This window comes from Schistocerca piceifrons, chromosome 9, assembly GCF_021461385.2.
Source record: "Schistocerca piceifrons isolate TAMUIC-IGC-003096 chromosome 9, iqSchPice1.1, whole genome shotgun sequence".
NCBI classification, from domain to species: domain Eukaryota; kingdom Metazoa; phylum Arthropoda; class Insecta; order Orthoptera; family Acrididae; genus Schistocerca; species Schistocerca piceifrons.
In genome coordinates, this window is record NC_060146.1 from 212,062,461 (window position 1) to 212,134,549 (window position 72,089).

Below are 72,089 nucleotides of genomic sequence, written 5' to 3' on the forward strand. Positions count from 1 at the left end.
TCAATACAACGAAAATCGATTTTTTTAACCCAAAATCCGACTCCGTATCTCCTTAAAGCAAGGAGCCTTAGCAGGAATCTGAAGCTGACTGTGTATCGCACAGTAGTTGGACATGTGGTGATGTGTGGTTCAGAGACCTGGACTCTGACACAAAATGGTGGGGAGTTGTTGCTGACATGGGAGAGGAAGATACTTAGGAAACTCTATGGGCCACTGAATCATAGGGGTTTTTGAAGAATCAGAAATAATAAGGAGATCAGAGAGTTGTACAACAAAGCAGATATCGTGACAGAAATAAAGAGTAATAGACTATGTTGGTTGGGACATGTGGAGAGAGTGTTGGAGAGCAGCACAGTCAAGAAAGTTTTCGAAGGAAAACCTGGAGGACGTCGTATAAGGGCCAGATGAAGGACCAGATGGCTAGACAACGTGGAGGAGAAGGATGGGAGTTAGATGGAGAGCCGAGGCAGCCAGCAGCTCTCCTGCGAAACTTGCAAAACTAGCACTCCTGAAAGAAAGGATATTGCGGAGACATGGCTTAGCAGGAGAGCTTCTGTAAAGTTTGGAAGGTAGGAGACGAGGTACTGGTAGAAGTAAAGCTGTGAGGGCTGGGCGTGAGTCGTGCTTGGGTAGCTTAGTTGGTAGAGCACTTGCCCACGAAAGGCAAAGGTCACGAGTTCGAGTCCCGGTCCGGCACACAGTTTTAATCTGCCAGGAAGTTTTACATTACACTTGTCCGTCCTCTGCTGGAATACTGCTGCGCGGTGTGGTACCCATTTGGGTCAGTATCAGGCACCATCACCACATACACAAATCATTAGCCGGCTATTTACGTAAATTACATGACCTGTGGATAGACATCTAATGCCACACACACCCAAAAAGCTACCAACTGTCGGGTCCCTGATACTCAGAATCAGTAACCCATTTCGTTGCACATACGTACAAACAAGCTGTTTAGCAGGTGGTCAGAATGTTTTCGCTGATCAGTGTATATACATAACTAACCCTCAGTGTGCAAGTCCTGTTCCCAATTGGTCAGTTTTCTTTCTTAATCGTGTGACATTTTTAGTGACATCTACATCTACATGATTACTCTGAAATTCACATTTAAGTGCTTGGCAGAGGGTTCATCGAACCACAATCATACTATCTCTCTACCATTCCACTCCCGAACAGCGCGCGGGAAAAACGAACACCTAAACCTTTCTGTTCGAGCTCTGATTTCTCTTATTTTATTATGATGATCATTCCTACCTATGTAAGTTGGACTCAACAAAATATTTTCGCATTCGGAAGAGAAAGTTGGTGACTGAAATTTCGTAAATAGATCTCGCCGAGACGAAAAAAGGCCTTTGCTTTAATGACTTCCATCCCAACTCGCGTATCATATCTGCCACACTCTCTCCCCTATTACGTGATAATACAAAACAAGCTGCCCTTTTTTGCACCCTTTCGATGTCCTCCGTCAATCCCACCTGGTAAGGATCCCACACCGCGCAGCAATATTCCAACAGAGGACGAACGAGTGTAGTGTAAGCTGTCTCTTTAGTGGACTTGTTGCATCTTCTAAGTGTCCTTTCAATGAAACGCAACCTTTGGCTCGCCATCCCCACAATATTATCTATGTGGTATTTCCAGCTGAAGTTGTTCGTAATTTTAACACCCACGTACTTAGTTGAATTGACACCCTTGAGAATTGTACTATTTATCGAGTAATCGAATTCCAACGGATTTCTTTTGGAACTCGTGTGGATCACCTCACACTTTTCGTTATTTAGCGTCAACTGCCACCTGCCACACCATACAGCAATCTTTTCTAAATCGCTTTGCAACTGATACTGGTCTTCGGATGACCTTACTAGACGGTAAATTACAGCATCATCTGCGAACATCTTAAGAGAACTGCTCAAATTGTCACCCAGGTCATTTATATAGATCAGGAACAGCAGAGGTCCCAGGACGCTTCCCTGGGGAACAGCTGATATCACTTCAGTTTTACTCGATGATTTGCCGTCTATTACTACGAACTGCGACCTTCCTGACAGGAAATCACTAATCCAATCGCACAACTGAGGCGATACCCTATAGGCCCGCAGCTTGATTAGAAGTCGCTTGTGAGGTACGGTGTCAAAAGCTTTCCGGAAATCTAGAAATACGGAATCAACTTGAGATCCCCTGTCGATAACGGCCATTACTTCGTGCGAATAAAGAGCCAGCTGCGTTGCACAAGAACGATGTTTTCTGAAACCATGCTGATTACGAATGAATAGATCGTTCCCTTCCAAGTGATTCATAATGTTTGAATACAGTATACGCTCCAAAACCCTACTGCAAACCGACGTGAATGATATAGGTCTGTAGTTCGATAGATTACTCCTGCTACCCCTCTTAAAGACTGGTGCGACCTGCGCAATTTTCCAATCTGTAGGTACAGATCTATCGGTGAGCGAGCGGTTGTATATGATTGCTAAGTAGGGAGCTATTGTATCAGCGTAATCTGAAAGGAACCTAATCGGTATAGAATCTGGACCTGAAGACTTGCCCGTATCAAGCGATTTGAGTTGCTTCGCAACCGCTAAGGTATCTACTTCTAAGAAACTCATGCTAGCAGCTGTTCGTGTTTCAAATTCTGGAATATTCCACTCGTCTTCCCTGGTGAAGGAATTTCGGAAAACTGCGTCCAATAACTCCGCTTTAACGGCACAGTCGTCGGTAACAATACCATCGGCACTGCGCAGCGGAGGTATTGACTGCGTCTTGCCGCTTGTGTACTTTACAAACGATCAGAATTTCTTCGGATTTTCTACTAAATTTCGAGACAATGCTTCGTTGTGGAACCTATTAAAGGCATCTCGCATTGAAGTCCGTGCCAAATTTCGCGCGTCTGTAAATTTTAGCCAATCTTCGGGATTTCGCGTTCTTCTGAACTTCGCATGGTTTTTCCGTTGCCTCTGCAACAGCGTTCGGACCTGTTTTGTGCACCATGGGGGATCAGTTCCATCTCTTACCAATTTATGAGGTATGAATCTCTCAATTGCTGTTGCTACTATATCTTTGAATTTGAGCGACATCTCGTCTACATTTGCATAGTCAGTTCGGAAGGAATGGAGATTGTCTCTTAGAAAGGCTTCTAGTGACACTTTATCCCTTTTTTAAATAAAATTATTTTGCGTTTGTTTCTGGTGGATTTGGAAGAAACGGTATTGAGCCTAGCTACAACGACCTTGTGATCACTAACCCCTGTATCAGTCATGATGCTCTCTATTAGCTCTGGATTGTTTGTGGCTAAGAGGTCAAGTGTGTTTTCGCAACCATTTACAATTCGCGTGGGTTTGTGGAGTAACTGCTCGAAATAATTTTCGGAGAAAGCATTTAGGACAATCTCGGAAGTTGTCTTCTGCCTACCACCGGTTTGGAACAAGTATTTTTGCCAACATATCGAGGGAAGGTTGAAGTCCCCACCAGCTATAACCGTATGAGTGGGATAATTTATTTGTTACAAGACTCGAATTTTCTCTGAACTGTTCAGCAACTATACCATCGGAGTCTGGGGGTCGGTAGAAGGAGCCAATTATTAACTTAGTTCGGCTGTTAAGTATAACCTCCACCCATACCAATTTGCACGGAGTATCTACTTCGACTTCACTGCAAGATAAACCACTACTGACAGACACAAACACTCCACCACCAATTCTGCCTAATCTATCTTTCCTCAACACCGTCTGAGACTTCAGATTGTTGCGAGGTAACAAGAAAAGCAACGGACCGAGAACAGAACCCTGTGGCACCCCGCATTTCACACGAGCCCACATTTTGGCCCACTGCTACCCGCCAGCTGCCGCAACGTCGCTTGCCAGCGCCAAGAGTGGAGAGATGACGATTCTGAGCGCTGACCGCCCACTTGCTGGGAGCGGCAGGCGGCGGGAGAAAGTAGCCGCCGCTCCTCTGCTCAGCTGCCCGCTTCCTTCCTTCCGTCCCCGGCTCCCGAGCAGGGAGCGGAAACCCGCTCCAAACGAGCAGACGCCAGTGCGGCCGGCCGTGAGGAGTGGAAGCGGATCGCGTGTCGACGGGGGGGGGGGGGGGGGGGGGGCAGGCGAGGCTGCAGCGAGTATAAATCGCTGGCGCCACCCGCGGCCGCCAGCAGTCGCTATCCTCCCGCCTGCAGCGAGCAACTCAGCCCAACTCAGCCGGCCGACATGAGGACTCACGTGAGTACAGGCGCGGCGCCAGCATCCCGCCGCAGAAACCGCCCCACTGAAGACCCCCACACTACAGCTCCGCAGGCTGACGAAGCCCGCTCTCAAAGTCTACCTACCGGATGGTTATAATTAAACTTTCCCTATCTAACACCGTGTGAGTACCAAGCTTGGCAGCATTAATGTCAAGGACATGGGGAAGAGAAATAATGCTGCTACAGTACATCATTCCATTACACACTGGCACCATTACTGCTACAAAAGGGGCTCAACATGGCGCCCATCAGTGTCGCGTAGATTCTGAAAGCGCAACATTCTGCGCAGCAGAACAAAGCGTGTCCATAGGTATGCTTGCTGCCTCTCTTGATATGCTGCGCTTCGGATCGGCACGTGTGTGAATATCCCCCTGCTAAACCCTGTCCTTCCGGTGGCCACACAACCCGAAATCACAGGTAGTGAGATCAGTTGATAGAGCCAGCCAAGCATTTGGAAACGATCGACTGATAATGCGATAGTTCCGAAATGTGTTTCGGTGAAGCAGGTGAACTTCATGAGCGGTGTTCGCTGGGACCCCATCTTGGATGAAAACCGTCCAGTTCGTCTTTTTGCTGTAGGGTGGGTATGAAATGCTGGTGAAGCATATCGCTCTAACGCTGGCCAGTCACACAGTCCTTAAACGCCAACCTGTTCCAAAAAAGAAAGGGCCAATGATGAATGTACCCATGAAGCCACACCGTACGGTGACACATTCACCATACAGAGGCACTTCATGCACAGTGACTGGAGGTGAAGATCCCCGCTCTCTGTATGTCCACCTCACCCATCAGAGAAAAATGAGCTTCTCTGGGCATAGGATGGTCCAGTGGCAGCCCTCATCGACTTCAATGCTTCCGGGAAAGTGGAGAGCGAAGTCAACAGGTCGTTGTGCGTCCTGTGGTGAAAGCTGCTGCACGATATGGATCTGGTACGGATAGCATTTTGGAATGGTTCGAAGCAACTTCTTTGCAGTGGACCACGGGATGTTCAACTGTCGTGACACGGCACGCGCGCTGCCTGACGATCGGGAATTGCGAGCCGTAGCAACAGCGATTTCATCAGCCAGCTGTGGTTTGCACCACAAGTGGTTGATGAAATCGCTGTTGCTATGGCAGAAACCGCTGATGGTCGTCGGACTCTTTCCGAAGCGCCGTCCAGTTCTCCAGTCGAATCGAACTTCTTCGTCACGCTCTACACAGCAGCTGGAGAAAGAGGAGCCTTCTGTAATCCTTTCAGCTGGCGATATTCTCGAAGTGCAGCTGCAGCATTACTGTTGTCTCGATAACAGAGCTTCACCAATAATGCCCTGCTCCTTTTGTCCAGGCTCAGACGGCCGGTGTGGACGTGCGGCTCTAGGCGCTTCAGTCTGAAACCGCGCGACCGCTACGGCCGCAGGTCCGAATCCTGCCTCGGGCATGGATGTGTGTGATGTCCTTAGGTTAGGTTAGGTTTAAGTAATTCTAATTTCTAGGGGACTGATGACCTCCCATGTTAAGTCCCATAGTGCTCGCAGCCATTTTGTCACGGGTCACCTTGACACGTCAACAAGTGCACTGTGACTGGTTAGGCATGTGAGACAGTGAATCACGGTGACTGACCATGGCACATGGTGGCCATAGTTGTAACTGGACGGTAGCGCTGTGACGCATGGAAATCGCGCACCCCATATTCTCGACATTAATACTACCAAGTTTGGTACTCGTACGGTAATTAGTTTCCGTGTTATAACGTGGTAAATCGGGAAAGTTTCATTATAACCACCCTATATATTGTGAGACAAAGATTATGACAACTCGCTTAACAGCGCACGGGTCCGCCTTTGGAATCCAGCACAACTGCGTGCCATGGATTCGACAATCCCTTACTAACAAGGGAACCTCCCCATCGCACCCCCTCTCAGATTTAGTTATAAGTTGGCACAGTGGATAGGCCTTGAAAAACTGAACACAGATCAATCGAGAAAACAGGAAGAAGTTGTGTTGAATTATAAAAAAATAAGCAAAATATACAAACTGAGTAGTCCATGCGCGAGATAGGCAACAACAAGGAGAGAGCAAGTACCGTGGTCCCGTGGTTAACGAGAGCAGCTGCGGGACAAAAGGTCGTTGGTTCAAGCCTTCCCTCGGGTGAAAAGTTTAGCTTCTTATTTTCAGTTTATGTAACAAACGCTTATATTTTCATCAATTTTTTGGGAGTGATTATCACATCCACAAGAAAACCTAAATCGGGCAAGGTAGAAGAATCTTTTTACCCATTCGCCAAGTGTACAAGTTAGGTGGGTAGACAACATATTCCCGTCATGTGACGCACATGCCGTCACCAGTGTCGTATAGAACATATCAGATGTGTTTTCCTTTGAAGGAATCGGTTGACTATGACCTTGCGATCAAGTATTTTCGGTTCCCATTGGAGAGGCACGTCCTTTCGTCTACTAATCGCACGGTTTTGCGGTTCGGTCGCAAAACACAGACACTAAACTTATCACAGTGAACAGAGACGTCAATGAACGAACGGACAGATCATAACTTTGCTAAAATAGAGTAAACTTTTCACCGGAGGGAAGACTTGAACCAAGGACCTCTCACTCCGCAGCCGCTCACGCTAACCACGGGACCGCGGCGCTACTGAGCTCACACTCTCCTTGATGTTGCCTACCTTGCACATGGACTACTCAGTTTGTATATTTTGCTTATTTTTTCATAGTTCCACACAACTTCTTCCTGTTTTCTCGATTGATCTGTGTTCAGTTTTTCAAGGCCTATCCACTGTGCCAACTTATAACTAAATCTGAGGGGGGTGCGACGGGGAGGTTCCCTTGTAAGAGCCTGGAGGTATGTGGCACTAGGTTTTGCAGTTCCTGAGATAAAGTGCTGGTGATATGTGAACGGCGAGCTGGCGCTCGATAGCATCCCAGACGTGATCCGTGTCGTTCGGATCAAATTTGCTGGCCACGATATCAACGTAATCTCTCCTCACATTACTGTAGAACGATTCTGGCCTTATGATATGGACAGTTATCGTGTTGGAAGATGTCGCCGCCGGGGAAGACATCAAGGATGAAGGGATGCAAATGGTGTGCAAGAATGTTCACAAAGTCCACAGCTGTTGTGGTGTCTTTGGTTGCTACCACAGGAGCCACAGAAGGTCAGGCGGATGTCCTCTCTAGAATAGTACTGAACCCACCGGTATTCACCCATGGCGTATTGCAAGTTTGGAGGAGCCATTTGCCTGGATGATGGCGTAACTGAACACGTTCATCGATTTGGTGTGACAAGAAACGCGATTCATCCGAACACGTGACACGTCTCCATTGTTGTATGGTCGAATCTCGATTGTCGCATGGCCCCTGCAATCGTAAATGACATTGTCGATGGCACAGTGGAGATTTCTGGGACACACGTGCTTGCACCGGCACTGTGCACTCTGCCACAGATCGCAGTCTGTCCTATTTTACAGAACGGGCAAGCCTCCGACCTTTAAAGTTCTGTGATGATTTGTGGACGTCAACCACCTGGTAACCTGCTAGTGCTTCCACCGTCCTTCATCCTCTTTGCGGACACCCTCACGACAGTAGCTCGCGAACAGTCGACCGACTTCGCCGTTTCCGCGACGCTCGTTCACAGCCGTCAGACGGTAACTGTCTACTCTTTGTCATATTCGCTTATGTCAGTGGATTCCCGAATTTGCGGTTGGATGGCTGAAGTAAAGAAGACGTAAAATGGCAAGAAAAGCATTTCTGATGAAGAGAAATTTGTTAACATCGAATTTTGATTGAAGTGTTAGGAAGTCTTTTCAAGTGGTCACAAGTTTAGTACTGGAGGGAAATGTGTGTAGGTGGAGGTGGGGGAGGGTAAATATCGTACAAGGAGACCAAGACATGAATACAGCAAGCAGATTCAGAAGTATGTAGACTGCAGTAGCTATTCGGAAATGAAGAGATTTGTGCAGGATAGAGTAGCATGGATAGCTGCATCAAAACAGTCTTCGGACCGAAGACCATACCAACATCAACAACAAAGTCGCTCGAATGATCCCCCTTCGTCTCTGCTCGGCTTTTAGAGTTTCATTACCGCGCAATGTGCCCACAACGCGATCAGATAGCAATCAATGTCGCGATGGGCAGCGGTCACAATGTTTTCCATCCCTACTATCAGCTGCTTCGCAGGGACTTCAGTCTTGTTTGAGAGCTCGGTGGCTAAGCGGTTCAGTATCAATACTAGGTCTCAGGTTCGACCCCTGGGCAGTCCAAGGACTCCTAGCTGTTAGTTATCACATTTGGGAATGTTTGTGAAATATGCCGACTTTCTCTATGGTCCAGAGAGTAAATCAGCCCAAAAGGTGGAGGAAGGCAACGCCAGACCATTTTCCAATAGGACCATGCTCACTAAAGCACCCGCCCCCCTCTCTCCTCTCGCCACATCCCACATGTCTGTTGCCATCGCTTTCTAGTCTTTCCACTCTTCCTAGTCCTCTTCTATTTCTCTCATGTCCTCCTGTAACCCCTCTCATCAGGTAACTTTCGGTATTACTCCTCCTTCTTCCTTCAGGATCCCCATCAAGACCTTCTTTGGCAATCTGTCATTTGTAATGTCCATACCAACCGAGCTTCCGTTCTCTTAATCTATCTGTGACGCTTTCTTGAGTCTGGGTCATTTCCCTAACTTTTTTTCTCCTTACGTGATCTCGCCGAGATACTCTACACGATCTTCTTAAATGATCCATTTCTACAACTCTCAGTTTGTTTTTATTTTTTATACCAAGCTCCCAGCGCTAGAGCCATAGGTCGTTATGGGTACTAAAATGTTTCTATACAGCATCTTCGGTGTATTGATGACAGCTTCACCTGTTTTTGTCCAACTAAGTAGAGGAAACAACTGCCCACCACTGATCAACGTTCTGGACTCTTCATTTGAAGAACAACTTTATTTGCACTCACAGCAGCAGCCTAAAGGCTGTTAGTGGGTTCAATGGTTATGCTGCCTCCTGTCACTGAGTTCTGTTAAGCTTTTTGTTCCATCCGGCGACGGAAAGCAACTTCACCAGATAAACCATCAGCTCCAACAGATGAGTATGGGGCCAGGCCGACTGCAAAAAACATAGCCAACTGCAAATACAAGTGTTTTATAATAATTAACAGTAGCAGAAACACCGCCATCATACGCCAAATTTGAACAAATTGAGGCTAGAGGTCACCATATATATGATGTTCAATGGTCACTGGACCCTGGATCAAATCAGCTGAGCGATCGCGTAATTTTTTGACGAATTCATAGCCGTTCCCTAACCAAACAGATTAAAGTGGACAAATTCTAGTTTGTAGTGAGATTTCTGTCCTCCTAATGGCATTTGTAAGGCCCTGCCCTCAATTTTCGTGATATATCACCGTTCCAGAACTTTAAACACAATGACGCCTCTGTTAATACCCTCTCCATTCGAAAAAAATAAGTCAGTCTTTGTGCTACCACGACCCAAGACTCACGACCGCTTGAAAATGGCCTTGGTGGCCTAATCCGCTAGTGGTGAAAGAAAATAGAAGAGCAACTGGTGATGGTATTTGATTCCACGTAATTACCACTACTGCGGACCCTGCGCCACCATGTTTCACAGATGGGTCAGAATGTATTTCGAAACAAAACAAAATGTGAAAAATGCAACTGGCCAGGGTGCACCGATTTATGGGCTCATACAATGAGTAGTGATGCAGAATTCATGATTGTAAACAAACATCAGTTTCAACACAAAGTTACGTTTATATATATGCATGTATGTTTTTCCTACGGAAATGAAAACTAGAGGCACAGTCAATGAAGGCAGACTTGTTCTCACTGTTCCAGACCTCATACCGTCTTAAATACGTAAACTTTAAAAGATTGGCCACCGCACCAGAGTTTCTCCAGTTTTGCGCAGAGCAACAAGGAAGCCTACAGTGGGCTTCAGAACAGTGTAGGCAACCCGCAATACGGCATTGCAGCAATATGGCAGAAAGTGTGGCACAGTTTCCATTATTTAAAGTCTAAGTATTCCAAAAGGTGTAAAGTTTAGAGCAGTGAAACCAAGTCTGCCATCACTAATTCTACGTCCCTTTTTATTTCGGTAGAAAAAAAAATATATGTCCCATTAAAATTGACGTAACCTTTTGTTGAACGTGGATGTTCGTTTACTTGTGGGGATTGTGCATTCCTACCCATTGTGTGAGCCCCTGACATAGGTGCATCCCTGCGTAATTGTATTTTTCACATTTCGTTTCATTTCGGAAATACACTATGTGATCAAATGTATCCGGCCACCCGGCGGAAAATGAATTAGAAGTTCGTGGAGCCCTCCAACGGTAATGCTGGAATTCGATATGGTGTTGGCCCACCCTTAGCCTTGATGTGAGCTTCCACTCTCGCAGCCATACGTTGATTCAGATGCTGGAAGGTTTCTTGGGTAATGGCAGCTCATTCTTCACGGAGAGCTGCACTGAGGAGAGGTATCCATGTAGGTCGGTGAGGCCTGGCACGAAGTCGCCGTTCCAAAACATCCCAAAACTGTTCTGTAGGATTCAGGACAGGACTCTGTGCAGGCCAGTCCATGTTATTGTCGTGTAACCACTCCGCCACAGGCCGTGAATTATGAACAGGTGCTCGATCGTGCTCAAAGATGCAGTCGCCATCCTCGAATTGCTCTTCAACAGTGGGAAGCAAGAAGGTGCTTAAAATGTAAATGTACGCCTGTGCTGTGATAGTGCCACGCAAAACAACAAGGGGTACAAGCCCCCTCCATGAAAAACACCACCATACCGCAACACCACCGCCTCCGAATTTTACTGTTGGCACTACACACGCTGGCAGATGACGTTCAGCGGGCATTCGCCACACCCACACCCTGCCATCGGATCGCCACATTGTGTACCGTGATTCGTCACCCTACACAACGTTTTTACACCGTCCAATGGTCCAATGTTTACGATCCTTACACCAAGCGAGGCGTCGTTTGGCATTTACCAGAGCGATGTGTAGCTTGTGAGCAGCCGCTCAACTATGAAATCCAAGTTTTCTCACCTCCCGCCTAACAGTCAGAGTACTTGCAGTGGATCATGATGCAGTTTGGAATTACTGTGTGATGGTCTGGATAGATGTCTGCCCATTAGACATTACGACCCTCTTCAATTCTCGGCGGTCTCTGTCAGTCAACAGACGAGGTCGGCCTGTATGCTTCTGTACTGTACGTGTCCCTTCACGTTTCCACTTCACTATCAGATCGGAAACAGTGGACCTAGGGATGTTTAGGAGTGAAAATCTCGCGTGCAGATGTATGACACAAGTGGCACCGAATCACCTGACCACGTTCGAATTCTGTGAGTTCTCTCGCGATGTCTACTGTGGTCGCTGATATGGAGTGCCTGGCAGTAGATGGCAGCACAATGCACTTAATATGAAAAACGTATGTTTTTGGGGGTATGTGAATTCGCCGACCATGTCCCGTTACGCGTCAGAAAATTCCCATGGGTACTTTGAAGAGCAGATGCCTAATCTCAGGACTGATGTTGGACGCGCAATGTATAGAACGCTAAGAAGCTTATGTCCACGAATCAGCACGGTTTTAGGTAGCATCGGTAGTGAGAAATTCATTTCACCCTTTTCTCACATGATATACTGAGAACTATGGGTGAAGGGCAAGAGGTTGTTGTTGTTGTTGTTGCGGTCTTCAGTCCTGAGACTTGTTTGATGCAGCTCTCCGTGCTACTCTATCCTGCGCAAGCTTCTTCATCTCCCAGTACCTACTGCAACCTACATCTTTCTGACTCTGCTTGGTGTACTCATCTCTTGGTCTCCCTCTACGATTTTTACCCTCCACGCTGCCCTCCAATTCTAAATTGGTGATCCCTTGATGCCTCAGAACATGTCCTACCAACCGATCCCTTCTTCTAGTCAAGTTGTGCCACAAACTCCTCTTCTCCCCAATTCTGTTCAATACCTCCTCATTAGTTATGTGATCTACCCACCTAATCTTCAGCATTCTTCTGTAGCACCACATTTCGAAAGCTTCTATTCCCTTCTTGTTCAAACTAGTTATCGTCCATGTTTCACTTCCATACATGGCTACACTCCATACAAATACTTTCAGAAACGTCTTCCTGACACTTAAATCTATACTCGATGTTAACAAATTTCTCTTCCTCAGAAACGCTTTCCTTGCCATTGTCAGTCTACATTTTATATCCTCTCTACTTCGACCATCATCAGTTAGTTTGCTCCCCAAATAGCAAAACTCCTCCACTACTTTAAGTGTCTCATTCCCTCTCAACAGCACCCGAGGGCAAGAGGCAGGTTCCATATTTCTAGAGTTCCGGTAAGCATTTGACACGGTGCCCCATTTGCAGGCTGTTAACGAAGGTAAGAGCATGTGGAACAAGTTCACAGACTTGTGATTGACTCGAAGATATCTTAAATGAGAGAAGCCAGTTTGATGTCCTCGACGGCGAGTATTCATCAGAGACAAGGGCATAGTCAGGAGTGCTCCAGAGTAGTGTTATAGGATCGCTGTTGTCCCCTGTATACGTAAATGATTTTGCGGATATGGTGGGCAGCTGTCTGTGATTGTTTGCGGATGACGCCGCGCTCTGCAGTAAGGTGTCGATGGTTCAAATGGCTCTGAGCACTATGGGACTCAACTGCTGAGGTCATTAGTCCCCTAGAACTTAGAACTAGTTAAACCTAACTAACCTAAGGACATCACTAACATCCATGCCCGAGGCAGGATTCGAACCTGCGACCGTAGCGGTCTTACGGTTCCAGACTGCAGCGCCTTTAACCGCACGGCCACTTCGGCCGGCAGTAAGGTGTCGAAGTTGAGTGACTGCAGGAAGGCGAAGAGCAGATCTAGATTTGTAGGAAGGGTTCTGGGAATGTGGAGTAGATCTGTGACTGATAGTACATACCAGAGACTAGTGCAATCAATTCTGGTGTATAGTTCTAGTGTTTGGAGTCGTTATCAAGCGGGCATGACAACAGAATTCAAGGACGTGTAACTACACTCATGCTCATAAATTAAGGATAATGCTGATACATGGTGAAACAAAGCTCTGATGGGCGGTTTGCGGTATGACCATGAGGTGCATTTAACCTGCGGTCTTCGCACGGTGGCGCTGGCAGCAGTCCACATACGTAGAGGTGTGTTGGTGCATGTCAGAGTACGGTGCAGCGAGTAAGTGTGCAGACCTTTTCAGACGTGCTAATGGTGACTGTTTGTTGAAAATGGCTCAAAGAACACATATTGATGACGTTATGAGGAGTCTGGAGGCTGGAGGCGACTGGAGGCTGGTCAAACAGCAGGTCGCAGCACGGGCCCTCCGTGTGCCACAAAGTGTGATCTCAAGATTATGGCAACTTTCAGCAGACAGGAAACGTGTCCAGGCCTTACAGTACGGGACGTCCACAGTGTACAACACCACAAGAAGACCGATATCTCACTATCAGTACCCGCAGACGGAGTACTGCAGGTAGCCTTGCTCAGAACCTTACCGAAGCCACTGGAACAGTTGTCTCCAGACACACAGTCTACAGACGACTGAACAGACTTGGTTTATTCACCCAGGGACCTGCAAGGTGCATTCCACTTATCCCTGGTTACAGCCTGGTGTCCAGAACACAGTACTTGGTCATTGGAACAGTGGTCCCAGGTTATGTTCACGGACGGGTCCACGTATAGTCTGAACAGTTATTCTCGCCGGGGTTTCATCTGTCGTAAACCAGGAACCAGATACCAACCCCTTAATGTCCTCAGGGACCTGTATGGAGGCTGTGGTTTGATGGTGTGGAGTGGGATTATGATTGGTGCATGTACACCCCTGCATGTCTTTGACAGAGGAACTGTAACAGGTCAGGTGTATCGGGTCGTCATTTTGCAACAGTATGTCCCCCTTTTCAGGAGTGCAGTGGGTCCCACCTTCCTCCTGATGGACGATAACGCACAGCCCCACCGAGATGCCATCGTGGAGGAGTACCTTGAAACAGAAGATATCAGGCTAATGGAGTGGCCTGCCTGTTCTCCAGACCTAAACCCCATCGAGCAAGTCTGGAATGCTCTCGGTCGACGTATCACTGCACGTCTTCAAACCTCTACGACACTTCCGAAGCTCCGACAGGCACTGGTGCAAGAATGGGAGACTATACCCCATCAGCTGCTCGACCACCTGATCCAGAGTATGCCAACCCGTTGTGCGGCCTGTGTACGTGTGCATGGTGATGATATCCCATATTGATGTCTGGATACATGCGCAGGAAACAGTGGCGTTTTGTAGCACATGTGTTTGGGGACGGTTTTCTCAACTTATCACCAATAGCGTGGACTTACAGATCTGTGTCGTGTGTGTTCGAATGGCTCTGAGCACTATGCGACTTAACTTCTGAGGTCATCAGTCGCCTAGAACTTAGAACTATGTAAACCTAACTAACCTAAGGACATCACACACATCCATGCCCGAGGCAGGATTCGAACCTGCGACCGTAGCGGTCGCTCGGTTCCAGACTGTAGCGCCTAGAACGGCACGGATACACCGACCGGCCGTGTGTGTTCCCTACGTGCCTATGCTATTAGCGCCAATTTTGTGTGGTGCCCCTTTGTGTAGTACCACATTCTGCAATTATCCTTAATTTACGAGCATGAGTGTAGGATCGTAACAGCTCTGTGTAGCCGATACGGAAGTGTAACAAAAGTACTTCGGAAATTTAATAGGGGAGAGACGGCGTATTTCTCGCGAAACCCTCTTGAAGAACTGACTGGGCGGCCAATTCGCTGCCACCAGCGTATGTTTGCGTAGGGATTATCAGAATAAGACAGGAGAAATTAGGTTGCGAACAGAGACAAGGTCACTGTCATTTTCCTGTCGATCAATACGCAAATGTAATTGGAAATCGGTAAGAAGCACTCTCTGCCACTTACTGGCTCTACCTAACGACTGTCAATATTAATTAGTACAGCTTCTCATCTCCGCTTCAACCCGCCGAGTCACGCAGGCTAATGGCTTGCTAACCCAACTTACTGCTTATTGCCACTCGCGCCTACTTCAGCAGTACCATAACCTCTCCATTGCAGAGACATACGCCTCGCAGGTAACTAAGTGTAAGAGCTTCCACGATATTCACTTGCCCCTCGTCCGTGACCAGCGCACACCACGCGCAGTTCCCTATCCAGAATGTGGGTCACCGCGTACGCTGTTATTTCACGCTCGGTTTCGGTTACGGCAGCGCAAAACTGCGTTTCCATTGCGCCGTCGTCTATGCACACACGTTTCTTTCAGCTTTCTCGAACACGGAAAGATTTTACATTCACATCGCAGTCTGACACACACTACAATACTTCCCCTCATCTTTCTCGTTCACCAGACGCACGATTGTTTTGTAACGCTAAGTTCCATTCGAAAGAAACACATCTGTCTGGCAATATGACTAACCACTTTCGATTATTAGAGACGTCGCACAAATGGCTCTGAGCACTATGGGACTTAACTTCTGAGGTCATCTGTCCCCTAGAACTTAGAACTACTTAAACCTAACTAACCTAAGGACATCACACACATCCATGCCCGAGGCAGGATTCGAACCTGCGACCGTAGCGGTCACGCGGTTCCGGACAGAAGCGCCTAGAACCGCTCGGCCACTCCGGCCGGCGACGTCGCACATGTAGCGAATTAGGACAACAATGCCGATATAACAGATGTCACTTTTTTAAAAAAAAAAAATCGACAGTCACTAAATATTATTGCTAAAGTTTGCAAGGATTGTAAAGAAGAAAAAATAGGAAGAAGAAAGTAACCCTCGAGTCTTTTAAAGATCGAAGTCACTTCTACAAAACAGCTTCAAACTTCTCTTTACCTTACAAACGAGTTAACGTGTTAAACATTTTACGTTAGACATGTAAGCGAGAAAAACTTTTAAATGATTTGAAAATAAAGTTTTTTTGCAAGTCGATAAGTGCTCTCATTATCGAACAGTAAATGAGTGCAGTCTGGGTAGTTTCCACCCCGTTCGAGCACCTTTTCACGCATCTCATTGTTAAGAAGTCATACCTCGTGAAGCATGTATCGCACAGAGATATAATTTTGTACGTACAGGGTGACAATTATTGAACTATGCGAAGTAAAATCGTCATAACTTGTGAACGATTTGAGTTAGGACATTCAAACTGCACGGCTGGCCGTGGGGCACGATGGGACTTACACTGCGTATGTATAGTTGGGTTTAGCCCACTTTCTTTTGGGTGGGTTTGTCAATAAGCAAAATTGGAGCATGTTGGGGACTCATAAACCGCATTTCGCGATCGAGAAGTCTCTTCACCCTCAACGGAAGACTGCGTGGTGTGCAATGTTCACTCACGGAATAATCGGTGCGATTTTCTTTGATGGCACGGTGACTACCGAACGGTGCGTGAAGGTTTGGAAGATGATTTCATCCCCATTATCCTCAATGACGCTGATTTCGAAAAGATGTGGTTCATTTAAGACGGAGCTCGACCCCATCGAAGCAGGAAAGTGTTTGATGTCCTGGAGGAGCACTTTGGGGACTGCATTCCACTGTCAAAGTCATTATCATCTCACGTTACCTCGCGACGTATTGTCTCTTTCATAGAACACTTGTCTGTAACAGGATGCGTACGTGTGGCGCCTAGACTTGCGTCACACTTCGCGTCTAGCAGTACAGACAGGACAGCTTGAAAAAGTCCAACCCTTCCCGTCGATTCCCTCTCCCCCCCCACCCCCCCCCACCCCCCTCCCGCTTACTTAGAACTTTAGAACGTACTTTGTGCTTTCATTTCTTGGAGAAAGATGTTGGAAGTCTTTTTACCAGAACGTAATTTCCGTCTCTCAGATTAGTTTTTACTACTTCGGTATAGAAATTTGTATTTTCTCCATGTATAATGACCATGCAAATTCTCATTCCTTGGGTGCTCGGCTATATATTTCTTAATGGACACAACAGTGTCAGAAATATATTTATTTACTGATTTTCTGATTAACCGTCAACAAGGTTCAAACTGGTTCAAATGGCTCTGAGCACAATGGGACTTAACACCTGCGGTCATCAGTCCCCTAGACTTACAACTACTTGAACCTAACTAACCTAAGGACATCACACACATCCATGTGCGAAGCAGGATTCGAACCTGCGACCGTAGCAGCAGCGCGGTTCCGGACAGAAGCGCCTAGAACCATTCGGTCACAACGGCCGGCGTCAACAAGATTCCTCAAATTCTATTTTGTTAAAATCATTTTATCCGTCCCAAAATGCTTCATACGGCATGCTGTATTGTCCCTAAATGTAGCAGCTTCTTGCGACACAGAGTGAAAAAAAAGCGAAAAAATACCTTTCCAATAGCGTTTTCGACAATTATCGATGCATCAAATTAGGAACCGTAAAGAAGTGATAGGGACTTTTATTCTGAATCCAAACGCCCGTGATGGCATTCGTCCTTGCACTACGAAAAATTTTAATTAAACCAACTATCAATATATTGTAAAAATTAATGTAGGTTGTCAGTAACATAATACGACTGCAGATTGCTCGCTTTCTCTGAATCGACAGGCCTTGAATTAAAGACACGAAAAAAGAGGATGTGAGAGGAAACACACTTGAAGAAAAAGAAGAACCCAATAGTTATGTGAGCAAAGTGATTATTTAGGGCGTACACGTAAGGTATCACCCAGAGATTATAGTGAGGAATTTGAAAGTGAGTGGGAGGAAAAAGTGAGGTTGTACTGATGAAAGAGCAAGCGCAGTTGAAGATCAGCTCGCAAAAAAAGGTTACTGCCTCCACGTAGTGACATGAAACCAGGTTCCGTGTACACGACTACAGACCCACAAATCGCTTTATTCCTAGCAGCCTCAGTGTTTGGCGACAAGCACAACAGAAAACAAAATGGTCACCTCAGGAGACGTCACGCTAATACCGTGTAACGCCGCCGGTAGCCTTCATAAATGGCGTCAGTTCTTCTGGAATGCCATATCCAGCTACAGACACTCCATGATGATTACATCCGATAGAGCTACAAAAGTATGGAAATCTCGATTGCTATGTTTCACTTGTTGTTCCAAACAGACCCCATATTATTTATTGGATTAAGAGCGGGTAATTTAGGCACCCATTTCTACATCTACATCTACATCTACGTGATTAATATGCTGTGCACAATAAAGCGCCTGGCAAAGGGTTCAATGAACCACCTTCATGCTGTCTCTCTACCGTTCCGCTCTCGGACGGCACGCGGGAAAAACGAGCAGTTAAAATTTTTCCGTGCGAGCCCTGATTTGTCCTATTTCATCGTGATGATCATTTCTCCGTATGTAGGTGGGTCCCAACAGAATGTTTTCGCAATCGGAGGAGAAAACTGGTGATTGAAACTTCATGTGAAGCTCTCGTCGCAACGAAAAACGCCTTTGTTTCAATGATTTCCACTCCAATTCACGTATCATGTCTGTGACACTATCTCCCCTATTTCGCAATAATACAAAACGAGCTGCCCTTCTTTGTTCTGTTTCGATGTAATCCGTCAGTCCCACCTGCTGCGGATCCCACACCGCACAGCAATACTCCAGAATAGGGCGGGCAAGCGTGGTGTAAGCAGTCTGGTACACCTGTTGCACCACGTAAGTGTTCTGCCAATGAATCGCAGTCTTTGGTTTGCTCTACCCACAATATTATCTATGTGATCGTTCCAATTTAGGTTATTTGTAATTGTAATCCCTAAGTATTTCAGTTGAGACAGGCTGTTCGAGTTCATGGAACCAGGTTCCAGACCTGTGAATACGGCTGTTAACCTGCTTGGAACACAGGCGTGTCCACAGCAGACTCATCATGACGCTGTAGAACTAAGAGCAACACTTGGCAAGGGGACAACTGTTGTGACTTGGCAAGACAGCCAGGCCACTATGATTGGTAGCTGAAAGGCAGGCGTTAAGCTCACGCAGGCTGGCGTGAGGTCTGGAACAGTTAAAGGATTTGAGTCTAGCAAATAAAGTACGTAGCTGTTGGAATACTTAACTTTAATCCATAATTGGTGAACATCGGTCTGACGGTACAGGCATCACAAGATAAATAGCAAATGATAATGGCGCCTTGCTAGGTCGTAGCAAATGACGTAGCTGAAGGCTATGAGAGCAAATGAGAGCGTAATTTGTCAGTGAACCATCGCTAGCAAAGTCGGCTGTACAACTGGGGCGAGTGCTAGGACGTCTCTCTAGACCTGCCGTGTGGCGGCGCTCGGTCTGCAATCACTGACAGTGGCGACACGCGGGTCCGACGTATACTAGCGGACCGCGGCCGATTTAAAGGCTACCACCTAGCAAGTGTGCTGCCTGGCGGTGACACCACAACAACCTACGAGGCCCGTCCACAATGAGTGCAAGGCCCACATCACTCGCCCACCTTACATTTTTAATACACAATTACGCAATTCGCATACAGTACGCGGAATCGTTCTATTTCTAGTCATGATCTCCCGGGACTAGCCAAGTGGAGCATGGGATGATTAAATGTCTCGTTTCGCGCAAATAGCAAATTTTGTAGCAGATCGAAATAATTGAGTTAGTTGCGGTTTGTGTGACCGTGACACAGCGCGTCCTTGGCAATGTGGCGAGCGAACGTCAGAGTCCAGGGCGGTTTCCAGCGGCCTCCAAGGAGAGCCCGAGAGAATGCCAGCCGACACGCTCCCTGCGGGCGGTAGGCTTTGTTTAGGACGGGGATGCGGTGGCGCCCTCATCCCGCACCGTAAAACCTCAAAAGCTGCGATTCCACCACTGGGTGGAAATCTGGCCCAGGCTCAGGTTTTTTTTGCGGCCCAGGCGCCGTATTAACACAAAAGCCGAGTCTGGGGTTGCTACGAGCGAGGTGTGCTCCTTAAAAGCCCCGCCCTTGGCGTAGGTTCTGCAGGAAAACTCCGATGGTTGCGTTGGCGACGGAGAAGCCTCGAGAACGTTTCAACTTAAAACGCCTTTCAGAAGCCACCCATTTGCTGCAGTTGTGCGACGTGGATCGATCATTCCCTTGCAGTCGATGTTTGGAGGAAAGTCAAGAGATTGGCGAAAATTTTGTTGCAAGAGGGTGATTGGCCAGCCGCTGGTGCAGAGTAGCAGAAACTCACGCTACACTCCAGCTGGAAAGAAACACTCGTGTTCTGACTGCCTTAGCCAGCAGTCCTATCTCCCTGTATCGTCTGCTACAGGCCAGGGTGATAGCAGCTTTACTTGTCCGGTAAACGGACAGGAACACGTTCTTCATAAGCATCGCAACTGCAGCTCCTTGGGCCATGACGTTCTTAGATAATACAAATCTCCTTCATCATAACCAACATGGATTCCGCAAACAGAGATCATGTGAAACTCAGCTCGCCCTATTTGCCCAAGAAATTCACAGTGCCGTAGACACTGGCGAGCAGATTGATGCCGTATTCCTGGACTTCAGGAAGGCATTTGATACGGTTCCGCACTTACGTTTAGTGAAAAAAATACGAGCTTACGGAATATCGGACCAGGTTTGTGATTGGATTCAGGATTTCCTAGAAGAAAGAACACAACATGTCATTCTTAACGGTTCAAAATCTGCAGATGTAGAGGTAATTTCGGGAGTACCGCAGGGAAGCGTGATACGACCTTTATTGTTTACAATATACATAAATGACTTAGTTGACAACATCGGTAGCTCCGTGAGGCTATTTGCAGATGACACGGTTGTCTACAAGAAAGTAGCAACATCAGAAGACTCGTACGTACTCCAGGAGGACCTGCAGAGGATTAATGCATGGTGCGACAGCTGGCAGCTTTCCCTAAACGTAGATAAATGTAATATAATGCGCATACATAGGGGCAGAAATCCATTCCAGTACGATTATGCCATAGGTGGTAAATCATTGGAAGCGGTAACGACCGTAAAATACTTAGGAGTTACTATCCGGAGCGATCTGAAGTGGAATGATCACATAAAACAAATAGTGGGAAAAGCAGGCGCCAGGTTGAGATTCATAGGAAGAATTCTAAGAAAATGTGACTCATCGACGAAAGAAGTAGCTTACAAAACGCTTGTTCGTCCGATTCTTGAGTATTGCTCATCAGTATGGGACCCTTACCAGGTTGGATTAATAGAAGAGATAGACATGATCCAGCGAAAAGCAGCGCGATTCGTCATGGGGACATTTAGTCAGCGCGAGAGCGTTACGGAGATGCTGAACAAGCTCCAGTGGCGGACACTTCAAGAAAGGCGTTACGCAATACGGAGAGGTTTATTATCGAAATTACGAGAGAGCACATTCCGGGAAGAGATGGGCAACATATTACTACCGCCCACATATATCTCGCGTAATGATCACAACGAGAAGATCCGAGAAATTAGAGCAAATACGGAGACTTACAAGCAGTCGTTCTTCCCACGCACAATTCGTGAATGGAACAGGGAAGGGGGGATCAGATAGTGGTACAATAAGTACCCTCCGCCACACACCGTAAGGTGGCTCGCGGAATATAGATGTAGATGTAGATGTGCATAACAACCCATCGAGCACTGCAGGCAGTCGACAACACCGGCTACAACTGTAATTACTTACGCAGTACCGGTGCACTTCTATCGGCCTTGTGATTCCCGGTTAGCGCATTGCTCCATCTTGCTAGAGCCATAGAGATCGCGACATTTAATTACTAGTTCGCGCCTTTCGTGGTCAATACTGATGGATGTTAACGCACGGCCCCACCGAGCTGCCATGGTGGAGAAGTACCTCGAAACAGAGGATATCAGGCTAATGGAGTGGCCTGCCTGTTCTCCAGACCTAAACCCCATCGAGCACATCTCAGATGCTCTCGGTCGACGTACCGCTGCACGTCTTCAAACCCCTGCGACACTTCCGGAGCTCCGACAGACTTTGTTGCAAGAATGGGAGGCTATGCCGCAGCATCTGCTCGACCACCTGATCCAGAGTATGCCAATCCGTTGTGCGGCCTGTGTACGTGTGTGTGGTGATCATATCCCATATTGATGTCGAGGTACACGCGCAACAAACAGTGGCGTTTTGTAGCACATGTGTTTCGGGACGGTTTTCTCAACTTATCACCAATACCGTGGACTTACAGATCTGTGTCGTGTGTGTTCCCTATGTGCCTATGCTATTAGCGCCAGTTTTGTGTAGTGCCACCTTGTTTGGCACCACATTCTGCAATTATCCTTAATTTATGAGCATGAGTGTGGGATCGTAACAGCTATGTGTAGCCGATACGGAAGTGTAACAAAAGTACTTCTGAAATTTAATAGGAGAGTGACGGCGTATTTCTCGCGAAACCCTCTTGAGGAAGTGACTGGGCGTTCAATTCGCAGCCGCCAGCGTATGTTTGCGTAGGTATTATCAGAATAAGACAGGAGAAATTAGGTTGCGAACAGAGACAAGGACACTGTCATTTTCCTGTCGATCAATACGCAAATGGAATTGGAATTCGGTAAGAAGCACTCTCCGCAATTTACTGGCTCTACCTAACGACTATCAATATTAATTAGTACAGCTTCTCATTTCCGCTTCAACTCGCCGGGTCACGCAGGCTAATGGCTTGCTAACCCAACTTACTGCTTATTGCCACTCGCGCCTACTTCAGCAGTACCATAACCTCTCCATTGCAGAGACATACGCCTCGCAGGTAACTAAGTGTAACAGCTTCCAAGATATTCACTTGTCCCTCGTCCGTGACCAGCGCACACTTTGCATGATTTATACCGATAAAGTTGTGATAGGATACACGTCATAAGAATTCTGTGCAGTCCGTCTTGATAAGGAAAGTGCCAGCCGTCACGTACGCTGTTTTGAAGTTTACTGTGTAGCAGTGTCTGTCTGTAGTGGCAGACGCTGGACATTGCGAAGAAGTTTACTACTGAAGTTCCGGAAGACTAAGTCGGGCAACGTATTACTCCCTTACACATAAGTTTCAAGATTTTCTTTTTTTTTTTTTTTTTTTTTTTGTGTGTGTGTCATCATTCTTCTGCCACGAATTCCTTACCTGTGCCAACCTCTTCATCTCACAGTAGCATTTGCAACTTCCGTCCTCAATTATTTGCTGGATGTATTCCCACCTCTGTCTTCCTCAATACTTTTTGCCCTCTACAGTTCGCTCTAGTACCACAAAAGCTATTCCCTAATATCTTAACAGATGTACTACCATCCTGTCCCATCATCTTGTCAGTGTTTCCCAAATATTCCTTTCCTCTCCGACTCTGTGAGAACTTCCTCATTCCTTACTTTATCACTCCACCTGATTCTCAACATCTGTCTGTAGCACCGCATCTCGTATGTTTCGATTCACGTCTGTTCCGGTTTTCCCGCAGTTCATGCATCACTGCCATATTACACTGTTCGCCAAACGTGCATTCTCAAAAATTTCTTCCTCAAATTAAGACCTTTGTTTGATCCTAGCAGCGTTCCCTTGGCCAGGATATCCCCTTTTGCCAGTGCTAGTCTGCTTTTGATGTCCTCCTTGCTCTGTCCCTCATGTGTTATTTCGCTGCCTAGGCATCAGAATCCCCGATCCATTGTTCAGTAATATTTTGAATTAAAAATTCCCGCACTTCCAGATGCCTGTGTGGCTGTGCTCCATCCTGTTGGTGAATGAAGTCGTTCGAAAAAGTCTCCAACTGCGGGAAAAGAAAGTTCTCAAGCAGAACGGGATATGTGCTTCCTGTAACAGAGTTCTCGGCAAAGAGAAATGGACCACATACCCATTCCGTGAAACTGCACAAAACACATTAAATTTTGGAGAATCCCTCTCACGTTGTACAACTTCATATTCTGACATTATGACGGTCCACTTTTCCATTTAAATGGAATGTTGACTCGTCACTAAACACTAAACGTGGAAGAAAACTGTCATCCTTATAACGACTCCATTTCTTACTAGGCTAATTACTGTTTAGCTCTACAGGGCCATTATACTGAAATGTTTCCCCACACCACCTAGTATTGTCTTTCTATGTGTGTGTGAGTAACTGTATGTTCACTGTTGTGGGTAAGTACATACAGCGTACACAGGGCGGTGTGTGAAACTGATGGCGATTACACGCTTCCGCTGTTGTAGAAATCTGCTCCAGATGCTGCAGATACCGTGTTGAGCTGAAAGTGGTAACCAAAATACGGAGAAATATTCTTCGGGGGGTCTGTTGCATAGCAATCAGATTGCTTTCAGTTCTGAGAAATGTCCAGTTACTATTGTGGATTTGAATGATCCATGAAGTGACTTCTTTTCCGAAGAAAACATCGAACTATTTCACTAGAACTGAACGCTCCCGTCGGAACTGTTCTCAACTGGTGTTTATTAGTAGATCACAATAGCAGTACATCGCTGGGTGTATAATAAGACGTACCTTCTTGAAATGAACAATATTTTTATTGTTCTATTAACTGATTTCCTTCCATATGCACTTATATTTTACAATGTGAATCAAAAACTCGCAATGGCGTCGATTTTTACATCACAAGAATCGCTCTCCTCTACTACAATTACTCTTAACCAGAACAAACAAAAACTATATCCTAAGAATAATTATGTGAGCGCTGTCCGCCACAGAGTAATAAACAATATCTTTGTCTCTCTCTCGCACTGTCACAGCAAGTTACGCTGCATGATACGTCATATCCTCCATCTTGCCAAGGACGAAATTACAGAACTGCACGCGTTGTGAATGGTGGGCTCCATGTGGTTCCCAAGCCATACAGCGACCGTAAACCATAAAATTACCAAATATGCAGCAACCAGTCGCAAAATGATGGTTTATTTATTCACTTTTGTAAATCGATTTCGAGTGATTAACAGCCGTCATCGGTGCTTTCAACCAATATGTGCCCTGACTAGTAGTACTGTCTTATGCTCGGTTTACACTAGCAAGTTATTGCAGCAATTTACTTGCGGGGAGGAACTTGCCGCGCGATTTGCGAGTGTAAACATATCGCCAAGTCGACTTGCGACTGTAGCAATTTATTGCGGAAGTGACTTGTTGCACGTTTTCCGCTTCCAGTGTGAACACCACGCAAGAAGTATCTGCAAGTAACTTGCAGCTTTTAGGATTTATTTCTATTTCCTGCAAGTAGGAAGCGCAAGTTATAGTATGTTGTCTGCATAACATCCATATTGAACATTTTACTTAATGTGGTGACTTAATTTTTTGCAACCATTTTACGCATTATATGCAAACAAATTTCAGAAATGGAGGAGAAACGGGAATGGATGAAGCAGGGTACAGAACATTTTATTGAAGCCCTGGAGAACTACCCCGAAATACGGGACGTGCATAACCGAGACTTTCAGGATAGAGTGAAGAAGATACGCGCTTTAAATGAAATCTCGTCGATATTCGACACATCTATAAAAGAAGTACATAGGAAGTAGCATAACTTGAAGACGCAACCCCTTTGCCACCTGCATCCACTCGCTTGTTGTTTCAGGACTTGCGGTAATTTTCACATCTGTCAACACCTGTTTTCTTTGGGAATGGAATTATTATATTCTTCTTGAAGTCTGAGGGTATTACGCCTGTCTCATACATCTTGCTCGCCAGATGGTAGAGTTTTGTCATGATGGCTCTCCCAAGGCTGTACTAATGGAATGTTGTCTACTCCGGCGGCCTTCTTTTGACTCACGTATTTCAGTGCTCTGTCAAACTCTTGACGCAGTATCATATCTCCCATTTCATCTTCATCTACATTCTCTTCCTTTTCTATAATATTGTCCTGAAGTGCAGTGCGCTTGTATAGACACTCTATATACTCCTTCCACCTTTCTGCTTTCCCTTCTTTGGTTAGAACAGGGTTTCCATCTGAGCTCTTGATATTCATGCAATTGATTCTCCTTTCTCCAAAGGTCTCTTTAATTTTCCTGTTGGCGGTATCTATCTTACCCTAGTGAGATAAGCCTCTACATCCTGACATTTGTTCTCTAGCCATTTTGCACTCTCCTGTCGATATCCACACCATATCTAGTACGAAAGTCAAGAACCCCTTCTGTTGTCCCGACGCCATTTTCACTAGAACTGCGGTGGGCGCACACTGCTGCTACATAGCGGGAACTATGGAAAAGTCGAGAGTTTGCTCTTTCCAGCAGTACGTTGTTAACGTACATATCTCAAATACGATAGTAGTTATGTATCCAAGGTTCTCGGGCGTCCAGCCGGACCCGATCGTCGAATTTCCACGATATTTCGGCGAATATGGAATGCACCACCTGATGATGGCGGAACGGTTATTCGCCGAAATATCGTGGGACTTCGACGATCGTATCCGGCTGAACGCCCGAGAACCTTGTATGCAGCACATTTGCCGGGAAAGCCACAGATCACAATTATAGTAGTTATGATTCTTTTTTTTTTAATAATTGGATTTGTGGTGATCGGAAATGGTGCTGGAGAGGAGAAAGTGCGCACTCTCTTCACGGAGCAACTGGAAAGGTGCGTTAAATCAGTCGGTCGGCCGCTCGGGGGACCGCGCCGGTGAATTTCTCACGCCCCGCCGGAGAAAGTGTCCGGAGATCGAGAGGTCTGGTTGGCGGCAGGTCCGCCTTTCACGGGAAGCAAGAGCGGCCGTTTATCCGGGCACGGCCGCCGCCGCCGCCTCGGACACGGGCCGGTTCTTCTCTGTGTTTTTGCTTTTCTTCCCGGCCGAGCAGCGAAAGTGGTCGCGGCGGCGGTCAAGGTGAGCCCTGGTCTGGGCTGGGTCGGACCGCCCGCTCGCCTTTCACCGTCAATCGGCTGACCGAACACCTCGGCGGGCCTCGCTCTCTCACACGCGGCGTCTGACGCCTCCTCCGCCGTGTGGGCAAAAGCCTTGCGTCATACCTTCAACAGGGCGCCGACCTCGGCGATGAAATTTCGGGAATGCGGCCGCCACCTGCTGCTCTGCTCCACCGCAAACCACAGGTCAACACTTGATCCGTTGCCTGACGGGTCGAGTTGGCTAACGTCGACATTGCGCGCGGTGACTTTTCCAGCGTCAAAAAAAATTGTTCAAATGGCTCTGAGCACTATGGGACTTAACATCTATGGTCATCAGTCCCCTAGAACTTAGAACTACTTAAACCTAACTAACCTAAGGACATCACACACATCCATGCCCGAGGCAGGATTCGAACCTGCGACCGTAGCAGCCGCGCGGCTCCGGACTGAGCGCCTTGAACCGTTAGACCACCGCGGCCGGCTTTCCAGCGTCACTTCCTGCTGTTTCACGATGAGGATGCACCTTGTCGTGTGAAATACAAAATAATTTCCACGTGAATTAAGACAAACGAGAAGCAACTTGAGGGTGGGACCGGGACTAAAGCAGGAACTACACTACTGGCCATTAAAATTGCTACACCAAGAAGAAATCCAGATGATAAACGGGTATTCATTGCACAAATATATTATACTAGAACTGACATGTGATTACATTCTCACGCAATTTGGGTGCATACATCCTGAGAAATCAGTACCGAGAACAACCATCTCTGGCTGCAATAACGGCCTTGATACGCCTGGGCATTGAGTCAAACAGAGCTTGGATGGCGTGTACAGGTACAGCTGCCCATGCAGCTTCAACATGATAACACAGTTCATCAATAATAGTGACTGGCATATTGTGACGAGCCAGTTCCTCGGCCACCATTGACCAGACGTTTTCAATTGGTGAGAGATCCGGAGAATGTGCTCGCCAGGGCAGTAGTCGAATATTTTCTGTATCCAGAAAGGTCCGTACAGGACCTGCAACATGCGGTCGTGCATTATCCTGCTGAAATGTAGGGTTTCCCAGGGGTCGAATGAAGGCTAGAGCCACGGGTCGTAACACATCTGAAATGTAACGTCCACTGTTCAAAGTGCCGTCAATGCGAACAAGAGGTGACCGAGACGTGTAACCAATGGCACCCCATAACATCACGGCGGGTGATACGCCAGTATGGAGATGACGAATACACGCTTTCAACGTGCGTTCACCGCGATGTCCCCAAACACGGATGCGACCATCGTGATGATGTAAACAGAACCTGGATTCGAAACTTCCTGGCAGATTAAAACTGTGTGCCCGACCGAGACTCGAACTCGAACTGTAAAGTTTGGAAGGTAGGAGACGAGATACTGGCAGAAGTAAAGCTGTGAGGACCGGGCGTGAGCCGCGCTTCGGTAGCTCAGATGTTAGAGCACTTGCCAGCGAAAGGCAAAGGTCCCGAGTTCGAGTCTCGGTCGGGCACACAGTTTTAATCTGCCAGGAAGTTTCATATCAGCGCACACTCCGCTGCAGAGTGAAAATCTCATTCTGGAGAACCTGGATTCATCCGAAACAAGACGTTTTGCCATTCGTGCACTCAGCTTCGTCGTTGAGTACACCATCGTAGGCGCTCCTGTCTGTCATGCAGCGTCAAGGGTAACAGCAGCCATGGTCTCCGAGCTGATAGTCCATGCTGCTGCAAACGTCGTCGAACTGTTCGTGCAGATGGTTGTTGCCTTGCAAACGTCCCCATCTGTTGACTCAGGGGTCGAGACCAGGCTGCACGATCTGGTACAGCCATGTGAATAAGATGCTTGTCATCTCGACTACTAGTGATACGAGGCCGTTACAATCCAGCACGGCGTTAACGGCAGAACTTGCGAGACGCCATATTGTACGAGGGGTGATCAATGAATAACGCAACACACTTTTTTTTCTGAAAGCAGGTTGGTTCCATTCGGGGTTCCAATGCATCAAATTATCCCCAACTCTTCTGGTTACAAAACGTTGTTCAATGCGACAGCCTTATGCCAGCTTACTAGGGGGGGGGGGGGGGGGGGTCAACGTCAGAGGTAACGTCTTGCTGCATCAGTAACCTTCCCATTATCTATGTAATGCCTGCTACAGAGGGCACCTTTCATTAAACCACACACATGGAAGTCGGAAGGTTCGAGGTCCAGGCTGCAGTGTGGATGAGGAAGAACAGTTTTGTGAGCTCCCCTCTGCCCTTCAGACCTGTGTGAGGCATTTCCTCGAACCAGAGTGTCCGCACGTTCCAGCAATGCAGGAGTGACAGCTGTGTGCGGCCGGCTGGTAAGCGAGAGATGGAACAGGTTTGCGTGGGATGGTGACAGACGCATCGCACAACGACTCACTGTGCTTTTGTTCACTGCCAAGTCTCTGTAGACATTACGCAAGCGCCTATTAGTGTCTCGCTGTCATGGAAGAGGTGAAGTTCATTCGCATTTTTGAGGCGAGCAGCTGGAATGAGAGTGTCCAGACGTTCCAGCACTCCAGGGGGCACAGCTGTGTGCAACCAGCCAGTACTTGGAAGACTGGACAGGGTTGTGTGGCCTTGTTGCCATGGTGACATCTGCCTCGCCCAACGACTCACCGCGCTTTTGTTCACTGCCATCTGCGCTGCCCTGTTTTTCCGCCAAAAGAAACTCAATGACAGCTCTCTGGTTGGAATACACTTCTGTTGTAGACGCCATGTTGACGGATGCGTGCAGTGCTGCCACCTATTAGAACTTCATTAAACCATAGGGAGTTAATCAGTAATATTCCACGATGTCTCACAATAAATTCTGCATTTTTTCAACAAACCTTGGCCGAGAAAAGAAAGTGTTGCATTGTTTGCTGATCGCTCTTCGTATTTGTTGTGTTCACTTCAAGCACCTACAAGATTGTGTAAATGAATGAAGCTATGTCATAAATTCACTCTAGTTACATTAGTTGATATATTGTCACAAAACGGAACACCTGCAGAGAAAACCTCGAAAATTTTGTATTGTTGCAGCCTCACTTCAGATTCCTGCCACGACAACGTAACTGTGGGCAGTTAGGCAATATGGCGGCCGTGGTGGGGTTGAATATAAGCAATTGATGTCACGGCCTCCACCCTCTTCTGACCTAACCACACGAGATTTTTTTGTGTGGGCTCATGTGGCAGAATGAGTATTTACACCTTCCCTACCAACAAACCTACCAAAACTGCGAGCGCTCATCAACAGTCCTTTTGAAGACACTGGTACGGATATGCTTCGCTGAACTAGGGAATAACTTTATTATCGACTTGATGTCTGCAGAATCAATGTGGGGGCACAAATGGAACACTTGGAATATTTCAAGTGCAAAAGTACTAGTTTCACTACGAGAGACATTCACATCTGCTCAGGATCTCAGAGAGGAACTGTAGTAACGATAAAAACAATATACCGATTTAATAGGACCAGAAACACACGTATTGCACTCTTGTGTCTTATTGATATATTTCCCTCTGCTTAAAATAAATGTGGGATTTGAACAATTAATTTTTTCTACATAATACTGTCGCACATCTGTTCAGTCTTCAGATTCAGTGTCGGATTGAAATCGAGAACCGGGTTGGGGCGGAGATCCCGGACATATACACATATACTCTCATATATACACACTGAAGAGCCAAAGAAACTGGTACTCCTGTCTAATATGATGAAGGGCCCCCGCGAGCACGCAAAAGTGCGGAAACACACCGTGGCATGGACTCGGCTAATGTCTGGAGTAGTGCTGCAGGGAACTGACACCGTGAATCCTGCAGGGCTGTCCATAAATCCGTAAGAGTACGATGGAGTGGAGACTTCTGAACAGCACGTTGCAAGGCATCCCAGATACGCTCAATAAACTTCATGTCTCGGGAGTATTGTGGCCAGCGGAAGTGTTTAAACTCAGAAGAGTGTTCCTTGAGTCACTCTGTAGCAATTCTGGGCGTGTGGGTTGGTGCATTTCCTTCCTGGAATTGCCCAAACACGTCGGAATTCACAATGGACATCAATGGATGCAGGTCATCAGACGTACGTGTCACCTGTCAGAGTCGTATCTAGACGTATCAGGGGTCCCATATCACGTTAGTTGCATGCGCACAAGCTTGAACAGTCCCCTGCTGACATGCAGGGTCCACGCATTCATGAGGTTATCTCCATACCTGTACACGTCCATCCGCTCGATACAATCTGATACTAGACTCGTCAGAGCAGGCAACTTGTTTCCAGTCATCAAATGTACAGTTCGGCTTTAGAAGTCGTTTGACAACTGAAAATGCTATATTCTCTTTTCTCTGTGAGGTACTGGATGGGCTAAACAAAAAGTTTTGAATGCTTGGCGTATTTTTTGATTTAACAAAGGCATTTGACTGTATGATCTCACAATATTGCTCCAGAAGTTGGACCATTACGGAATAAATGGGGTAGCTCACAATTGGTTCACCTATTACTTTAGCAACAGGAAGCAAAAGGTCATTATTCACAATGTTGATAACGGCTGTGATGTGGGGTCTGAGTGGGGTACTGTCAAGTGGGGGGTGCCCCAGGGATCAGTGTTGGGGCCGCTCCTGATCCTTATTTATAGAAATGATATGCCCTCTAGTATTACAGGTAACTCAAAAATATTTCTGTTTGCTGATGACACTAGCTTGGTAGTAAAGGATGTTGTGTGTAACATTGACTCGGTTTCACGTAGTGCAGTACATGACCTCAGTTCATGGCTTGTAGAAAATAAAATAACGTTAAATCACAGTAAGACTCAGTTTTTACAGTTTCTAACACACAATTCAACAAAACCTGGCGTTTTAATCTCACAGAACGGGCATATGATTAGTGAAACTGAAGAGTTCAAATTTCTTGGTGTTCAGATATATAGTAAGCTGTCGTGGAAAGCCCACGTTCAGGATCTTGTCAAAGACTTAATACTGCCATTTTCACTATTCGAACGGTATCAAAAGTGAGTTATACTTCGACGCGTAAATTAGTCTATTTTCATTATTTTAATTCACTTATGTCGTATGGTATTATGTTTTGGGGTAACTCTTCCCCGTTCTAGAAGGATATTTTTGGCTCAGAAACGGGCGGTTCGGGCAATAAGTGGTGTGAGTTCACGAACCTCTTGTCGACCTCTGTTCACGAGTCTGGGTATTTTGACATTGGCCTCTCAATATGTATACTCCTCATTGTCGTTTCTTGTTACCATTATTAGTTTATTTCCAAAGCAGCTTTCACTCGGTTAATACTCGGCAGAAATCAAATCTCCATTTGGATCGGAGTTCCTTAACTCTTGTGCAAAAAGGTGTGCAGTATACTGCTGCATACATTTTCAATAAGCTGTCACTAGAATTCAAAAAACTTAGCAGTAATCCACGCGCTTTCAAATCGAAACTGAAGAGTTTCCTCATGGGTCACTCCTTCTATTCTGTCTAGGAGTTCCTTGAAAAATTAAGCCGATTCTTATTGTATTGCTGATAGCGTTTACTTACTCTTATGGACTGACTTTTTCTCAGGTTCATGAACATTTATTTTTATCTGTTATTACTTTTATGTTGTAAGTTCGTGTACTGACACGTTCCATGACCTTGGAGATTCGCTCCTCAATTTGATCCTACGGAACTTGACGTGTAAATAAAATAAAATAAAGAGTCCAATGTCGGTGTTGAAGGACCCAGGCGAGGGGTAAAGCTTTGTGTCGTGCAGTCATCAAGGGTACATGAGTGGGCTTCGGCTCCGAAAGCCCATATCGATGATGTTTCGTTGAATGGTTTGCACCCTGACACTTGTTGATAGCCCAGCACTGGGATCTGCCGCAGTTTGCGGAAGGGGTGAGCTTATGTCACATTGCATGATACTATTCAGTTGTCGTTGGTCCTTTCTTGCACGAGGTTTTTTCCGGCCGCAGCGATGTCGGAGATTTGATGTTTTGCCGGATTCCTGATATTCACGGCACACTCGTGAAATGGTCGTACGGGAAAATCTCCACTTCATCGCTACCTTGGAGATGTTGTGTCCCATCGCTCGTGCGCCGACTATAAGGCGGCTTTGAAACTCATTTAAATCTTGATAACACGCCATTGTAGCGCAGTAACCGATCTAACAGCGGCGCCAGAGACTTGTTGTTTATATAGGTGTTGCCGACCGCAGCGCCGTATTCTGCCCGTTTACATATCTCTGTATTTGAATACGCATTATGAAAGGTCTCTGTTGGATTCCTTTCATGTTAATTTTTTGAAACTGATGTCATTTACGGTATACATTCCACTTCTAAATTTACTGTAGTGTTTCTGACTCTATCTGGGAGGAGACTGAGCAGTGGAACGTGTTACTTTTACACATAAACAAGAACGATCTATCACACTACTACACTTTAAAACATAGTTTATATGTAATTCATGTCACACAGTCTCATACGGAACCTACATCCGCTTTCTTTTATATACTGTATATGATAAGATACTGTCATCCCGCTTCCCTTCTGTGTGAAAGGATGAATGAGCAAATGCATTTCTAGTTGCATGCTCGATGGTAGCAGACAAGCCGGACTGCTAGAGAACAGTAGGACCAACGTCGGAACAGGTAGCTACGCTTTCTAAAAGCAGAGAGGTTTCTATTCTTGATATGGTCCTCTCTGTCCCTTGTCATGTTGGTATAGGAAGTTGCCTCTCTGGTCACTTCCGTTTTGTATCTGTGAAGCACCCTCGGCAGGGGCCCACGGCAGTCAGTCTGCAGCGAGCGTCTGAAGTGGTAAGATCTCCGGCTAAGCGCGTCTCTGCTAAGTCAGTAGGACAATGGATTTCTTAAGTTCAGCCTAACTGAAAATTTAATCACCTTTATTTCAGGTTTAGATCTAAAATATCTAATGTTGTCTTAAATTGCAACGCAGTGTAATTCGAGTGTGAAGTTCAGAATATCTTCCAGTAGTTGCTTTGTCACTACTTTGTGAGTAAAGTGGAACCACGTGTTGAGAATCCGTAACTCTAACTAAGATCATCAATCTTAAATGCGAATGTGTGTGAGATTATAATGTCTCGTCTTCACAATATTTTCCAATGTAGCAACTTTTCTTTATGTTCAACCCACGTGGGGTGTACTTTGTGAGACCAGTACCACGTGCTTATACAATTGTTTGACCCATCGGGTTAATAGTAAGTCGATAGTAACCAGTTCGAGGTTTTTCTTTTGTAAATTGCGTTTCGATGTAATTTATTTTAATTATCAAAATTATTGTGGAGTTACACTCTTTGTGTAAAGCAACTTGATCCCGTGAAGCATGTGGTGTAATCATCAAAGTAGCCCTAAGCTATTCTTTTTGGGAAGATTTCACAGAGAGTTAGTATGAATTTAGTATACCGGTGTGTGGTAGTTTCACGACGGACAGGATGCGCTACGAACGTAACTCCTTTGGGTGAAAATTGAATCGGATGGTTGTGGTTAATTTCCTCTTGGATATGTTTCAACATTCTTCGTGCGTTATTATATGAATGCAGTGTTGTATGCAGTGTCCCAATCTTGGCTCCATATTTGATGTGTTCCGTAAGATTACAAACTCACATTTTCACAACCCTAAATAAGGCACCAGTTTAGTTATGAATCAAGTTTAATATGCTGAAATTTTAACGGAACAATGATCACTGTTAAAATAAATGTCTAAATATAAACTGACTTATTTCTTTTTATTTAAATTATATATATATATATATATATATATATATATATATATATATATATATGTATATATATATATATCATCGGTTGTCGTAAGATAACTATTAAAAGATTATAATTGATGTTAGTCTGGTTGGGAATTTGGTAAGCTAGACTGGATACCTGGTGAAAGAGTTGCTCAGTAATGCAAGGTTAACTTCCCCAGATAGCTCACAGCTCGTAACCCGCTTTTATTGTCTTGAATATCAGCACCGCTTTCAGAACAAATAAATGCATCAACATTACAATGCCTATAGCAGTTTCTTTGGCGCTCCAGTGTATTTGCGTTGTGTTGACGCAGGTGGACGCAGCCCTTGCTGCGTGTTGTGCACCTCGGCATGACACGCGTCTCCTCTTTTGTCCACGACAGGTGCTGTACAACTCCGTGCTGATGACGGCGTTGGTCCTGTCGCTGGTGCCGGCCAGCTGCCTGTCTCAGGAGTCCGGTCCGGTTCCAGAGTACGACCTGCACGTGGAGTTCGAGCCGGTGGAGATCCACCACGTGGTCAAGAAGCGAGGCGTCATTCACGACGGCGGCCAGGGCGTTGGGCTGGACGGCGCTGCGTACGGCGGTGGATATGGCGGCGGATACGGCGGCGGATACGGTGGTGGATATGGTACGTCACCCTTCGACACGTCTACGTGATTTTTTTCTTATGTATTTTTTTTTAATCCGTATTCTGACTGACAGATACGTTGGCAGTACGACCCATAGCGATTTCTACGGTTGTTTCGTGCAGTGTTGCTTGTCTGTTAGCACTGACAACGCTACGAAAACGCCGCGACTCTGGGCCGTGAAGTGAAGCCTGGCGGCCTCTGCGAGAGGTAATGTCTGGAATTTTGCCTTCCCGGCACAGTCTTGGCGCTGTAAATCTCGGAATATTTACTTGCCTGACGATAGTCGGACTGGAATGTCCCATCCGTGTGACTCCAACTACCGTTCCGCGGTCGAAGTTTGTTAAATGCCCTCGTGGGGCCACAATCACGTCGGAAACCTTTTCACTATGTGCGTAAAGTGTTGGATTCAGATCAGTGGTTAAGTTCAAATGGTTCAAATGGCTCTGAGCACTAGGGGGCTTAACTTCTGAGGTCATCAGTCCCCTAGAACTTAGAACTATTTAAACCTAACTAACCTAAGGACATCACACACATCCATGCCCGAGGCAGGATTCGAACCAGCGACCGTAACGGTCGTGCGGTTCGTGGCTGTAGCGCCTAGAACCGCTCGGCCACCCCGGCCGGCAGTGGTTAAGTGTTCGAATAGAATTTACCTCGAAATGGATGAAGTGACAGAAGACTTGAAGGGAAAGCGAACGAAGGGGGCAGGGGGAGGGGAAGGGGGGGGAGGGGGGGCGGGAAGGGTACTAGACACTAGCGCCAATTAGAATCTTCATCCAGACAATGCACCGAGACACACCCGCTTCTTGGTCAATGACGATCTGTCATCGCAGCAAAGGTTTCCCAGACACACCTCCCGATGTGTGTGGTGCAGGGGTTAGCGTTGCTGTCTCTGGATCACGGGGTCCCGGGTTCGATTCCCGGCCGGGTTGGTCATTTTTCTCTGCCTGGGGACTGGGTGTATGTGTTGTCCTCATCATTTCATCGTCATCACCATCATTATTCGTGACTGTGGCTAGATTGGACTGTGTGTAAAAAATTGGACTATGTAAAAATTGGGACTTTGTATAGGCGCTGACGACTGTGTAGTTGAGGGCCCCACAAAGCAATCATCATCACCTCCAGATGTGGCTCCAGTGGACTTCCCCGTGTTCGCCCGAGACCTACCTAAAAGGACAATGCCATGAGACCATAACAGAGGTCAAAGAGACGCGCTGCTGGAAGGAGGGACTGGAAAGGTACTTCCAGGACTCCCTCCAAACGAGGAAAACTCGTTGGCAGAAGTTCGTCTACACCTAGGTTTCCTATTTTGTAGAATAGCCTGTTTCAGTGCTGCCCCATGGGGCACTGGTGCTGATAAACGTTGGTTATTCTGTTCGCAGACTGGCACAGCTGGTGTAGGTTACCTGGCACGTTCCCTATTACACTTGTTCCGTGCACGCGAGAACTACTTGGTCACCCCTGCCTAACACCCCCACATCAGCTGTTTGCCCACCCCTGCCGACCTCTGTCCCCCCCCCCTCTCCCCCCCCCCTCCCACGCAGCTTGCAAGTGGACACTCGAGCTGGAAGATCCTATGTAGAATGCAACTGCTCGTACCGATGTCTTCATTTTTGTTACCGAGTTTGAATCAATTCCTTTTATACAAAAGCTGTATGCTGAGGTGACAAAATACACATGGGATAGCGATATGTACATATACAGATGGCGATAGCATCGCGTACTCAGGGTATAAAACGGCAGTGCGTTCGCGGGGATGTCTTCTGTACTCAGGTGGTTCATGTAAGAAGGTTTCTGACGTGGCTATGGCCGCATGACGGGAATTAACACACTTTAAATGCGGAATGGTAGTTGGAGCTAGACCGTTGATACATTCCATTTTGGAAATCGTTCGGAAATCCGGTATTCCGAGATCCGCACTGTCGAGAGTGGGACGGCAATCCAAACTTTAGGCACTACCTCTGACAACGGACAACGCAATGGCCGTCGGCCTCCACTTGACGACCGAGAACAGCAGCGTTTGTGTAGAGTTGTCAGTGCTAACAGACAAGCAACACTGCGTAAAATAACCGCAGAAATGAATGAGGAACGCACTGCGAACGTATCGGTCAGGACAGTCCGGCGAAATTGGCGTTAATGGGCTGTGGAAACAGCCGACAGACGAGAGTGCCTTTACTAACAGCACGACATCCAGTGATCTATCCTGGGATCGTGACTTTATCAGCTGAGCCCCAGACGACTAGAAAACCGTAGCCTAGTGAGATAAGTCCCGTTTTCAGTTGGTAAGAGCCGATGGTAGCGTTCGAGCTTGACGCAGATCCCACGAAGCTATCGACCTAAGTTGTGAACAAAATGGCTCTAAGCATTATGGGACTTAACATATGAGGTCATCAGTCCCCTAGAACTTAGAACTACTTGAACCTAACGACATCACACACATCCATGCCCGAGGCAGGATTCGAACCTGCGACCACAGCAGCAGCGTGGTTCCGGGCTGAAGCGCCTAGAACCGCTCGCCCACAGCGGCCGGTGGTTGTGAACAAGGCACTGTGCAAGCCGGCGGTGGTTCCATAATGGTGTGGTATGTGTTTACACGAAATGGACCGGGGCCTCTGGTGCGACTGAACGATAACTGACTGTAAATGGTCACGTGCAGCTATTCGCAGATCCTTTGCAGCCGTTCACGGACTTTATGTTGTCAAGCACGATCGAAATTTTATACATGACGATGCACCCATCTACCAGGCCACAATCGTTCGCAGTTGGTTTGAAGAACATTCTGAACAATTCGAGCGAATGATTTGGCCATCGAGATCGCCCAGCACGAATCCCGTCGAACATTAACAGGACGTAATCTAGAGGTCAGTTCACGCACAAAGTCCTGCACCTTGTAATGGTACTTGAATTACGTAACCATTACGGAACCTCACCTCAACCTGTCGATACCAGGAATATTCTACTGTGTTTCTGTAAAATAGTTGACATATTTCTGTGACAACATTCAGATTTGATTTCATTAATGTAGACGTACTTTGATACATCGATATGTTTATATTGCAATGATATTATTCTTATGTGTATTCTTTCTTTTGTCACTATGATCTTTGGTGTACTTGTAACTCTGATTTTTGGGCGCGTAAGCGTTATTAGAGAGTCAAGCTTTGGCCGTCATGTTAAAAAGAGGCAAATTGTAGTCATTTTATGAAATGTGAACTTTAGCAGTGAGGAAGATATTTTCGAGTATGTTTTAGATTGTGAAGTGATGTTTTCGAACGATTTACGTGATATTTCAAAAAAAGTAATAAAAAAGAAGTGTAACTTAAATTCGGAGTGCTGATTAATCTTTTTTACATCACCAATGTGCTAACTTGCAAAGTTCAAGAATGGTTTACGAAACACATCTATAAAACTTTTGAATATGGCAGAATAACACCTAGGCCTCTTTGCATCCGAGCTTGGAATCATCACTACCTAGATTTTCGACCACTGAGCCATGAGTTCACAACGAGACCAGGGTGGGAAACACGAAAAGATAAAGTGCCTAGTTTATGCACTATTTCAAGAAATGACTTTATTAACTGTGTGCTCTAATGACACCTGCCACATAATATAACTTTGTTGTTGCCCGAAAATGCAATATTTAGCAGCGTGAGCAACACTACAATCACAATTAATTTTTGACCTTTCTTGTGGTAGGGTTGTGAGAACCTGCCACACTTTCGCAGTTATGGACGGTCCAGTATATGTGCAGGGCACTCCCAACAACTTGTTGAGTCCATGCTGAATCAAGTTGCGGCTCTACACTGGACAAAAATAGGCCCAATACGATTTTAGGATCGCTCTCGGTACCTCAATGTATACTGACCATGCGAGAGGATTGCAGGAGCTTGCAGAAGGTGCGCAGGGCACAGAGGTTTAACCAGAAGTCTGATATTTTCTTCTCGGTATGGCTTTCCTGCTGTGCCCCATTCCTTCGGAATGGAAACCTCTTCTCTTCTCTTTGTGCCATCAGCCAGAATGATACAGATTCTTGGAGTGTGTTGAGTTGTGTAATGAGCTCTGACGTTTAGTTCTAGTGGCAGGTGCAGCGCAGCTCTCGAAGAACACTGTAACGGAACATATTAAAGGCTTTACTGTACCGAAGTATGCGATACCCTCCAAATTCAACCAGTTTAACGAGTATTTATGATTATAGCAAAGGTATTGTGTATGTTAACAATGATTGAATAACATGTCTCCATAAACAGTCAACCCATTAAAGTATACTGAATAACTGACCCACACAAAAGTTTATATCACTTGATCACTGATACAGCAAATGTCATAATGTAAAAACACTAAGTTCATCTTAAATAATTAATATTAAGTACGAAAAATAGTGGCCAACTTAGGTATTTTGGATCTCCTTAAATAAAAATCACCCAGTGAAACATATTTGTTCACTAGGAGCGTTTTCACTCAGTATTCACGAAATCAATCCTATTTTAGACGAAAACCAATGTAATTCTTAATAATTCATGTTATTTACTTATTTATGCAAATTAGAGAAGTCAATTGACAAACTTCTAAAAAACGGCCTTCTTGTAACAAAGAATTATTCTGTCAAGTCAACAAATCTGTCTGTCATTTTAATAACATGTTATGTCACTCGATGCAAATTAATAACCTTTCTGCACAAATTATGATAACAGATGTACATGTGACTTGTAAACTATATCTCTTTTTAGTAGTTCTTCGACAATGTTATAAATACAAGCAGCAAGGACGGTCGGGAGGCAGTCGGAATGTCACTTTGGTAGAGTGTGTTTGTGTGTTATTGTTTGAGGTGGATAAACACTGCAAAGAACATGTAACGGAAGTACTACTTTGTGTTGTGTCATGGTCTTTGGTGGACAGTGGAATTAAGATGGCCACCAGAGTAATAAATATTTGAAGTTTACATATTTGTTGGTTTCGCTCGTTCTTTATCATCAAAAGCACATAAAAAAACACGGGACCTCATGTTTTTAACCCTAGACAACCAGATTTAGAGCCAGCATCAGCATCGAGACACAGCAGCGATCCAGCAAGCAGCAGCGATTACCACAACACAATGCATTTTAATGGCGCCAACCTAACATCAAGTGCTAACAAGATCCGTAAATGGGAGTGAAATAGTGCGATTATAGCAATTAGCTATATCTACGACCAGGCGACCATTACAACACGGTGGGGTACCAAAGCGTGTCGAGTGGCGTAATGGGGTTAGGTGGTGGTGGTGACGTTTCAGCAGCAGGTACATATACCAGCCCAGAGCGTCTGGGGTTGTGACCCGCTGACGGTCCCGAAGCGAGTGTGCGCTGAGCCCCGGTGCCGTGTGTGTTCCAGCGGCCGGTGCAGTCCCCATCTCGGAGCACGTGGAGGTGGAGCGGCCGGTGGCGGTGCCGGTGGTGAAGCAGGTGGAGGTGAGGGTCCCCCAGCCGGTGCCCGTGGCCGTCCCCCACCCAGTGGCGGTGGCCGTGCCCCAGCCGTACCCCGTGCCCGTGGAGGTGCCGCAGCCCATCGCGGTGCCCGTCGTGCGCACCGTGGCGATCCCCGTGGAGAGGCCGGTGGCGGTCCCCGTGGAGCGCCCCGTGCCGGTCCCCGTGGAGCGGCCCTACCCCGTCCACATCGAGAAGCACGTGCCGGTGCCCGTGCCCCGGCCGTACGCCGTCACCATCCCCGTCGTCAAGCACATCCACCACTACGTCAAGCACGGCGGCTGGCACTGAGCACACCAGGTACGTCCGCCACTTCCCCGGCTGAGTGTAGAGCCCGACTGTGGGCGGGACCGCCACTGAAGCAGCTATTATTCTGATCACACGCTTTGTATTCCTCAGTCATGAATTACCCCAAAATATGATACCATATGCAAGCAATGAGTGAAAATAGGCGTAGTAGGCTAATTTACTAACAAGGGAACCTCCCCATCGCACCCCCCTCAGATTTAGTTATAAGCTTGCACAGTGCATAGGTCTTGAAAAACTGAACACAGATCAGTCGAGAAAACAGTAAGAAGTTGTGTGGAACTATGAAAAAATAAGCAAAATATACAGACTGAGTAGTCCATGCAGAGAAAGTCAACATCAAGGAGTACGGAAGGTTAGGAGCGCCGTGGTCCCGTGGTTAGCGTGAGCGGCTGCGGAGCGAGAGGTCCTTGGTTCAAGTCTTCCCTCGAGCGAAAAGTTTTATTTTTTATTTTCAGACAGTTATCAAAGTTCACGCACTCACACATAATCAACTTCGCTCTCCAAAATTCCAGGACATGTTCAGATTTGCTTGGACATATGCAGGATTTGACGGTCTACACACGGAAAAATTTGAAAGCGTTAAAAGTATATGTTTTGACAGAGCACAGGGAAAACTGTGCGACTGTGGAACTGTTGCATTCATTTGTTGCAGTTTATGTGACAAACTCTTATGTTTTCATCACTTTTTTGGGAGTGATTATCACATCCACATGAAAACTTAACTCGGGCAAGGTAGACGAATCTTTTTACCCATTCGCCAAGTGTACAAGTTAGGTGGGTTGACAACATATTCCTGTCATGTGACGCACATGCCGTCACCAGTGTCGTATAGCATCTATCATACGTCTTTTCCTGTGGAGGAATCGGTTGACCTATGACCTTGCGATCAAGTATTTTCGGTTCCCATTGGAGAGGCACGTCCTTTCGTCTACTAATCGCACGGCTCTGCGGTGCGGTCGCAAAACACAGACACTAAACTTATTACAGTGAACAGAGACGTCAATGAACGAACGGACAGATCATAACTTTGCGAAAATAAAGAAAGAAAACTTTTCACTCAAGGGAAGGACCTCTCGTTCCGCAGTTGCTCACGCTAACCACGGGACCACGGCGCTCCTGAGCTCACGCTATCCTTGATGTTGCTTATCTTCGCATGGACTACTCACTTTGTATATTTTTCTTATTTTTTCATATCTCCACACAATTTCTTCCTTTTTTCTCGATTGATCTCTGTTCAGTTTTTCAAGGCCTATCCATTGTGCCAACGTATAACTAAATCTGAGGGGCGTGCGATCGGGAGGTTCCCTTGTAAGGTGCTTATCACCAAAATTTGCAATGACCCTTATTGCATAAGTAGCTGAACTCAAACGTTTCAGCAGATCATCAATGTGTTTCTTCCAATTTAATCTCTCATCAATGCACACACCTAAAAATTTGAATATTCTACCTTAGCTATATGCTTCTGATTAAGGTCTATATTTATTAATGCCGTCATACCATTTACTGTACGGAACTGTATGTACTGTGTCTTATCAAAATTCAGTGAGAGTCCGTTTACAAGGAACCACTTAGTAATTTTCTGAAAGACATTATTGACAATTTCATCAGTTAATTCTTGTTTGCCAGGTCTGATTACTATACTTGTATCATCAGCGAAGAGAACTAACTTTGCCTCTTCATTAATATATAATAAGAACAACAAAGGACCCAAGACCGACCCTCGTGGAACCCCATTCTTGATAGTTCCCCAGTTTGAGGAATGTGCTGATCTTTGCATATTATGAGAACTGCTTATTTCAACTTTCTGCATTCTTCCAGTTAGGTACGAATTAAACCATTTGTGCACTGTCCCACTCATGCCACAATATTTGAGCTTGTCTAGCAGAATTTCATGATTTACACAATCAAAAGCCTTTGAGAGATCACAAAATATCCCAATGGGTGGTGTTCGGTTATTCAGATCATTCAAAATTTGATTGTTGAAAGCATATACGGCATTTTCCGTTGAAAAACCTTTCTGGAAACCAAACTGACATATTTTTAATACTTCATTTTTACAGATATGTGAAGCTACTGTTGAATACATTACTTTCTCAAAAATTTTGGATAAATCTGTTAGAAGGGAGATTGGACGGTAATTGTTGACATCAGATCTATCCCCTTTTTTATGCAAAGGTATTTTTCCCTCCTTCTGCTTGGCCATTGAAATTGCTACACCAAGAAGAAATGCAGACGACAGACAGGTATTCGTTGGACAAATATATTATACTAGAACTGACATGTGATTACATTTTCACTCAATTTGGGTGCATAGGTCCTGAGAAATCAGTATCCAGAACAACCACCTCTGGCCGACCGGGGTAGCCGAGCGGTTCTAGGAGCTACAGTCTGCAACAGCGCTTCCGCTACGGTCGCAGGTTCGAATCCTTTCTCGGGCATGGATGTGTGTGATGTCCTTAGGTTACTTAGGTTTAAGTAGTTTTAACTTCTAGGGCACTGATGACCTCAGAAGTTAAGTCCCATAGTGCTCAGAGCCATTATCAACCACCTATGGCCGTAATGGCATAAATGGCTCTCAGCACTATGGGACTTAAGTTCTGATGTCATCAGTCCCCTAGAACATAGAACTACTTAAACCTAACCACATCACAAACATCCATGCCCGAGGCAGGATTCGAACCTGCCACCATAGCAGTCGCGCTGTTGCAGACTGGGCGCCTAGGACCTCTGCCCGTAATAACGGCCTTGATACACAGGGGCATTGAGTCAAACAGAGCTTGGATGGGGAGTGAAGGTACAGCCGCCCATGCAGCTTCAACACGATACCACAGTTCAGAGTGAGTAGTGAATGGCGCATTGTGACGAGCCAGTTGCTCGGCCACCATTGACCTGCCGTTTTCAGTTGGTGAGAGATCCGGAGAATGTGCTCGCCAGAGTAGCAGTCGAATATTTTCTGTATCCAGAAAGGCCCGTACAGGACCTGTAACATGCGGCCGTGCATTATCCTGCTGAAATGTAGGCTTTCGCAGAGATCGAATGAAGGGTAGAGCCACGGGTCGTAACACATCTGAAATGTAACGTCCACTGTTCAAAGTGCCGTCAACGGGAACGAGAGGTGACCGAGACGTGATCCCATACCATTACGCCGGGTGATACGCCAGTATGGCGATGACGAATACACGCTTCCAATGTGCCTTCACCGCGATGTCGCCAAACACGGAGGGGACCATCATGATGCTGTAAACAGAACCTGGAGAGAAACTTCCTGGCAGATTAAAACTGTGTGCCGGACCGAGACTCGAACTCGGGACCTTTGCCTTTCGCGGGCAAGTGCTCTACCAACTGAGCTACCCAAGCACGACTCACGCCCCGTCCAGGTTCGCAGGAGAGCTTCTGTTAAGTTTGGAAGGTAGGACACGAGGTACTGCCGAAAGTAAAGCTATGAGGACACGGCGTGAGTCGTACTTGGGTAGCTCAGTTGGTAGAGCACTTGCCCGCCAAAGGCAAGAGTCCCGAGTTCGAGTCTCGGTCCGGCACACAGTTTTAATCTGCTAGGAAGTTTCATATCAGCGCACACTCCGCTGCAGGGTAAAAATCTCATTCTAGAACCTGGATTCATCCGAAAAATGACGTTTTGCCATTCATGCACCCAGGTTCGTCGTCCAGTACACAATCGTAGGCGCTCCTGTCTGTGATGCAGCGTCAAGGGTAACCGCAGCCACGGTCTCCGAGTTGATAGTCCATGCTGCTGCAAACGTCGTCGAACTGTTCGTGTAGATGGTTGTTGTCTTGCAAACGTCCCCATACATTGACTCAGGGATCGAGACGTGGCTGCACGATACGTTACAGCCATGCGGATAAGATGCCTGTCATCTCGACTGCTAGTGATACGAGGCCGTTGGGATCCAGCACCGCGTTCCGTATTACCCTCCTGAACCCACCGATTCCATATTCTGCTAACAGTCATTGGATCTCGACCAACGCGAGCAGCAATGTCGCGACACGGTGAACCGCAATCGCGATAGGCTACAATCCGACCTTTATCAAAGTCGGAAACGTGATGGTACGCATTTCTCCTCCTTACACGAGGCATCACAACAACGTTTCACCAGGCAACGCCGGTCAACTACTGTTTGTGTATGAGAAATCGGTTGGAAACTTTCCTCATGTCAGCACGTTGTGGGTGTCGCCACCGGCGCCAACCTTGTGTGAATGCTCTGAAAAGCTAATCACTGGCATATCGCCGCATCTTCTTCCTGTCGGTTAAATTTCGCGTCTGTAGCACGTCATCTTCGTGGTGTAGCAATTTTAATAGCCAGTAGTGTATTATATGGATGCACAGCTTGAAGGAACGGAGACATCACATTCATGCAATTGTTTCGCCTCGATGGCCAATGGAACCACCTTCTCCAGTGCAGATGTCCATGAAAGGTTCCAGGTTCGAGTCCCAGTCTGCCACACAGTTTTCATCTGGCAAGGAATTTCAAGGCAGTGCACACTGGGCTGAACGTGGTAGACCCTTTCTCTGCTCAGTTTATCTGGCCAGGGAGTTGAACCTAATTGTAAATTTGAAATGATGTATAAACTATAGTTAAAAACAAGGCACTAAAAGTACTTAAAAAATTCATTGTATCTACGTGGGCCACAGATTTATCTCCTGAGTTTGTTCTTGACTTTGATTACCATGTAGAATATTCTCATGTGAACATTGTGTTTGCTCTATGGCCCAATGGCCCTCAGAATGTTCAACAGGTGATAAATACTTCGTTCTTGATTTTCGGATTATGTCTATGTGCAACTGAACAAATGCAGTTTCGTTGTAAGAAATAACACATGTTCAGTACGGTTACATACAAAGTCAAATGTAGCGTTTAAACTTACAAGTTCTGCTGTTATACTTCCTGTTCTTGTTAAGTGGTAGAAGCTTAAAATGTTTTCGATGGTGCTGAACGACATTCGTACACTATTTTCTGAAAGAATACACACCGCCATTTGACTGTGTGTTACTGTATTTTTTCTTGTGTACAATCTAGATTTCAGCTTTCACGCCATTATCCAGCACAATGTTCTCTTGCTGTGTACTGTCCCAGGATCACAAACACACAGTTCAACACATTTGCTCAACATAGATACGAGTATAAATGTCACTAAATTAACGGCTTTTGTAGGAACGCAGCGAGCGCACTGTTGTACACTATCTGTTTACCGGCTTTGGGCTGCTTTTACCAGCTACTGCCTGTCTTCTGTTCGCAGGTCACTTCAAAGAGGTCCGACTGACTGACATTCGCCACATCTGCGCCTCTGCACCCCATCCGTCGCACAGCCATCTCTCAGGGAATACTCCTCCCATCATCTTGTTATCAATCGTTATGTTTGTGTACAGTATTGTTGCTCGTTGATGACATTTTTTTATAATAATAATTAATTCCAAAACATTTTCCCACTGTTTTTATTTCACTTCTTTGTACTTTGGTACCCTTTAAAGCAATGTTCTTTGGAGTTAGTTAGATCAATTTGAAGAACGTTACGTACCATCAGTTTCTCACTTTACGATACAACTGGTATTTTTGTTTCGGCACTTGTCGTGCTGCTATCGATCCGATGTGCATCGTGAGAAATGTCGGTATCAGCGTATGGAATGGTGCGGAGAGAAAATAATACTTCACTACCGACCCGATGTGCATCGTGAGAAATGTCGGTATCAGCGTATGGAATGGTGTGGAGAGAAAATAATACTTCACTACCACTTTAATGAGAATTATAATTTGTGTGCCTTATACGAGGAACACACGTACAGAAGTAACAATTGAAAACCTTCCGCAGTCTATTATGAACGTATCAGGTAATCTGCAACCTATGCGAGTAATATGGACTACGTGCCCACTATCTTGGATATTCAAAAAAATGTGAACTAAAGGTTGCGTCAGTGTGTGTGTGTGTGTGTGTCTGTGTGTGTGTGTGTGTGTGTGTGTGTGTGAGAGAGAGAGAGAGAGAGAGAGAGAGAGAGAGAGAGAGAGAGAGGGAGGGAGGGAGAGAGAGAGAGCTCTATTGTTTACTCGCTGGCAGAGGCGTATTTAGGTCACTGCAGTCTAGGGAGCTGCCTAGAACAGAGGAATTTAAGGGGCGGCTTATTTTAAGGGATGATTTATAAGCTGTTACTATTATTTCAAAACATTTTATTCATAGCTCTGGACAAGACTTTACTTGCAACGAAATGAACACGAATAACACTGGCAACAATCAGCTCAAATTTCATGAACGATCTGGTCAAGCAACGGAAAAAGGACAGCGTCTGTCTTTGACATGACGTTCGGTCGTGAAAGTGTGACCGTTATTCAGTATCGTGCGTACTCATGTGGCATACGATGGAATCTCAAAAAAATGGCTCTGAGCTCTATGGGACTCAACTGCTGAGGTCATTAGTTCCCTAGAACTTAGAACTAGTTAAACCTAACTAACCTAAGGACATCACAAACATCCATGCCCGAGGCAGGATTCGAACCTGCTACCGGAGCGGTCTTGCGGTTCCAGACTGCAGCGGATGGAATCTCGTTCCTTCGTGATAGGAGAGGCCACCAATACTGTCATACGAGTAGCCAGTTCAGACACTCAACAATTCCCTTCCAAACTTGAAATCCAGAGAAAATACCGCCACTCATTCAAATAGCCAGCCATTCGCTGGCAGTTCAGTTTGAACTGTAAATTGTGCAGTTGTCTGGTGTTAGTACTAATCATATCTACATCTACGTGATTACTCTGCTATTCACAATAAAGTGCCTGGCAGAGGGTTCAATGAACCACGTTCCAGCTGTCTCTCTACCGTTCCACTATCGAACGGCGCGCGGGAAAAACGAGCGCTTAGATTTTTCTGTGCAAGCCCTGATTTCTCTTATTTTATCGTGATGGACATTTCTCCCTATGTAGGTGGGTGCTAACAGAATCTTTTCGCAGTCGGAGGGGAAAACTGGTGATTGAAATTTCATGAGAAGACACCGTCGCAACGAACAACGCCTTTGTTTTAATGACTGCTACTCCCATGGATAATGGAATGTAGTCGAATTAATTCGGGTGACGCTGAGGGAATTAGATTATGAAATGGGACACTTAAAGTAGTGAAGGAGTTTTGCTATTTGGGGAGGAAAATAACTGATGATGGTCGAAGTAGAGAGGATATAAAATGTAGACTGGCAATGGCAAGGAAAGCGTTTCTGAAGAAGAGAAATTTGTCGACATCGAGTATAGATTTAAGTGTCGGGAAGTCGTTTCTGAAAGTATTTGTATGGAGTGTAGCCATGTATGGAAGTGAAACATGAACGATAAATAGTTTGGACAAGAAGAGAATAGCAGCTTTCGAAATGTGGTGCTACAGAATAATGCTGAAGATTAGATGCATAGATGACATAATTAATGAGGAGGTATTGAATAGAATTGGGGAGAAGAGGAGTTTGTGCCACAACTTGACAAGAAGAAGAGACCGGTTGGTAGGACATGTTCTGAGGCATCAAGGGATCACCAATTTAGCATTGGAGGGCAGCGTGGAGGGTAAAAATCGTAGAGGGAGACCAAGAGATGCATACACTAAGCAGATTCAGAAGGATGTAGGTTGCAGTAAGTACTGGGAGATGAAGAAGCTTGCACAGGAAAGAGCTGCATCAAACCAGTCTCAGGACTGAAGACAAACAACAACAACTCCCATTCACGTATCATGTGTGTGGCACTATCTCATCTATTTCGCGATAAAACTAAAAGAGCTGCCATTCTTTGAAATTTTTTCATCTTTCAGTTCCATCTGATGCGGATCCCACACCGCACAGCAATACTCCAGAATAGGGCGGACAAGCGTGATATAAGCAGTCTCTTTAACAAACCTGTTGCACCTTCTAAATGTTCTGCCAATGAATCGCAGTCTTTGGTTTGCTCTACCCACAACATTATCGATGCGATCGTTACAATTTAGGTTATTTGGTATTGTAATCTCTGTTTAGTTGAATTTGCAGCCTTCAGATTTGTGTGATTTATCGCGTAATCGAAAGTTAGCGGATTTCTTCTAGTACTCATGTGAATAACTTCACACTTTTCTTTATTCAGGGTCAATTGCCACTTTTCGCACCATACAGATATATTATGTAAATAATTTTGCAATTCGTTTTGGTCATCTGATGACATTACAAGACGGTAAATGACAGCATCGTCTGCAAACAATCTAAGACGGCTACTCAGATTGTCTCCTGTGTCGTTAATATAGATCAGGAAAAATAGATAGCCTAGGACACTTCCTTTGGGGAAAGCCGGATATTACTTTTGTTTCAGTCGATGACTTTCCGTCTATTACTACGAACTGTGACCTTTCTGACAGGAAATCACGAATCCAGTCGTACAACTGAGGCGGTATTCCATAGGCACGCTTGTGAGGAACTGTGTCGAAAGCCTTCTACAAATCTAAAAATAAGTATCGAAAATAGTGCAGCGAGTGATTTATCTTAGTCAAGCGTTTACGCTATAGGAAACAATAGTAACGGCGCGGAAGAAATCATTTCAGTTGACCCAAATGGCGTATATAATGTGAACGATGATAGTGATATAGTTTCTGACGATCGTGCGATATGGATAATAAATTCATTCTTTCTCGATCATATCGCTAAACAATGTCTACGGCACAGAATTCGGCCTTCTGCAGTTCATAAAGTTAGTATACTGACTTTCGGTGGTATGTAAATAAAGGTTTGATTTTCAGAACCATGAGGCGTGGCTATAAACAACAAATGCTACATTTAATATAGTCTCAAAGTAAGGGAAGTATCTTTTGTGTCCCGTGATTACTGTTTAGAGGAACATCTTCTGTCCGAAGACAGGTTTGATGCAGCTCTCCATGCTACTATATCCTGTGCAAGCTTCTTCATCTCCCAGTACTTACTGCAACTTACATCCTTCTGAATCTGCTTAGTGTATTCATCTCTTGGTCTCCCTCTACGATTTTTACCCTCCACACTTCCCTCCAGAACTAAATTTGTGATCCCTTGATGCCTCAGAATGTGTCCCACCAACCGATCCCTTCTTCTAGTCAGGTTGTGCCACAAAGTCCTCTTCTCCCCAATTCTATCCAGTACCCCCACATTAGTTACATGATCTACCTATCTAATCTTCAGCATTCTTCTGTAGCACCACATTTCAAAAGCTTCTGTTCTGTTCTTGTCTAAGCTGTTTATCGTCTACGTTACACTACAGATGAACACCTTAAGAAAAAGACTTCTTCGCAAGACTGAAATCTACATTCGATGTTAACAAATTTCATTTCTTCAGAAATGCTATTCTTGCCATTGGCATCGCGTGGGGTAGCCGTGAGGTCTCGTTCGCCTTGTCACGGTTCGCGCGGCGCTCCCCGTCGGAGGTTTGAGTCCTCCCTCGGGCATGGCTGTGTGTGTTCTCCTTAGTGTAAGTTAGATTAAGTAGTGTGTCAGCTTAGGGACCGATGACCTAAGGAGTTTGGTCTCATAAGAATTTACCACAAATTTACAATTTCCTTTGCCATTGCCAGTCTACATTTCGTATCTTCTCTACTTCGACCATCATCACTTAATTTGCTGTCCAAATAGCAAAACATCTACCACTTTAAGTGTTTCACTACCTAATCTAATTCCCTCAGCATCGACTTCATTCCATTATCCTCATTTTGCTTCTGTTGATGTTCATCTTATATCCTCCTTTCAAGACACTGAGCATTGCGTTCAACTGCTCCTCCAAGTTATTTGCTGTCTGGCAGATATATAGTGTCAAGGGCAAAACTCAAAGTTTTTATCTCTTCTCGCGGCACTTTAATTCCCACTCCAAATTTTTCTTTTGTTTGCTCAATGTAAAGATTGGATAACATCGGGGATAGGCTACAACCTTGTCTCACTCGCTTATCAAACACTGCTTCCCTTTCATGCCCCTCAACTCTTAATAACTGCCATCTGGTTTTCGTATAAGCTGTGAACAGCCTTTCGCTCCCTGCATTTTACCCCTGCTACCCTCAGAATTTCAAAGAGAATATTCCATTCAACATTGTCAGGAGCTTATTCTAAGTCTACAAATGCTATAAATGGAGATTTGCCTCTCTTAACCTATCATCTATGAGAAGTCGTAGAGCCAGTATTGCCTCGCGTGTTCCTACATTGCTCCGGAATCCAAACTGATTTAATGACTGAAAAAACGATCAGTCCCGAAATACTTACCACGAAATTTCAGTTGAAAATAGGAAATGTGTGCTAATCACGGGGAGGATAGATAAGAAACTAACATCACAACTTGAGAATGAAGTAAAATCTTGGAAGCAGTTTTTTAAATGAGTTGTTGCCGTGTTCAGAAACTTGTTCATAGGTAACCTGTCTTGCAGAGGTCACAATTATGGGTTTAGGTCAACACATTGCGGAAATTTCGAGGTGGCACTGCAGCTAATAGCAGAATTAGATCGTTTCGTAACTAAACATACGGAACTTTATGGAGACAGAGGAAAAGGGAGCACATCGTATTTTTCTGTTCAAACGTGTGAAGAGTTTATATCAATTCTGGCAGAAAGCGTGGTGAGGTAGATGGAAGGAAATTAAATATTTTTCCATTATATTGGCATTCACCCCCGATATTACACATGTATATCGGCTATCTGTTGTATAAGCTGTTTATCGAAAGATGGATTTCCTTTTTGTCTGTTTTGTGCCAAATTAAGTGCCTCACAATCAATATATGTCACACGTTTTGATACCCACAAATTCACCCATCAAAACTTACAGATGAACTGCCTCGCACTTGTCCAGTGTCTTTACAGTAAAAATTGTGTCTCCATTACCGTTATAAAAAAAATGGCTCTGAGCACTATGGGACTTAACACCTATGGTCATCAGTCCCCTAGAACTTAGAACTACTTAAACCTAACTAACCTAAGGACAGCACACAACACAACACCCAGTCATCACGAAGCAGAGAAAATCCCTGACCCCGCCGGGAATCGAACCCGGGAACCATTACCGTTATACAGATGCCTTTTGCCTTCCTAGATGAAATCATTGCCTCAGTTCGCAAACATTTCCATTGTCTTGGCAACGATGGTGTCATTACCAGTATAATACAAAGAGACAAAATGTACAAAGGCACTATAAAAAAGGGAAAAAGCAGATAGGAAACAGCATCGGCCATTCGAAGCGGACCGTGGGTCGATTCCATTAGAGTAAAGGTTGAAATCCGAAATAATTTCTATTTCTTAGTTGCAGCTGATCATTAAGTAAATTTTCTCTATCAGTAATGAGATGTTTAAAAATTTTCAATTCTTCAGGAGTGTCTATCTTACATCCTTTGACTTCATTAAACAAAAGTTCCGTATCTGTCAGAGGCTTGGGAGAATGGGCCATTTGGACAAGATGTTCAGCAAATGTAGATCCACGTGTTCCATAACCGTTTTTAGTCGGCAGATGCTCTTTAAACCTAACAGACAGGGCCCTTCCTGTCTGGCCAATGTAAGAACAGGAACATTCAGCACAAGTGATCTTATATACACCAAGCCTCTAAAAGTTGCAGAACTTTTGCATAATGAAGTCAAAGGATGTAAGTTAGACACCCTTGAAGAACTGAAAATTTTTAAACATCTTATTACTGATTGAGAAAATTTACTTAATGATCACCTGCAACAAAGAAATAGAAATTATGTCGGATTTCAACCTTTACTCCACTGAAGTTGACCCACGGTCCGCTTCGAATGGCCGATGCTGTTTCCTATCTGCTTTGTCTCTTTTTATAGTGCCTTTGTACATTTTGTCTTTATATACATTATACTGGTAATGACACCAGTTGCAGAGGTGGTTCTTAATTTGCCTTTTATGCTTCGCACGCCTGTGTCTCCCATACTAATTTATTAGTTACTGTAGTGGAGTTTCGCCCTCTGATTGTAATATATGAATGTAAATTTTCTTGCCTTGACTTAGTAGCCAGTTCTTAGGAATATTCGTTAACGTACTGTACCACTAGGTAGGCAGCTGTCCCTTTGCAGGACTGTTCCTGTCACGTTTTGTTTATTATTTACGTTTGCTCTAAGTAATTTTGAGACAGCTTGTCGCTTGCGCTTGAGCTCGCGCATACGCTTGGCCGGTAGCCGAGCCTCGCCGCGGAACTATCTGCTCGCGACACCTAGTTTCCCTGTTGCTTACGTGTGACCCTTATTCCTGGCCCGGCGTGCCTCCGTCTACGTTTTTCTTATAGTTTTTAGTATCGACAGACATAATATTATGGTTATGCGTCTTTATTCTGTAACATTGTAAGTAGACTGTATAGGTTTTATGTTGGTAACGCCACGTAGCGCTCTGTATGAAAATCACTGACTGTGCTGTGTGCAGTCTGTGGCTGGTTTGCTTTGTTGTAATATTCGATGTTGTAGTGTTTGGCAGCTGGATGAGAACAGCGCGTAGCGTTGCGCAGTAGAGTTGGCTAACACGATTCTTTTTCCCGATTCGATTCCTACGATTCAATCTCACATTGGGAATCGATTCCTACGATTCGTTCACGATTCTTTCACGATTCATTCTAGTCTGCGATGGCACGATTCTTACGGAGTGCAAAAAGTCCTCACAGATGGCAGGACATGTCTGAAATTTTCAATGGGGTTAGAATCGATCTGTGTCATGATAAGATATGCCAGAAATAGTTTATGAGTAAACATGCATACAACAGTGTGGAAGTGTGATTACGCATGTCAATCACATCGCGATTACGGGCCTCAGGACGTGCGCTAGCAGCGCATGTCGGGTGTTTCAAGCGTCAACTTCGCGTCTCAATATCTCTGGATGTAATGGGAATATTGCGATGCAATCAACGCCATTGTGTATGTGCTTTGTCATGCTATGGATTGCTGAAGAAAAAATATAGGAGGTCCATTTAAAAAAACATAAGTTTGTGTTAAAAAACACACATGCTTTCGTTTTAGAATGTTTCCAAATATGTACATTCATGGGCCCCAGCCCTATATTGATACCGGTGAAAGTCGTTTGCCAATAGCTGTTATTGTTCCAGAGATATATTGGGTGGACAAGATAGCTGGGACACCCTGTATATATGATGACTTTTGAACATTATTAAGGTAAATACATTGTTTGTTCTCTATCAAAATCTTTCATTTGCCGACTACACCGATCAGTAGTTAGTGCCTTCAGTAGTTAGAATCTTTTATTCAGCTGGCAGTATTGGCGCTCGCTGTATTGCAGTAGTTCGAGTAACGAAGATTTTTTTTTTTGGTAAGTGGTTCATGAAAGGGCCATTCTTTTGTAGGGGTTATTAAAAGTCAGATTGCTTTGCGCTAAAAATATTGTGTGTCACATTAGTGTTGATCGGAATAAGTAAAGAGAGAAATGTCTGAGTAGGTTCAGTTCTGCTCAGCTGTTTGAAAATCAAATAATCACCACAGTAATTCATTAATTTTTATAAGGGGATGTTTCAACATGGCCAACGTTCGGCCCTAAAAATAATTTAATTTTTGTATCACGATTTTCCTTATTATGAAATCTTTAGATTGATGATGTATTTCAATGTTTAATATATGTGCGTTGGGTTAATTTATAGATTCTGAAGAAGATGCCATTATTGGCATAGAAACCTAGGTAAACTAAAAAATTTTACCTTGCAACTGAAGGCTGAATTTCTTATTGTCTGAATTCCGAATTGTCTTGACGACACCACGCGCAGCTTCTGCGTTCCTCTTGGCGTTCTCTTACGACGGCGGCACTATCCACGACCGATCAGTTACTCTCGTCTGTTTGGTTCTTCTTGTAGACTTCGCCTTTCAACCATTTCCACATGTTCGAATCTAAAGGAGCAGCCCAGGAACATCCATTTGCCAGGGAACGTCCCGTTTAGACGATCTGCGACATGATGACTCGAATGTGCAGGGGCTCCGCCATACTGGAGGGAAGTACTCAACATTCGTAGCTAAAGGAACCTCTTACAAAAATGCGGCAAGCTGGTTTTCAACTCAGTCTGCACAATTAGGCTCTACAAGTCGATACCTTAACAAAACAAGCGAAACAACTATCACAGCACACCAGTCATTCACAGAGAAGTGAAATGTTCTTGAGAATGTGCCTCCACAAAGCCACGGGTGCCAGCTGCGACTGAAAGTGTCCGCATCAGTAAAAAGTATCAGCAGGATTACTTGGTATCTTGCTGTTAATCCACTGCCTTCATCTGCTTCTCTACGTTCAATCCATTCTAAATCATAAGAACAGAAGCTGTGCGTTCGTAACACAGTTTTAATGTATGTGTTAGACCGATTAGTATACATACACTACTGGCCATTAAAATTGCTACACCACGAAGATGACGTGCTACAGACGCGAAATTTAGCCGACAGGAAGAACATGCTGTGATATGCAAATGATTAGCTTTTCAGAGCATTCACACAAGGTTGGCGCCGGTGGCGACACCTACAACGTGCTGACACGAGGAAAGTTTCCAACCGATTTCTCATACACAAACAGCAGTTGACCGACCTTGCCTGGTGAAACGTTGTTGTGATGCCTCGTGTAAGGAGGGGAAATGCGTACCATCACGTTTCCGACTTTGATAAAGGTCGGATTGTAGCCTATCGAGATTGCAGTTTATCGTATCGCGAAATTGCTGCTCGCGTTGGTCGAGATCCAATGACTGTTAGCAGACTATGGAATCGGTGGGTTCAGGAGGGTAATACTGAACGCCGTGCTGGATCCCAACGGCCTCGTATCACTAGCAGTCGAGATGACAGGCATCTTATCCGCATGGCTGTAACGGATCGTGAAGCCACGTCTCGATCCCTGAGTCAATGGATGGGGACGTTTGCAAGACAACAACCATCTGCACGAACAGTTTCACGACGTTTGCAGCAGCATGGACTATCAGCTCGGACACCATGGCTGCGGTTACCCTTGACGCTGCATCACAGACAGGAGCGCCTACGATGGTGTACCCAACGACGAACCTGGGTGCACGAATGGCAAAACGTCATTTTTTCGGATGAATCCAGGTTCTATTTACAGCATCATGATGGTCGCATCCGATATCGCGATGAACGCACATTGGAAGGGTGTATTCGTCATCGCCATAGTGGCGTATCACCCCGCGTGATGGTATGGGGTCACGTCTCGGTCACCAATTGTTCGCATTGACGGCACTTTGAACAGTGGACGTTACATTTCAGATGTGTTACGACCCGTGGCCCTACCCTTCATTCGATGCCTACGAAACCCTACATTTCAGCAGGATAATGCACGACCTCATGTTGTAGGTCCTGCACGGGCGTTTCTGGATACAGAAAATGTTCGACTGCTGCCCTGCCCAGCACATTATCCAGATCTCTCACCAACTGAAAACGTCTGGTCAATGATGGCCGAGAAACTGGCTCGTCACAACGCGCCAGTCACTACTCTTGATGAACTGTGGTATCGTGTTGAAGCTGCATGGGCAGCTGTACCTCTACACGCCATCCAAGCTCTGTTTTACTCAATGGTCAGGCGTATCAAGGCCCTTATTACGGCCAGAGGTGGTTGTTCTGGGTACTGATTTCTCAGGATCTATGCACCCAAATTGCCTGAAAATGTGATCACATGTCAGTTCCAGTATAATATATTTGTCCAACGAATACCCGTTTATCATCTGCATTTCTTCTTGCTGTAGCAATTTTAATGGCCAATAGTGTATTTCAGAACAAGCACAAACATAATTTTTACGTGTATGTGTCTAACAGTGGAAATACTGAAAATACCGCAACAGGACGATACCAGTAAGAGCATCTCGCCAAAATCGCATGTACAACTGAATCTGTGGTAGCGTCCAAAGATGGCGGTCCCAGATGGATACCACAAACACTAGTGATATCTCGCTGTAATCCGCAACGACGAATGGGAGAGGCTAAGGAAGACACACCCTCTCTCTCTCAGCGTGGCAGTACCACAGCCCACTTTTCACAAGCTGGAACCATGAGAAGCTACAATCATGTGAACTGAATCTTCCGTCGGTTCTTGGTAGAACAACATTATAATAAATGAAAAGCGCTAGTGTGCTTTTGTCAGCCTTGGCAATAGTCAGTAAATGTCTGAAGATGGCCTTGTAAGCCGAACACCGGTCAAGACAATAAAAGTAATACTGTAGAACAGAAGCAAACTAGCGATTTCATTTATTAGAGGTGGTAACGCTACGAAGACCGCGTATTGCTACCTTTGCTGTTACATCTGCTACTTTTATTGCTAGAAACTTTATCTTGACTGTTTATACTAAACTCCGACCGAACAGGCCTTGAAGGCGCAACCGTACCGACCAGCCGCCGTGTCACCCTCAGCTCACAGGCGTCACTGGAAATCTGTTTCTAGAAAAGACCAGATGGTTGGTTGGTTGGTTTTGGGGGAAGGAGACCAGACAGCGAGGTCATCTGTCTCATCAGATTAGGGAAGGACGGGGAAGGAAGTCGGCCGTGCCCTTTGAAAGGGCATTTGCCTAGAGCGATTGAGGGAAATCACGAAAAACCTAAATCAGAATGGCCGGACGCGGGATTGAACCGTCGTCCTCCCGAATGCGAAAGACCAGATGAAAAGAGACGAAAGGAAGAGAAAGACCTTCGTAAGAGAAACGAAGAGTGGCTTGTAGTAGATGTTATCAAAAGTTTTACAGACCTACGTGAAGACGTAGGTAGAGTTGTGCAAAGCGACATGTGGTGCCATGCTGTAATTAACGATTCTATATGTTTCTATAGGATAGCAGTGGAAGGCATTCCAGAAATTCAAGTAAGTGTTAAGATTGGTAGTTGTGTGAGTGTTCAAGTGCGTGTTGGCAATAATATTGTAGACACCCTCGATCTGAAAAGGATAGTGCCTCGAAACTTGAATATAGATCGGTGGTCACAGGTAGAGAACATTCCACATAGGTACATAACCACTGAAATATTAAGTGAAAGTTTTGAGCATGTTTGTGTCACAAAACTAAAAGACTTTGTTACATATTTGGAGCTAAATTTTACTGATGATAATGGAAACAGAACTTGTGTCTATTTCTTGCGTGAACAGATTATGTTACGAGTATGTAGTCTGAAAAATGAATGCTACTTGGTCAATATGTTGCTACACCCTTTCGTGATATTTGAACACTACGGGGTTGTATATAGTGTTCTCCGTTCAAAATGTCTTCTAAATTTACCATATCTCAAGCAAATACAAAAACTTGTTGCTTCCTTAAACATTTCGGCAGAAAATACTAGTAAGACAAGTAATTGTCATTTTCTTAAGACTGTAGCAGCCAGATTGCCCGAAGAGGAAAGAATATGTATTTTACAGTTGGATGAGATTTATATTAAGCCACAATTTCAGTTCAAGGGAGGGGTTATAACAGGCGTTGTTGAAAATTCATTAAGAACTGGAACAACAACAATTCTAGCTTTCCTAACGTCTTCTGCATTTGGGAGCATGAAGGAATATGTTTCATTGCATCCAGCGGAAAACGTGGCCGGACAGAAGGTATAGGAAAAAAACATTTGCAGTTTTACAAATTGTAACGTCTTGTGAACTTAAAGTCATAACTATAACCTGTGATAATTATGCTGTAAAGAAGAACGATTTCATGAAACTGATAAAAAACTCTGAAAGCAATTATTATTATTTCCATTTTTCTTTTGACAGTAAAGATAATGTCATATACATCATGCATGACACTGTGCATTTGTTTCAGAACATAAGAGACAATTTGATACACTTAACAGATGCAGACAAAATATTTGCATTTCCCTCAATTGATTAAAATTGTTAACAAATTTTAGAAGCTAAGTTTTCTAATGTGGTGAAGTTATCCAAAGCTGAATGTATAGATACCCCCATTATAAAAGTAGCCCCAACGTTGAATTGCAAAAGTGTGTATCCCAGTGGCATAGAACCTCAAAATGTAAACTTGGCAAAAAACGTTTTTCATGACACAGCTGTTGCTGCTTTGATGTGTTTTAAAGTGCAGAGAGAGAGGGTACAGCCCAGTTCGTACAAATAATTACAGATTGGTGGAAGACAGTTAATGTGAGAAAACCAGTTGATGGTTTTGTTTGTAATGAATCCAGGCTACAGTTTTTGGAAAAATTTTGGTGTTGGTTAAACTAGAAGCAGTCATAAAATGTAAAGGGCTCATCACTTTGAACAGAAACACACAAAACTTTTTATCACACTAATGAAGTTCTTCCTTGTATTATTCATTTATGTTTAAGTAATTTCAAAATGCTCTGCTTTCTGACTGAAAGGCTTCAGGCTGACAATTTACAAGCAAGATCTGGAGCAAATTATCACATATCGTCACTCAGATTTTAGAATCTGAAAAAAATTTGTGTCAAGAATTTACTTGGTTTATGGTCTTTCCAATATGGAAGCATTCCTTTCAACTACCAGATTCTGAATGACGATTTTGCAATGGTCCAGTCTGATTGTGGTGACGTGGATGACCGCATTTTTCTAGCAAACCCAGAATTTGAAGCTTCATGGATCAAAGTAATGAACGAAAAGGATATAACTAATACTAATCCTGTGTTTGTGGGTATGTAGCATAGACTGATTTACAAACACGTTTCCTGTGAAAGTTGTGTTGCAGTTGTAATGTCAAGTGAATGCTGTTGCCTTTTTATTTTGACGTTCTCAATAAGGCTGACTTAACTTTGTCATCTTCAGCAGTTATTAAATTATGCCGCCTGGCCTGGTGTATTGTTTATGTAATGATATAAGATTCCTACGAATCACGATTTTTAAAAATGTATAACAAAAAGCAGGTTCTAAAGTCAATTTAAAAAAACGTTATTTTGTCAGACACCAGTTTATATTTCGTTCTTCATATACATGTATGTGTGGTGATGTATGAAGATATAGACGATACAGTTTTTAATTCTCTGCTGAAAAATTATACCAAACAAAAAAAAACCATAGCGTACAGTCAAATCAAGTAACAAACAAAAATACTAAGAAACTTGATGTGTTTCAAGAAAATGAAAAATTTATTTATATATTGATGCTGTTCTAATTGTGCTAGGATCAAACATGCAAATACTTTCATGTTTTACTCTCACATACCTGATTCTGGTTTTTGCTTATTGACGCTCCTGATTTATAAAGTGTGGTAAAATGGAAGTATAAAGGTTACACTAATGTCCAACACTACGCGAAATTTGTCCTACCACGAAGTTTTCAAGGAAGTTATTTAAAGGGAAGTTGTATTCAGCTGGCACCTTTTCCTTGAGCTCGCTAATAACTATTACAGACACCATGAACCGTGGACCTTGCCGTCGGTGGGGAGGCTTGCGTGCCTCAGCGATACAGATGGCCGTACCGTAGGTGCAACCACAACGGAGGGGTATCTGTTGATAGGCCAGACAAACGTGTGGTTCCGGAAGAGGGGCAGCAGCCTTTTCAGTAGTTGCAGGGGCAACAGTCTCGATGATTGACAGATCTGGCCTTGTAACACTAACCAAAACAGCCTGGCTGTGCTGGTACTGCGAACGGCTGAAAGCAAGGGGAAACTACGGCCGTAATTTTTCCCGAGGGCATGCAACTTTACTGTATGGTTAAATTATGATGGCGTCCTCTTGGGTAAAATATTCCGGAGGTAAAATAGTCCCCCATTCGGATCTCCGGGCGGGGACTACTCAAGAGGATGTCGTTATCAGGAGAAAGAAAACTGGCGTTCTACGGATCGGAGCGTGGAATGTCAGATCCCTTAATCGGGCAGGTAGGTTAGAAAATTTAAAAAGGGAAATGGATAGGTTAAAGTTAGATATAGTGGGAATTAGTGAAGTTCGGTGGCAGGAGGAACAAGAATTTTGGTCAGGCGAATACAGGGTTATAAATACAAAATCAAATAGGGGTAATGCAGGAGTAGGTTTAATAATGAATAAAAAAGTAGGAGTGCGGGTAAGCTACTACAAACAGCATAGTGAACGCATTATTGTGGCCAAGATAGACACGAAGCCCACGCCCACCACAGTAGTACAAGTTTATATGCCAACCAGCTCTGCAGATGACGAAGAAATTGAAGAAATGTATGGCGAAATAAAAGAAATTATTCAGATAGTGAAGGGAGACGAAGATTTAATAGTCATGGGTGACTGGAATTCGGTAGTAGGAAAAGGGAGAGAAGGAAACGTAGTAGGTGAATATGGATTGGGGCGAAGAAATGAAAGAGGAAGCCGCCTGGTAGAACTTTGCACAGAGCGCAACTTAATCATAGCTAACACTTGGTTCAAGAATCATAAAAGAAGGTTGTATACATGGAAGAAGCGTGGAGATACTGACAGGTTTCAGATAGATTATATAATGGTAAGACAGAGATTTAGGAACCAGGTTTTAAATTGTAAGACATTTCCAGGGGCAGATGTGGACTCTCACCACAATCTATTGGTTATGAACTGTAGATTAAAACTGAAGAAACTGCAAAAAAGTGGGAAAAGAGCGTAAGGGAACAATTGACAGGAATGGGGGAAAGAAATACAGTAGAAGAAGAATGGGTAGCTTTGAGGGATGAAGTACTGTAGGCAGCAGAGGATAAAGTAGGTAAAAAGACGAGGGCTGGTAGAAATCCTTGGGTCACAGAAGAGATAATGCATTTAATTGATGAAAGGAGAAAATACAAAAGCAGTAAATGAAGTAGGCAAAAAAGAATACAAACGTCTCAAAAATGAGATCGACAGGAAGTGCAAAATGCCTAAGCAGGGATGGATAGAGCACAAACGTAAAGATGTAGAGGCTTGTCTCACGAGGGGTAAGATTGATACTGCCTACAGGAAAATTAAAGAGACCTTTGGAGAAAAGAGAACCACTTGCATGAATATCAAGAGCTCAGATGGAAACCCAGTTCTAAGCAAAGAAGGAAAAGCAGCAAGGTGGAAGGAGTATATAGAGGGTCTATACAAGGGCGATGTACTTGAGGACAATATTATGGAAATGGAAGAGGATGTAGATGAAGATGAAATGGGAGATAGGCTACTTCGTGAAGAGTTTGACAGAGCACTGAAAGACCTGAGTCGAAACAAGGCCCCGGGAGTAGACAACATTCCATTAGAACTACTGACAGCTTTGGGAGAGCCAGTCCTAACAAAACTCTACCATCTGGTCAGCAAGATATATGAGACAGGCGAAATACCCTCAGACTTCAAGAAGAATATAATAATTCCAATCCCAAAGAAAGCAGGTGTTGACAGATGTGAAAATTACCGAACTAACAGTTTAATAAATCACGGCTGCAAAATACTAACACCAATTCTTTACAGACGAATGGAAAAATAGTAGAAGCCGACCTCGGGGAAGATCAGTTTGGATTCCGTAGAAATATTGGAACACGTGAGGCAATACTGACCCTACGACTTATTTTAGAAGAGAGATTAAGAAAAGGCAAACCTACGTTTCTAGCATTTGTAGACTTAGATAAAGCTTTTGACAATGTTGACTAGAATGCTCTCTTTCAAATTCTAAAGGTGGCAGGGGCAAAATACAGGGAGCGAAAGGTTATTTACAATTTGTACAGAAACCAGATGGCAGTTATAAGAGGGACATGAAAGGGAAGCAGTGGTTGGGAAGGGAGTGAGACAGGGTTGTAGCGTCTCCACGATGTTATTCAATCTGTATATTGAGCAAGCAATAAAGGAAACAAAAGAAAAATTTGGAGTGGGAATTAAAATCCATGGAGAAGGAATAAAATCTTCGAGGTTCGCCGATGGCATTGTAATTCTGTCAGAGACAGCAAAGGACTTGGAAGAGCAGTTGAACGGAATGGATAGCGTCTTGAAAGGAGGATATAACATGAACATCAACAAAAGCAAAACGAGAATCATGGAATGTAGTCGAATCAAGTCGGGTGATGCTGAGAGAATTAGATTAGGAAATGAGACACTTAAAGTAGTAAAGGAGTTTTGCTATTTGGGGAGCAAAATAACTGATGATGGTCGGAGTAGAGAAGATATAAAATGTAGACTGGCAATGGCAAGGAAAGCGTTTCTGAAGAAGAGAAATTTGTTCAGATCGGGTATAGATTTAAGTGTCAGGAAGTCGTTTCTGAAAGTATTTGTATGGAGTGTAGCCATGTATGGAAGTGAAACTTGGACGATAAATAGTTTGTACAAGAAGAGAATAGAAGCTTTAGAAATGTGGTGCTACAGAAGAATGCTGAAGATTAGATGGGTAGATCACATAACTAATGAGAAGGTATTGAATAGGATTGGGGAGAAGAGAAATTTGTGGCACAACGTGACTAGTAGAAGGGATCGGTTGGTAGGACATGTTCTGAGGCATCAAGCGATCGCCAATTTAGTATTGGAGGGCAGCGTGGAGGGTAAAAATCATAGAGGGAGACCAAGAGATGAATACACCAAGCACATTCAGAAGGATGTAGGCTGCAGTAGGTACTGGGAGATGAAGAAGCTTGCACAGGACAGAGTAGCATGGAGAGCTGCATCAAACCAGTCTCAGGACTGAAGACCACAACAACAACAAAAACAACAGCTCTTCGGAAGTATGCTGCTTTCATCATCAAAATAGAAATTTTACTGCATTCTACGGTAAACATTGAGGAAACTCTCACTGAGATTCTGATGAATTAAGCAACCGTGTAATAACGTTACAAACCACGTGACGCACATTTAATTTGATACATAACATCAAATTACTGTCATATTTCACAATTATTCTTCCACCAAAATAATAAGAAATTATATTCAAGGATTGTCATTAGCTATTGTAATCATGATAGCCCAATAAATAGCGGAATATATCATGAGCTAATTTCTTTTGCTGGACTGAGGACAGTGCCAATTATACGTAAAATGTAAGTTCCTACGAGACAAACAAAATATCTGGTAAATTTATTTGTAAAACTAAAGAAATGATACGCTTTTTTGTATCAGTGGATATGCCAATCAAATCTTGAGTTGTCGCTTGTGGTAGCAGCGCGGTCTGAAGGTGCCTTGTCACGGTCAGCGTTGTTCCCCCCCCCCCCCCCCCCCTCCACCTGTCGGCGTTTCAAGTCGAGTCCTCCCTCGGGCATGGTTGCGTGTGTTGACCTTAGCCTAACTTAGTTTAAGTTAGATTAAGTAGTGCGTAAGCTTACGGACCGATGACCTCAGCAGTTTGGTCCCATAAGAGCGTACCACAAAAAATCTTGAGTTAATATCAGGGGAAAGCTTCACGAGCATAACAAGGGAAAAGTTACGAGACAGGCTGGCAGTGTTTGAGCGTCAGAGCATGACAACAGGTGTACATAAAGTGTCAGATGCATCGAGTCATGCAGAAGGAAATCTTTTCAGCCGGTCGAGCCGTAGAGACATTGACCGCCTTCAAAAAATAACACTATATGCTGTAAATGTCATTGCAGAGTGAGAGTAAGAGGGGGAGGGAAAGGAGAACATGTACGCCACGAAGAGCCTATAGCAGGTGCAGAACATGAATTTACCAGAGAAACCTCCCTCCTTCCCTCAACTCAGCTTCTGAAAGACAGAGCATGATTAAAGCCAATGAGATGGCGAGAACCCTTCGACAACACGCCATGTCAGGGACTGGCGGGGACACAGAGGAAACTGATAAAAACTCGGATACAGGCGCTCCGAAGAAAGAGAGAGAGAGAGAGAGTCATGGCAGTCAGAACAGACAAGAGTAAAGGATAGATAGGATAGACAGGTCCTAGTGGAAGTGGAGAGACAGCAGTACCGGCAGAAACAGCCGAAGCTGTAAGCCGCGCAGGACTGAGCAGAGTTATCTGCAGTAGCTCGGAACAGTGGATGGAGTCCCAGATTGTTAGTTGAGGATTCCTGCGTGTCGTGTCGTGGGTGGAGACGCAGTTAGTACTGACAGTTTCTTTTAATAGGCGGAACGGTTCTAGACAGTCACCGTCTCTGAATTCAACACATTTAGAGCAAATGTATACTAGGTTAAGAGTATTCTCTGAATAAAGTCAGAAGTCTAGTGGCACTTGCGATCCGGTTTAGAATTCACAACATCCCGGAACATATGGCCCCAGTATGACAATATCGTTTATTTTTTAAAGACGCATATGAGACCTGAAAATGGCATAATGGAATGCCGTGACTCGTAGTCAAAATAAAATAAAATAAAGTAACATCTCGATTGCACGGCTGCTGGCGAATTTCATTGTTAAAAAATTAAAAAGTCAGAAGTTGTGAAACACTCATAGCGTTCGAAACGCAGAATCAATTCCAATTCTTACCTTTTGTAACACGGGCATTTTAACTACACGGTCAGGTCAAGAATCCCTTTCACTTAGGCCAACCAACTATTTCACTTTCTCCCGGAACTCTGTCGATCAATCCCAAGCAACAATCACGTTTGAGACGCGACAATACCACATTCTTGTTGATAGAGCACAAATAAAAGCTAACTATGCTTACGAAAAAAAGAACAAAATTCTCATTAGCTAACTCCACGCGACCCTTGATTGGCCTTGTAGTCGCGCCTTTAGGAACATCTACACTTCACGTAAAAACTGCAGGCACCACAACTGCACTTTAACCAATATTAACCATTTATTTTTCGTTCAGCTGGCAGATTCTGCATCATCCGTCAGTCGTTCGAGTCTATTCCTCCACTGTGCTGCGGTCTTCTTGTCTTGCTACCGTCCTATAGACGACGATTCCTTGTGGTATGACCGAAAATACGTGAACATCTGACATTTCGTTCCGTTAGGGAGAACATGTTGATCTCCGCCTGATAGGAAGTCCTGAATCGATTACGGTCCGACGATATGCTGTAAGCTCTAATATTGTGCACTAATCGATAGTGCGAAGCTGTATCGAATGCCTTCCGGGAATGGAGCAACGTGGCATTAAAACATGGCAGATTTGTTTACTGCGCTCTGGATCTCGCGAGCACGTCACTAAATCACAACACATCATTGACAATATTGTGTACAGAATCACCACTAATATGAGAAGTAGCAGCTATTTAATTCACAGTAGTACGCTGTCTGCTTCACAAGCTCTCACAACGCGGCAATGTTTTCGTTCGTCACGACGCGCGTCTTCCGTACGAGTTTCGCCCCTATCGAACTTTCTGCAGGAAGACACTCCAATCACCGTACTGCGCTTTCATCCTGCGATGGATTTCCACAAGTTTAAGAGCTTCACTACTCAGAATCAGATCGCAGACCGCTGCTCCAACGCGGTGCAAGACGATAACGGGGCGGCCATCTTTGCATTGACACTGCGCAGCTTCCTTTCCTGTGACGCAACATCAGGCTGCCAACTGTTTGTCATTTGTTTAACCACAAAGACATCTGCTGCAGTATGCTATCTTTTCAGAATTTTATTTCACTTTTAAGGTTTGACTTGAATCACCTTCACAATTACGCCCTTGTGAAAAAACTACTCACTGCTTTGCAAAAACACTTTACTCTGCCAAAAATTCATAAATAGTCTCCTATTGACGATATTACACACGCGTGTTTTGCACGATTATAGTGCAAAGCAGCAGAAAGTTGGTAGTTGGGTGACCTCGAAAAGTAGCGGAAACTTGGTAGCCGGAAGTATAGTAACCCCCGTTTCTTACCTATATGAGACATTTCTATAAATCAAAACTGTGTCAGTATTCCCTGAAGGGATGGATAACCGAGGGACTGTGGGATGGAATCCCAGTGGAGGCAGTAATGACTCTGACCCAAATGTGCGAGAAACACTCATATTCATAAGAATGGAAAAGCTTTTTCCTACCAATTTCGGATCAGTTTAATTAATTAGTCAATTAATTTGATATCAGAAGTGGTGCAGAGTTTCCAGGAGGGATGAACGCTGGGGACTTCCCCAGGGGAGAGGGGGTGACATGGAAAACCTCTTTAACAGAACAATAGGTTAAAAGGTATTGTAAATTTGGCAACACTGGGTGTGAGGTGATGCCACCATTCCATCTTGAATAAATTTGGCAACAGTGCAAAGTGTGGTGACGCCACTATTACCCTCTACTGCAGGTTACTTCTTTTAGTCAGTTTTGGGCTTTGTATTGGATGATAAGTAATTTCTATGTCAGTTTTCTGTCAAGAGAGTCCTAGAATACTTATTGTGTGAGTCAGTGGGGTGGGTTGTTTATAGACGGAGGATGTGGAAGTCTGGAAGATGGAGACGCCATGTGGTGTGAGCAAACATGGTGACTAGCCTTCCTGTGGATTTACTTAAAGTTTGCACACACTACACCACTTGACAAGCAGATTCAAGTGTCGCTGGAGTGAGGCATGGGAGAATTGAGTGGTGTGGTGGGTAGCTACATAGGCGGTGTCATCAGCATACTGCAGGAGGTACAAGGGGGCAATGGTTCAGCAGTGTCTGCAGTGCACATGATGCCGAGGGTAAATGGAATTTCTGAGCAAAAACTGCAGCCTGCCATTGACGGACAATCGTCAGTGAGTAAATACTGAAAGTAGATACTTAAAGAGAAGGGAAGCCAAAATGCTATTGTTGTGCTGCTTTGGTCGTTACCTGCTACTTCTTTACAGGGTGACAATTATTGAACTATATGAAATGAAATCGTCATAACTTTTGAAGGATTGCGTTATGGCGTTCAAACTGCACGTTTGGCGGTGTGGCATGATGGGAATTAGTATGCGCATGTGTGGTTTGGTTTAGCGTCGAAGGCAAGTTTCATTTGGGAGGGTTCTTCAATAAGCAAAATTGGCGCATTTACGGGACTGAGGATCCGCATTTCGCGATCGAGAAGTCTCTTCACCGTCAACGTGTAACTGTGTGGTGTGCAGTGTCCAGTCACGGAATAATCGGTGCGGTATTCCTTAATGGTACAGTGGCTACCAAACATCATCCTCATTATCCAAACTGACCCCGATTTCGACCAGACGGAGCTCGACCCCACCGAACCAGGAGAGTGTCTGATGTGCTGGAGGAGCACTTTCGGGACCGCATTCTGGCTCTGGGGCAGCCAGAGGCATGGGCCTCGGTTGGCCGCAATATTCTCCGGGCCTGGACACACGCGGCTCCTTTCTGTGGGGCTATATTAAAGACAAGGTGTACAGCAGTAACCCCAAAACCATTGCTGAGCTGAAAACAGCCACTGAGGGGGTCATCGACAGCGTCGATGTTCCGACACTTCACGGGGTCATGCAGCATTTCGCCATTCGTCTGCGCCTCATCATTGCCAAGGATGGCAGGCATATCGAACATGTCCTAACCTAAATCAGAATATCTGTAGTGACGTTTGCATGTTGAATAAAATGTGTGCACGCCATAGTTTATAACTAATTTACGTTTTTTTTCATGTACTTCAATTATTGTCACCCTTTATGTTACTCGCTCGATCTGACTGGGTATTTAGTTCCTTTATAAGTGGTAACCACGAAGCCGGAAGCGTGTTGCCACGATCTGTATTGAAATTGCACTTATTTTTCGGTATTTGAATCGCCTCTCTGTTTCTCCTTCTCTAAACATTAGTTTCTGTGGCTTGCACTCATATGTTCTGAAAATCTATAACCTGGTCAGATATCTTTTTGGTACTCTCCTACCGCTGGTTTTAGCTTTTGGCTTTCAAACGAGTTTAGCCTTTGTGCTCTATAAAGCATTCTTTTACTGGCCTTCCACATTGGCCAATTCTTACGAAGGTTTATGCCTACATGGTCGGCTACATTGGTCAGGAGGTTCCTCGTTCTTATTTTTCCCTTATTATTATTATTATCGGGCAACAGCCTTGCCGCAGTGGGTACACCGCTTGTCGTGAGATCACCGAGGATAAGCACTGTCGGGCGTGGCCGGCACTTGGATGGGTGACCATCCAGCCGACATGGGCTGTTGCAATTTTTCTGGGTGCACTCAGCCTCGTGATGCCAATTGAGGAGCTACTCGCCCGAATAGTAGCGGCTCCGGTCAAAAAAAAAACCATCATAACGACCGGGAGAGCGGTGTGCTGACCACACGCCCCTCCTATCCGCATCCTCGTCTGAGGATGACACGGCGGTCGGATGGTCCCGATGGGCCACTTGTGGCCTGAAGACGGAGTGCTAGTGCTGGTATTATTATTATTATTGCTATTATTACTATTGCCAACAGCCTTACCGCAGTGGTAACACCTCTTCCCATCAGATTACTGAAGTTTTGTTGGGCTTGGCTAGCATTTGGATGGGTGACCATCCGGGTCTGCCGTGCGCTTTTGCCAACCGGCATGCGTTCAGCACTCATGAGACCAGTTGAGGAGCTGTTTGTCTGAAAACTAGCGGCTCCGACCACTAAACTGACAACAGACAGGAGAGCGGTGTGCTGACCACATGCTCCTCCATATCTGCACCTAGAGACGCCTATCGGGCGAGGACGACAAGACCATCGGTCTGTACCGTTGGGCCTTCCAAGGCATGGTCGGACGCAGTTTAGTTTATTATTATTATTATTATTACTGCTTCGTTCGTAGGCTCTATTTATGGAAAGGCCATTATGGCTGTTAACCATCAACGTTTCGCTAAGCAAATCTATTTATGAAACTTCCTGGCAGATTAAAACTGTGTGCCGGACCGAGACTCGAACTCGGGACCTTTGCCTTTCGCGGCTCTACCAACTGAGCTACCCAAGCACGACTCACGCCCCGTCCTCACAGCTTTACTTCTGCCAGTACCTCGTCTCCTACCTTCCAAACTTTGCAGAAGCTCTCCTGCGAACTCCTCTGTAGAGTGAAAATTTCATTCTACAAACATCCCCCAGGCTGTGGCTAAGCCATGTCTCCGCAATATCCTATCTTTCAGGAGTGCTAGTTCTGCAAGGTTCGCAAGAGAGCTTCTGTAAAGTTTGGAAGGTAGGAGACGAGGTACTGGCAGAAGTAAAGCTGTGAGGACAGGGCGTGAGTCCTGCTTGAATAGTTCAGTTAGGGACGGCACAGTAGCTCAGCGTGTTCGGTCAGATGGCTAGCTGCCCTCTGTAATAAACAAAAAACTTAGTTAATGGATCAACAACGGACTGAAACGGGTGTCTTTCGACGTCCGCCCGGAGCAGATACAACGAACAAGAACGAACAAAATGAGATTTTAAAAAAAAATTGTTGGTAGAGAACTTGCCCGCGAAAGGCAAAGGTCCCGAGTTCGAGTCTCGGTCCGGCACACAGTTTTAATCTGCCAGGAAGTTTCATATTAGCGCACACTCCGCTGTAGAGTGAAAATTTCATTTTATAATCTAGTTATGATCGCATAGTCATACTTCCGCTGGGGCTGAATGCACTCAAAGACAATTGTTCAGAAGGACTTGCTTCTGGTTTGAATGGCGGTAGTAAACGGCGTATAGATATCTGTTTGTGTTGGTAGGTTTCCTTTAAACTCTGTGCTCTCTAGCGTTGTCACATCTTCTATAGATCAACACATTTAAGAGCGAGAGGCCAATCCGCTCTCCACCTCCAAGATAAAACTGATTTTTCGGATGAATGTTTTCTCAAAATCGTGGAATGCTCTTCGCTATTGGGTGGGCAATGGCCACACCATAGTCGCGTCATTCACATAGCAAAGCCAGCAAAAGGAACATGGCCACGAAAGCATACAGACGTGTATCGAGAATGTCATTTAATTCTCTCATTGCGTTTCCCACATGGTGACAATGCTTTACACCTTTGGTGGTGCTTTTCTCCTGTTGTATCATTCCGTCAGTATACGCCACTCTTCCACGTAAATATGACGGATTGCCTCTCAAAAAGGAATAATTTATGTTGATAATTTTTTGGCTTTTTGATGTTTCCCGAATTTGTGTCTGACGTTAATCGACAATAATTTAAATATGTTGCGTGGCTCGTATAGGAAACACGATAATTATGTGTACCGAATAACGTCCAATTTTGAAACTTCGATCTATTGTTAAGTTTGTCCTACTTACTCAAATCAGTTAAAAAATCAGTTAAGAAAATTTGAGAATAAAGTACTCAGGATCACAAATCGTAAGTAGATGGTTGTATGGGTAGAGACGTGGAAACCAATGACGAAAATTTAAAAAAATGAGAGGAGTGATTACGGAATTTCATATTTATTGATGTTTCATGCTGACCTGTTCGAAGTATTACCTTGACATCCAGGTGTACAATTCACTGATTTATTACAGCAAGGAAAAATGCAAGACAGAGGAATGGGAAACATCAGACGTAAGTAAAGGGAAGTATTATAGTCATATTCAATCCCATATAATTCGTTTACTTTGATTTCCTAGCAAGTCAGCACACCGCAGGGATTTCTCTACAGTCACTCGAACCAGATTCAATCACAAAAGCTTTCCTGCTCATTTACATCGCGTACAACACCGGCATCCAGGCTCTTGACGGCAAACATTTATTCTTCGCTTGTTCAAAGCCACAGCAACACAGAAAACAATTCGTCTCAGAATTGAGAAAACCTGGGCTACCATTCCCTGCAAGCGTTAGTCATTATCTAGTACAGAATAAGGCAGTTCTTAGAAGTTTGACAATATTTGTTTCAATTCGCAATTTTAAAATGTGATATAGACATACCGAAAAGAAGCAGTCACCATTTTTAGTGGTTGTCTAAGAGTAGTGACTGTACATATCTGTTTTGGACGATTTTTTCTAAGAAAAATAATTATTTCTGTCTTGAGCACCTGAGAAGTTTTATCTCACTGCTAATAGTGAAGAACTGTTGAAAAAATTTTAATATTTTTGTAATTATGGATGGCTAAATAGTGTAATTGTTGATCGCTGAATAATATAATTGTTGTTGCTTAAACAGTGTACCGTACTCTCTCCGAAGACATAATCAAAATATAAAAAGCTTAAAAGTCCGTCACACTAACCAAGAAGTTTCTGCTGTATCTATGTGTGCACACAGCCAACACGGACATGGAAAACAGCGTTCTTGTGAAACACTACTAACTCTTTAATCACACGAAAGGATGAGTGCTATTGACTAGAGATTTCAAACTGATACCGTATTTTTAGATCTCCTGAAGGCTTTTGACACTATACCATTGTACCACACGAGCGGCTTGTGGTAAAACTGCGTGCTTATGGAATATCGTCTCAGTTATGTGACTGGATTCGTGATTTCC

The 72,089-nt window shown here is 44.8% G+C and overlaps 1 protein-coding gene across 1 annotated transcript; it reads left to right on the forward strand.

Moving 5' to 3' along the window:
• Positions 1–4,156: 4,156 nt before the first annotated feature.
• On the forward strand, positions 4,157–46,448 carry LOC124717364 (cuticle protein 79-like). The gene is made up of 4 exons (XM_047244201.1): positions 4,157–4,211; positions 35,059–35,305; positions 40,674–41,065; positions 46,328–46,448. The coding sequence occupies exons 1-3, from the start codon at positions 4,200–4,202 to the stop codon at positions 41,054–41,056; spliced, it is 642 nt and encodes a 213-aa protein (XP_047100157.1). The 5' UTR covers positions 4,157–4,199; the 3' UTR covers positions 41,057–41,065; positions 46,328–46,448.
• The last annotated feature ends 25,641 nt before the right edge of the window (positions 46,449–72,089 follow it).

Bases quoted from the DNA above. Each gene is read 5' to 3' on its own strand.
- LOC124717364 (XM_047244201.1), top strand. The intron at 35,306-40,673 runs GTACGTCACCCT...TGTGTGTTCCAG, and splicing joins CGGATACGGTGGTGGATATG to CGGCCGGTGCAGTCCCCATC.